This window comes from Mixophyes fleayi, chromosome 3 (genome assembly GCF_038048845.1).
Source record: "Mixophyes fleayi isolate aMixFle1 chromosome 3, aMixFle1.hap1, whole genome shotgun sequence".
NCBI classification, from domain to species: domain Eukaryota; kingdom Metazoa; phylum Chordata; class Amphibia; order Anura; family Limnodynastidae; genus Mixophyes; species Mixophyes fleayi.
Genome location: NC_134404.1, coordinates 65,371,826 through 65,443,914, shown reverse-complemented (window position 1 = coordinate 65,443,914; position 72,089 = coordinate 65,371,826). Strand labels below are relative to the sequence as shown.

At 42.0% G+C, this 72,089-nt stretch overlaps 1 protein-coding gene across 1 annotated transcript; it reads left to right on the top strand.

Moving 5' to 3' along the window:
* Window positions 1–24,423: 24,423 nt before the first annotated feature.
* LOC142143136 (mitogen-activated protein kinase 8-like) lies at window positions 24,424–64,029 on the top strand. The gene is made up of 3 exons (XM_075200848.1): window positions 24,424–25,384; window positions 30,909–31,202; window positions 63,955–64,029. Exons 1-3 carry the CDS (start codon window positions 24,659–24,661, stop codon window positions 64,027–64,029), a joined length of 1,095 nt encoding a protein of 364 aa, XP_075056949.1. The 5' UTR covers window positions 24,424–24,658.
* Window positions 64,030–72,089: the final 8,060 nt, after the last annotated feature.

Below are 72,089 nucleotides of genomic sequence, written 5' to 3'. Positions count from 1 at the left end.
TCTGGCTGTCAAAAGTCATATTTGTCAACAGTATCTACCAAATAATTTTTAGCACTCCTCAGTGCTTTTGGGGTGTCCCCCATAATTGTGCCTAAATATTTCTGGCTGTCAAAAGTCATATCTGTCAGCAGTATCTACCAACTAATTGTTAGCACTCCTCAGTGCTTTTGGGGTGTCCCCCATAATTGTGCATAAATATTTCTGGCTGTCAAAAGTCATATCTGTCAGCAGTATCTACCAAATAATTTTTAGCACTCCCCAGTGCTTTGCGTTCAGAATGGATTCAAAGCAGTCCACATATGATCAGAATGAGCAACCAGGTTCTGTCACCAGTCCTGATGTTAGTGTTCCCAGTACGTCATCTGGCCAAGGCGATGTCAAACAACAGAGTGTTTCCCAATTAGTGCAAAAAACAAAAACCCCAAAAATTTAATATAATAATAGTTTTCTATTTTACTCCTAGTGGAGAGGGGATCTGATGCAGACAGATACCAAACTGCCTTTGTCCATTTCTTTGTATATTCGAATTTCTAGTTCTACAGTCTATGCAGGATGCTTTTTTAATATACAACTACAATTGGGGGGCGGGGGGGGTCTGATGCAGACAGATACCAAACTATCTTTGTCCATTTCTTTGTATATTTGAATTTCTAGTTCCACAGTCTGTGCAGGCTGCTTTTTTAATATACAACTACAAGTGGAGGGCGGGGGGGGGGGGCATAGATAGCCACCAAACTACCGTGGTCCATTTAATTTTACTTTCTAGTTCCACAGTCTGTGCAGGCTGCTTTTTTTAATATTCAACTACAAGTGTAGGGTGTAATATACACCCAAAGATGATGGCTACATTGCCAATAATCAAAGATGGAGGAGGTAGACAACCAGGTTTGTCTGTATAATTTGCAGACAAGTGTTCGAATTAAGGACGGCCTACCAGGGATTAAAATGTTTTTTCATAATTTATTAGCTTTAGAATTACCCCACTTATTTAAGAAACTGGTGGAGCACTAAATTCGGTTATTTTAGACCAAAAAAATTGTATTTTTTGCGAAAATAGCAAATAACCAAAACCAAAACATGAAGGTAATTCAGATCCAAAACCGAATACAAAACCAAAACACGGGGGTCAGTGACCATCTCTAGCTAGAACCCAGTAGCAGACCTAACAGTACTTCAGAGGTATGCGTCATTGAAGACACCCACCAGGCAAGCATGCAATCTAGTTAACATTTATATACTTTAGGAATATATTTACACACTACTTAGCTAGTACTTGGGTGGGGGACTCGATAAACATTTGCATAACAAAATGTGGTACATGATACAGTAAGGTGAGAAATTCTGCTATACAAAGAATCATGGTCAGTAACATTGATGACAATGTAAGACCAACAGTTAAGTCCGGTTTTGGCTTGTCCTTCCCACAATATATCTATGTTATGCGTTTTTCAGGTCCTTTGCTGCTTAAAGGGCAGACATTTATTGTGCTCTTTTGCCTGTCATTGAAGAGTAAGTTATTTTCTAAGATTGCTCAAAGGTGCAAATTTGTACTGAAACTACATCAACATTTGCTTTCATTATCTAATGTGCACTAGACAGATACAAGCTAATGGCTGCTTGATTGCTGCGCTTTTTGTGCACATTTTTGTAAAAAAGAAATCTGCACATTCACAATATACAATAATGAGTTTATGTATATGTTGTTCTTGTTGCATTTTAATTGTATTTTAATTTTACATATTCCACTTTAACAGTAAATAAGATAACAGTAGATGTGAGTCCTAATGACTATTATGACAAATATCCAACCAGAAGCCTCAATCTCTATTAAAAATTCACTAATTACAAAATTAAATGACAAATACATTATAACCCAAAATATAATTTAAAAGACATTTGCTATAGGAATATGATGATAATTAATGTGTGAATTTTGGTCAGTCATTCGAATAAACATGACATAGGTTAAAAAGTACTTACTGAGTTCTAGTTGAGGAGTGATGTAAGCTATTAACTGAAAGCGAAAGCGTTATCTTTTATAGTAAGCTGACAAACCACACCTCAGTGTCTGGAAAGTTAGCAGAAATTCAGACTTCCACACATTCATTGGTGGTAATGAAGTAGCAAAAAACTGGTATTTCTCAGCTGCGTGACACAGGTGCACACTCCCTTTTGACTTTTTTTAAAGCACAGCAGTGCAGACACATTGTGGGACATTTTGCAGGGTTGTGGTGAAAAACTATAAAAGTCATTTTCCGGGAGAGTAGACATGTATGGGTTAAAGTGCTGCCTACAAGTACCTGTAACTGTGTATGCACATTACAGACGGCAGCTTAGGAGTTTTTCCAGTTCATAGATTGCTACCAATAAATGTTTAAATGTTTGGACAGATCAGATACCTCTGGACCAAGATGGACCTGAGCAAGATCAGTACAAGCTCTGTTGAAATTACAGAAGCTTCTGCTTGACCTGGGACAGCTAATGATCCGCATGGCGGTGGCTCCAGTAGCTGTGGAGCCCCCAAGCAGAGGATAAAGGGCATCTAGTGTGGTCAACAGGCCACACTGCCGACCAGAGACTGGTTGCTACATTTTATAGATGATGTATAGCTGTAATTATGCAGATCTGAGGCGTGAGAAATTTATATTTCACAGCTTGATAATATAAATAATGATACATTTGAAAATAAAGGAATTTCAGAAACAACAATCTGTTTTTTTGTGTGATTTTTTGTTTTTTTGTGTGATATTGTTTGATAAGCTGGTAACAGGTGCTGTGGTACAGACACAGAACTTGTGAACTTATATGGTCCATATGTTTGATAATGGACATAATAGGTACAAGAATAACTATATATTTATATATATATATATATATATATATATATATATATATATTTATATATATATATATATATATATATATATATAGATAGATATGTTTGCTTGTTTGCTGACGAATATCTCCGATACCCCTGCAACAATTGAGATGAAACCAACGCACGGTGGTCCAGTTGGATCCTGGCTTTAAGGTTTTAAGAGGGTTAGGTTCTGGGACTTCCACTGGATGGATTTGGATTATTTTTAATAAAGAAACAAAAAGGACGCTGGGCAGCCACCTTATAGGTGTGTTGGAAGAGCTGCTGAGCTGCTAATTATTTTTAAAATGTTACATTGCACACATTGATAACTTAAAAACTTGAATATTTAAAACCAGGGCAACGCCGGGTGCTTCAGCTAGTATATATATATATATATGTGTTAACAATTCATGTTGTATACACTTGCATACAGAAACACATAGATAACATATAGAGCATGTAAAAAAGGTTTATTAGTGATTCGCCATGAACAGATCACTCTTTCCATGTGCCTCACGTTTAGACAACACATCACGTGGGAGACGTAAGACACAACATCATAAATTTAAATATGCACACCCAAAAGGCGCCGCTGTTGAAAGAACTATTGGTAGAATTGCCGACCAGATGGTCGTGAGTATGTACACACTACAGAATTGGCACAATATTTTTCCATCGTTTATAATGATTTTTTGTCCGTCTATGACAAGGAAGGCCTTAAAGCCAAATGCACTTAAATAAATAGATGATGATGATGATGAAATGCAGTTAATCTCATGTGTTTGTGCGAGCGTCATTCACTTATCCACTCGAGGTTAAGTCTCCTGCATTTCCCAGCCAATAATATCTACAGGGAGGGTTTTAGGCTTCTCTATATATCCTCCCCCCAGTGGATACTGGATCTCTGTTGCTGCACCGAATAGGACACAAAGGACATTCAGGCTTCATATACTGTCTTGTGACTTTACTTGCTGTCAGCTTTCCTACTGTTTTCTGCATTTCTCTTCACTCTTTGTTCCCATATTCTTTTGATTTATTCCCTGGCTTTACTCCCCCTCCTTTTTCTAGTTCTTAGCCTTTTCTCCCCTTTATCTCCCCTCTCTTTCCTTATCCCCTTTTTTAACTTATTCCCCATGCTCAACCCCGTCATGTCCTACCCTACGATGGTAGTGGCTTTCCCATTCTGTTTCTCCGATTACTCCTGTTTCCTTGCAGGGAGCCATTGTAAGTAGTTTCCCCCCCAGATGGCAGTGACCATCTCTCCAGGACCCAGAAAGCTTCGCTCGACCTTCAGAGAGTGGTTGCACTGTCCGCTGTAGAGAGGTTGTGCCTCAGCACAGTGTGGCCCCCACTATGGCAGAGCCAGAGCTCATTCCTAGCTACGGCTGTTGCAGCAGCACGCGAGGCCCGGCAGTTAAAGTTCAACCATCAGCCATTGCGTGCACTCAGCAATCACGGGTTCAGGAGCGGGGTCTGCTGCCCTTCAGGTGGCAGACCCGGGCATATCCCTTCCGGATGTCCCCTTCTATACCGCCCTATGGCTCATTGCTGTATAGAGAATTACAGTGATAGGTGCCCCCAAGGGTTTTTCGGTTTCTTGTGCGTACTTTGAATGGTTCAGCTCCTACCTACATTTGTGTGTACAAGCAGGACCGTGTCATACGGATATTGCCCACTATCTGGAATTGTTTTTATCCAAGTCCCGCAGCCTCCTTAGTTTGCTGATGCTCTTTTTCCCGTGCAAGCTTTTATGTAGATACTAGGCATTCCCATTGCCCATGACAAGACGGAAGGGCCGCTACTCTGCTTGTTTTTCCTATGCATCGAGATCGACACCACCATGGCTGCAGAAGATCCGTATTTGGTCATGGGGCAAGCGGTGTCTGGATGCTCAGTACACATAGGATTGGCCCATTCCTATGTGTACTGGGCATCCAGACACCGCTTGGCCCGTGACCGGGGGCCAAGCTCCTAAACTAATCTGACTCTTGGTCCTTTTGTGTTGAGGACCCCTTGACATGCTTTGTGTGGTCACGTCATTGTGAGTCCAGAAGGGGTGTAGTCACTCTGACGCTTGATTTAGCACCTGACAATCGTAAAGGATTATTTCCTGGGACCATTGGTGTAATGGCAATTTGACTTCCCCTGTTTGGTTTTGCTATTAGTTGTTAGCTGACTTGTACTGTTCTCTCCTCTCTCCACTATCATTTTTGTTTAATAAAACTGTGACCTTCTTCCAAATTTACATTGTTATCCATCTGGTTATTTATTCATTTACAGTAATAGTAAGTCTGAACGTGCGAAGGAGATTTACATGCAATGAAAGAGACATCATCACTATGCAGTTTCTTCAAATCAAATGTGCTTTGGTACGATAAAATATGATCATGGGAGCAAACACTAATGCGATATCGAACTTAACAGCCATTTATCATGTAATTGGCACAATAATTGGTGTGAGAAACCTGTAGTGTGCACCCAGCTTTATTGATTTCTAGTTAAGGAGTGATGTAAGCTGTTAATTCTTCAGCTGATAGTTAAAGCAATATCTTTTCTACTATGCTAAAAAAAACACACCTCAATGTCTCCAAAGTTAACAGAAATTCAGACTTTCACACATTCCTTAACAATGAACTTGGAAAACATTGGTATTTAAAGATACTAACTCTCCACCAAGAAAAGTCATTTTTCCCTTGTTTATCTCAGATAAGTATAAATATGTATATTTCTTCTTCATATAAGGGAGGTACACCCACACATATATTAAGTTTCATGAAGGAACAAAAGAGAAGAAATGTGTGTATATAGGGCACTCATATTTTTTGTATTGTATTAAATAAAAATTTCATTTTATTGATATACATTAAAAATTGAGAATGATTGTGTCTCATCCCCATATAGAACCAGCGAAATATTAAAAAGGAAAATGAATTTACTATTAAATTACTTAAATTTCTGTTAAAATGGTACCAAAACTACCTGGCCAGCTCACAGCTCACTCATTATAGTCATTGATGTTGTATTCATATTAGTCTTAACAGTGAAATAATTTATATGCTGTATCTGTGCTTATCCAAAAAGGGATTCTTGGAATTAGACATCCATACTAATATTGTTAGTCACAAAGCTTAAATATGATAAAGCCCTTGTTAATATAATTTGGATGTTAATATTATGATAATAAAGGATATCAATATTCATAAATTGTTTATATATTGCAATTATGCTCAATTCGGCACTAGCTCCATATTGATCCAAAAATATATAGTTCAGTTAGAAAGAATCCGCATAGACTGAGTGCTTGGCTGTTTTGTTGTTTGGTGAATATTATACAGCCCTTAATATTACAATATGGTAATCCAACCCTACGATATATTTATCATAGTCAGTTTATTAATAATTGTTATTAGGAATAATCTCTGATAATATAACTGAATCTGTCCTATTATTATCAAGTTATAGCCATGAGCCATTTGGAAAAATCATGATCATGTGAAATAAATATCTATATGGATTGAGCCTCAGAGAACACACACACACGCTATTCTAATCATTCATCCAATAACTGCTACATGCCCGAGAACACCGGGCCTGATTCATTAAGGAAAGTTAAGCAAAACAATTGAGTAACTAGTCTCCTGGACAAAACCATGTTACAGTGCAAGGGGTGCAAACTAGTTTTCTATTTTGCACAAAAGTTAAATACTGGGTGTTTTTCACGTAGCACACAAATATCAACTTTAAATTTCAGTGTACAAATAAACTATCAAGTATTTGTGTGTTACATGAAAAAACAGATAGTTTTCTCGGGGGACAGAAAACTATGCACCAAATAATCATTGAGGTTCTTAGCTCAAAGCTAAAATAGAATGTATGGAGTCATCGAGTGCCCTATATACACACATTTCTTCTCTTGTGTTCCTTCATAAAACATTGGTATTTGTCAGCTATGTGACACAAATGCACACACCCTTTCAACATTTGCAGCCACGCAGACACCTTGTGAGACATTTTGTATGCTTTAGGTGTAAAACTAAAAATGTCACGTTAAAGCATACTTGCCTACTTTTTCGTTCCAAGTGGCAAGCTCAGGCAATGTGACAATGCAGTTTGCATCCTCATGGCCCCACCATTTCTGCACAATGGTGCGATTCATCATCATCATCATCAACAATTATATAGTGCCAGCAAATTTCGTAGCGCTTTACAATTGGGGACAAACAATAGTAAACAATACTGGGTTAAACAGACAAAGAGGTAAGAGGGCTCTGCTCACAAGCTTACAATATATAGGTCAATGGGAGTCAGATACATGACCTTAATTTTACATACTGCATATTGGTCCAGCCAGATTGCAATGGATAAAAAGTGATTCGTATGCTATGTCATCCAGTTACAAAGCAATGTTGGCCTGGGATCAGAGGGTTGTTGTCTTATTTGAATTGTATAAAGGGTGTTAATAGAGGAGCCTAGTGGGGTTAAGAGGGTGGTTAAGGAATATTATAAGGTTGACAGAAGAGGTGGGTCTTCAGAGAACGCTTGAAAGTTTGTAGATCAGAGGAAAATCTTATTGTGCGATGAAGGGAATTCCACAGAGCAGCTCGAAAAAAGTCCTGAATGAAAGGATGTAATGATAGTAAATGAGAGATGCGGATCTTGTCCAGAACTAGAGATGGTCACTGACCCCCGTGTTTTGGTTTTGTATTCGGTTTTGGATCTGGATTACCTTCGTGTTTTGGTTTTGGTTTTGCAAAACCACCCTTGTGTGTTTTTGTTTTGGTTTTGGTTTTGTTTGGTTTTGTTTTGCTATTTTTGAAAAAAATACAATTTTTTTGGTCTAAAATAACCTAATGTAGTGCTCCACCAGTTTCTTAGATAAGTGAGGTAATTCTAAAGCTAATAAATTATGAAAAAAAACAGTTTAATCCCTGGTAGGCCGTCCTTAAATCGAACACTTGTCTGCAAATTATACAGACAAACCTGGTTGTCTACCTCCTCCATCTTTGATTATTGGCAATGTAGCCATCATCTTTGGGTGTATATTACACCCTCCACTTGTAGTTGAATATTAAAAAAAGCAACCTGCACAGACTGTGGAACTAGAAAGTAAAATTAAATGGACCACGGTAGTTTGGTGGCTATCTATGCCCCCCCAGCCCTCCACTTGTAGTTGAATATAAAAAAAGCAGCCTGCACAGACTGTGGAACTAGAAATTTGAATATACAAAGAAATGGACAAAGGCAGGCTGGTATATGTCTGCATCAGACCCCCCCCCCCATCCACTTGTAGTAAAATAGAAAAAAAGGCAGCCTGCATAGACTGTAGAACTAGAAATTCGAATATACAAAGAAATGGACAAAGGCAGTTTGGTATCTGTCTGCATCAGATCCCCTCTCCACTAGGAGTAAAATAGAAAACTATTCAGCCGATATATAATCTAGAATATAAATAGAAATTGAGAAAGGCAATTTGGTATCTGTCTGCATCATAATCATCAACATCCTCATTAGCGCCCTCATCACCTCCACAAATCTCCCCCTCTTCTAATTCCAAAGTGGCATCCTCAATTTGTGTATCACCGGCTACACTCGGGCTGTTTAGGTACACATCAGCAGAACTGCTGAAAGGGCCCTTCTTTATGGGTACACTAACAGAATGCTCACGATTAGACATACTACTTTTGGATGGACTCTCCACAGGGATTGGTGTCATTTGTGAATCAGAGCAAACATTATCCTCTAATGCCTTACTGTTATCTTGCAGCTCGGCTTTGACGCGTAACAGAGTTGTGCACCAATTGTAGGCTCGGTAACTTTTTGGTATCTGCCACTAATAGCCAAAAGTGAAGGCCTCATTCTCTCTTTGCCACTGCGTGTGTAGAATGGCGTGTTGGCAATTTTTTTTTTATCGGCACTTAACTTTTGCTCAGTAACACTTCTTTTTTGCTTCAACACAGTAAAAAAAAAAATTATTTTGGTTTTTTGAACTGATTTCGAAACACTGTGTAGTTTGACATCGCCTTGCCTAGATGACGTACTGGGAACACTAACATCAGGACTGGTGACAGAACCTGGTTGCTCATTCTGCTCATATGTGGACTGCTTTGAATCCATTCTGAGCGCAAAGCACTTGTAGTGCTAAAAATTATTTGGTAAGATACTGCTGACAGATAGTAATTTTGACAGCCAGAAATATTTATGCACAATTATGAGGGACACCCCAAAAGCACTGGGGAGTGCCAAATATTGAAAAGAAAAAAAAACCTCTATCCTCCTCTCTTCTCTAGTGATTTTTGTTACAACAATTGGAATAAGAATATTGGATTCTCTGTCCCTGCTCTAATCAGCCTGTGACTACACCCTGCTCTCTCCCTCTGTCAAATGGCGATGGATTGCTGTGGAGGCGTGTATTTATAATCTTAAAGTATCGCGAGAACCGAGCCCCGAGATCCGACGACGTCACGATGATGTTCGGCCTCGATTTGGATTCGGAGCGGGCGGGAGAGTACCGAGCTACTCAGCTTGATACTCGGATACCCAAAGTTTGGGTGGGTTCAGTTCTCGGGAAACCAGACCCGCCCATCTCTATCCAGAACGGAGTTGTCGAGTTATTTTGAGACGAGTGAGGAGATGTATGTTGGTGCAGTTTTGTTGATGGCCTTGTACATTAGTAGAAGAATTTTATATTGGATTCGGTAAAAAACAGGCAACCAATATAGAGACTGACAGAGTGGCTCAGCAGAGGAATAACGATTTTTCAAGGAAAATCAGTCTGGCCACTGTGTGCAAAATAGACCGTAGGGTTTTGAGTCTGTTTATGGGAAGACTAGTAAGAAGAGAATTGCAATAGCAAATGCGGGAGATGATGAGTTTTTGCAGTGTCTTGTGTAAGATATGAGCGTATTCTGGAAATGTTTTTTGGATGTGGGGAACAAATGGTAGTTGCGAGTCAAGGATCACACCTAGGCAGCGAGCTTGTGGGGTGGGATTTTTGGTCATGTTGTCTACAGAAATAGAAATGTCAGGTATGCTCTGTTATTGGGTGGGAATATTAACTCTGTTTTTGAAAGATTGAGTTTGAGTTGGCAAGAGAACATCCAAGATGAAATGGCAGAAAGAAAGTCAGTAACGTGGGGCATCACAGATAACGAGAGAACAAGAGAGGACAGATAAATTTGGTTATCATCCGCATAGAGATGATGCTGAAATCCAAAGGAGCTTATTAGTTTTCCAAGAGAAGTGGTTTAGATAGAGAACAGCAGAGGACCTAGTACTGAGCCTTGTGGGACTCCTACTGATAAAGGAAGCGGAGCTTTTGACACTGAAAGAGCGATTAGATAGGTAGGATGAGAACCGGGACAGGACAGTGTCTTGAAGGTCTAGGGATTGTAGCATTTGTATGTAAAAAGAGTTGTCAACAGTGTTGAATGCAGCAGAGAGAATCAGGAGAATTAGAAAACAGCAATAGCCTTTAGTTTTAGCAGTGATCAAATCATTGACAACCTTAGTCAATGCAGTTTCTATGGAATGTTGAGAGCAGAAGTCTGGCTGAAAAGGATCCATAGGTTGTTTGCGGAAAGGAAGCATGTGAGGCGAGTGTAAGCAAGTCTCTCTAGAAGCATGAAGTGGCATTGGAACTGAGAGATGGGACGGTAATTTGAGAGTTTGGGTCAGAATTTTGTTGTTTCAGAAAAGGAGTTATCACTGCATGCTTGTATAATGATGGGAGGATACCAGAAGAGAGAGAAAGATTACAGCTTTTAGTTAGAGGTGGAATGAGCACAGGAGACAGGGATCTACCTATTTGTGAGAGTATAGGATCAAGAGGACAGGAGGTAGAGTAGGAAAATAAGAAGAGAGAAGATACTTCCTTTTCATTTGTGAGATCAAATGAAGAGAGGGTGTCAGAAGATGCTGGGAAAGAATTGAGCTGATTGCGTTTTAAGAAAGATGATTCCATTTCTAGCAGGATCTTATCAATCTTGTCCTTGAAGCAGGAAGCAATATCCTGGACACTGATAGTATTCTGTGGGTTTGGGGTGGGAGGGTTGAGAAGAGATGTAAAATGTGTTAATCAGGCGTTTGGGGTTTGAAGCCTGAGCATAGATGAGAGATTGGTAGTATATTTGTTTTGCAGTGTCCAGAGAATTTTGATAGGCGTGGTAGACAGAAATATATGTGAGGAAATCATTAGAGGTTTGAGATTTATGCCAATGATGTTCTGCTTTACAGGAAAGTTTTTGAAGTTTTCATATTACTTTAGTGTACCATGGATGACATTGAAGTCGATGTGAAGTATGAATATTCGTTGGAGCCACTTGATCAAGGGCTGTTGCTAGGGTTTGGTGAAAATGAGGTACTGCCCTATCAGCGGAGGAGAATGTAGAGATTGGGGAGAGAAGATTTTGAAGATTAATAGAGTTAAGTTTCTGCGGGTATGAGCAGGCTTGCAAGAGTTTGACAGTAGAAAAGTTAAAGTACTGGGTCTAAGCGTGTAGCTGATAAGGTGATGATCCGAGATGGGAAACTGAGCATAGTATAGAGAAAACAAGATCAAGGCAATGGCCATCCCGAAGAGTAGAGGATATAACCCACTGTTAGAGGTCAAGTTAGGAGGCTTGAGAGAGTAGTTTGGAGGCAGCATTGAAAGGTGGATTAGCAATAGGGATTTTGAAATCACCCATGATGATGGTGGGGATGTCAGAAGATAAAAAGGGAGGGAGCCATGCAGAGAAATCCTCAAGAAATTGTTGGTGTTGTCCAAGTGCGATAGATCACAGCAACACGCATAGAGAATGGATTAAAAATCCGGATAGCATGTACTTTAAAAGATGTGAATGTCAGCAATGGGACATTTGGTAGAACTGTGAATGTGCACTACAGGGAGAGAAGCAGTCCAAACCCACCTCCTTGTCTGCCTCTGAGTTTCGAGGTATGGGAGAAATGGAGGCCACCATGTGAAAGGGCTGCAGGTGAGGCAATGTCTTATTGTATAAGCCATGTTTCAGTTGATGCCAGAAGGTTGAGGTTGTTTGAGAGAAAGGAGTCGTGTCTGGAGGTAAGTTTGTAATAAACCAAGCGTTCATTCCAAAGGGCACAAATAAAGGACTTTGGAAGTGAAGGGAGACAGGTGATTTGTTTGAGGTTTGCTGTATTTCGGTAGTGCTCTGCTATATGTTCACATCAAAGTATCACAGGGGGCAGGGTCATAATTCCATGATTCACAGTGAATCACATAATTAAGCTCCACTTACTTCAGTAGGGAAGTGGGCGGAATCCAAGAGGTTGGCCTTCTTTCACAGGAGTCCGAGAGATCTTCCTGAAACTCTGGAATCTCCTGAACATTCCAGTAGAGTAGACATGTATGCATTAAAGTGTTACCTACTAGAGTGTACCTATGTATGCACATTAAGGGTCTGATTCATTAAGGAAAGTAAACCAAAAAAATTAGTAACTTTTAACTTTGGCAAAACCATGTTACAATGCAAAGGGTGCAAATGAGTTTATTATTTCACACATAAGAAAAATACTGGCTGTTTTTTCATGTAGAATGCAAATACTAGATAGATTTATTTTTACACTGACATTAAAAGTTTATTTAGGATATGCTCTATCCCAATTATAAATCTGTCCTCGCATTTTAAATTTACTTCCCCCTCTAATACAAAGTTACTAATTTTTTTGCTTTACTTTCCTTAATGAATCAGGCCCTAAATGATTAAATGTTTGGACAGATGTCTCTGCGCAAGATGCACCTGGGCAAGATCTGTACAGGCTCTATGGCGATTACAGAGGCTCTTGCTTGCATTGGAACAGCTAGTGTTCCGCATGATGGTGGCTCCAGTGGCAATGGATTCCCTAACAGAAAAGAGAGTGCCTCTAGGACACATTATATGTGGGAGAACCACTGCTTTTTCAAATTTATCTTGCCCCTTATACTATACCTGACTGTTAGTGTTGTATTGTTGGTGTAATTTCAACAACATACTATTATAGCAATATGTAATTTTTTTAAGTTTTGTTTCTAAATGTTGTATGTTGTAGATCTTTTGAGCTGCAGGATATGTTGGTTGTTCATTAGCAAAGTGTTTCCAGCTTACCCATACTCCTGTGCAAACTGTCTGTATTTATCATGATATGAGTTACGTCACTGTTGTGAGACTTGATACAAAAAACCATAGAGCTTGGCCCATCTAGTCTGCCCATATTTTTTTTAACCTATGGTAACCTCAAACCCCATTTGATCCTTTATTATTTGTAAGGATATCCTTATGTCTATTCCAAGTATGTTTAAATTGTTCTACTGTATTAGCCTCTACCACCTCTGATGGGAGGCTACTCCACTTATCCACTACCCTTTCTGTGAAGTTTTTATTTCCTCAAATCTCCTTTGAACCTACTCCCCTCCAGTTTCAGTGCATGTCCTCATGTTCTAATACTTCTCTTCCTTTCAAAAATATTTCCCTCCTGTACCTTTGTAAGGTCCCTAAATGGAGATGTGCCTCACAGGGCGACTAACTCCTAATACCTCCGAATTTACCACGATCCGCGTGGATGACTGGATCCTACCTCGGTCCCAGATTGGGGAGTTCTCCGGACGCCCGCAGATAACACCTAAGAGGGAAAACAGAGTTAAACCGAGCCTACCAGGTAAGGGCTGTCCGAGAATATGGCAACGAACAAGGACACTCTCAGTCCAAGCCCACTTGCCATCTCCTCGCTTTTGCTCTTGCCAAGACGCGGGGGACTACAGGCACTTAAGACCAAGACTAGTCCGAGGACTAATCCCGCCTCAAGTACCTCACACACCTGCCGGTGAGGGCCTAACCGAAAGGGGGAATTGAGCGTGATACTCACCGGGACACTCCCACTTCCGATCCGGTTCCCCTGCACCTTCCCGACTCCTGCGGATGACAAGAACACACAGCCTCCCTCTACGCTCTCAGTGAGACTAAGATGGCACCCACAAAACTGGACTGACTACAACAGCGACCCGACCCTAACAACGTTCTAATGGTCGGCAACGCAACTAAGTCAAACCACTATGACTAACTAGGTGTGGTGCACTAACGGAACTGCTCACTTACACACTACGGGGAACACCAGCCGGTGTTCACGGACTAAACCGGAGGGCGGTTCCTAACCCCCTCACCCAGGTCTAACCAAGGAGACTGTCTCCTTACGATGGGGTCACCCACGGACCCTAAGGACCGGCTAATTCAAGCCCGGCTGAGGCTCAGTGGAACAGCACACTAACCCGACTGCCTGTACTCGGGTATCTCACATGTGTCCCTACGTCCGGAACCACAGGTCCACCTGCACGGAACCGGCCTTGGGGACCCTCAATCAGAACCACGGCCGCCCCTGGAACTGCCTCAAGGTGTGCTGCACTGCCACCAACTCACTCAGCCACCCCCTCTGGGAACCAGTGTGACCCCGGGGACCTAAGGGACAGGAAAACTACGTGTGTTCTCCCCTGACTATGTGTATGCTGGTAACTACACTTGTCCCCACAGAACAGGTTAGCACAGAACAACACAGGAACAAGAGCCTACCTTTAATGGGGGCCTGACGTCTTGCCCCTGGACACAAATACGTAGCACACCCAAAATACTGTAATTCAACAATACCCACCGCACAGACAGAATACAATATACAGTACTTTGTAAGCTACTTACCAGAGCACACCGCTGCTAGCCAACCAGCCGGTTGCTACAGCACCACAGGAGCCTCCGCTCTACTGTACCTCCTAACTACGTGTGCTCACCTCACACAGGACCGCGCCTACACTCACGAGGCTCCCATGCCTCTATCACACCACCTCCAGGGCCTTCTGCCCTTCACACCATGGGCCTCTTGCCCAGTTGCACACAGAGCCTTGTGCTCTGATTAATGGGCCTCAGCCCCCTCTCTACCTCAGGGCTCTGAGCCCACTAACTAGGGCCTTGTGCCCTGCTAACTAGGGGTCCTAGCCCCTGCCTACTGAGGCCTGTGGCCTCCCTGACTAACTGAGGGCCTTGTGCCCATAAAAACCTATGGGCAATCCGCCCCTAACCAGGCCCTGTGGCCTCTCCTGCGGCCTCTAGGCCACTAACTAACTAAGGGCCTTGTGCCCTTTTATACTTGGGGCTCAGAGTCCCCCTCACTGACTAACGGGGCCTTGTGCCCTTCAACAATGTGGCCTACTGGCCCACTATCTTTATCGGGGCCTAGTGCTCAAGTCCCTGGGCCTTGTGCCCCTAATTTACTGTCCCAAAGGGCCTTGTGCCCGACCGTGGCCACGGGCCTAGTGCCCGACTTTATGGGGTGTGCTGCGGGCGTGGGCCCGGGAGAGAGGTTGCCTGGCAAGGGCCTTACCTGGTGCTGTCTTCGGGGAGCTTCTCCTGGACTCCTTCCCCGTCTGCCGCTGCTTCCACACTCTGCCGCCGGCTTCTTGTCATGATCACGCCGGTCTTCAGGCAGCAGAGGCGCTCTTAGCCCTAACAAGGGCTCTCTGCCGCCACTGCTGGTCTCCGCTGGCTTCTTCTCTTCTGGTCTTGATCCCGCAGCTCTCCGCGACACGTCTTCTTCTCTCTCTCTCCGCCGACGAACTGCCCATGGCGGCGCGCACGCCGACTTAAATAGTCGGCGCCGCGCTAACGTCGTCACGTAGCGTCGACGCGACGCCACGTGATGACATGGCGGGTCCGGATTGGCCTGCCGCCATTCTTCTTTTTCAAATGGCCGGGAGGTGAGCCCTGATTGGCTCACCGTCCCGGCTGAACCGAGGGAACCGCCGCCGCCCGAGGAACGACGACGGCCCCGGACAGGTAAGCCCTCCACACCTTGCTCAAACCCTTCATATATTTTAAAGTTTTTCATGTCCCCCCTTTCCCATCTCTGATCCAAACTATACATATTAAGATCTTTTAGTCTTTCTGGGTGCTGTAGGCCATGCACCATTTTAGTTGCCCTTCTTTGTACAGTCTCTAATGTATTTATATCCTTCTCGAGATATGGCGTCTAGAATTGAACACAGTATTCTAGATGAGGCTGTACCAATGACCCATGCAGTGGCATTATTTCTTCTTTCTTTCTGCTACGGATTCCCTATGCAACCCTATGCAACCAAGCATCTGACTTGCCTTATTCATTGCTTTGTTACATTGCTTACCTGCCTTTAAGTGACTAGAAATAGTGACTACTAGATCTCTTTCATCCTCGGTAGTTTCCATTATAGTGCCATTAATACTATATTTAGCCTTTTGTGTTTTTGAGACCCAAGTGTATGATTTTGCATTTTTTGGCATTAAACTGTAGTTGACACTCTCTCGACCATTCCTTTAGTCTACCTATATCATCAATCATTTGTTTTACCCCTCCAGATGTGTCTACCCTATTGCATATCTTTATTTCATCTGCAAAAAGGCATACTTTCTCTTCAATACCATATGCAATGTCATCAATAAAGTTATGAAAAACACTGGTCCAAGTACAGATCCTTGGGATACATCACTGGTAACTTTTCCCTACTGTGAATGTACTCCATTTACTATAGCTCTCTGCTTTCTATCCTGCAACCAAGATCATATCCATTCAACCATATTAGAATCCAATCCCAAGCTTTCAATTTTATTTCACAGTCTAGTTTTTCTGTTTCTGGCAGCCCCCTTTACAGGCCCAGTAGCAGGCAGCAGATGGACATTTATTTCAGGGTGGCATCAATTTAATTTTTATCATTCTTATTAATATGTGTATGTTTTATGTATTGTGAGAATGTACAGCATTCACTGGAATCGGACACAGGTATGCTGAACCATTTAACTGTTTATTAGCGGTTGTCAGGATGATAAACAGTTCCAGCAATGGAACAGCAGTCATCCAGAAACAGTAACACAAAAATCCCCACCACCTACATCTGACTAGACATAACTTCTCTGTTTGCAAGCCGGCCACTTACTGGCTTCGGTGGTCCCACCCACACATGCAGACAATGCCTTTATCATCAATCATTTCTTTTACCCATTCTGGTCTTTCTATCCTGTTGCATATATTTGTGTCATCTGCAAAAAGGCATACTTTCCCTTCAATACCATTTGAAATTTCTCCAATAAAGATATTGAAAAGCACAGGTCCAAGTACAGATCCTTTGGGTACTTCAATGGTAACCTTTCCTTCCTGTGAATGCACTCCATTTACTATAACTCTCTGTTTTCTATCATGTAACTAAGATCTTATCCATTCAACCATATTAGAATCCAATCCAAAGCTTTCAAGTTTATTTCAGTCTGTCTTTCCTGTTTCTGGCAGCCCCATTACAGGGCCATTAGCAGGCAACAGATGGACATTTATTTCAGGGTGGCATCAATTTCATTTTTAATCATTCTTATTTATATGTGTATGTTTTTTAATAGTTAGATTTGGTAGAACCAGTGGTCAAAGTGTAAATTTAATAGTGGTGGTATGGAAAATGTAAATGGAATTTTGTAGTTGTACAATGGTGGTAGTAGTAGAAGTGGCGGTATGGCATACCACAATACAGTATTTCAGCTGACTAAGGGGCCTATTTATGAAAGGTTTCCCCCCTGTAAAATCCCCGAAAAACAACAGTTTTCGGGGATTAAACACTAATTTGCTATTTATGATAGCAGCATCGCAGCAGATATCATAGATATCTAGCTTTGCATCTCCTATTGGTTTACTGAGCACTCCCCATAACAATGTATGGGGAGTGCTCAGTAACGCCATTTAACAATGAATGTAATTAACTTTTCAAACATGATAATGTACGTCATCTGAAGCTGGCGTACATTATCATTAATGAAAAGTTTCAGTGCTGTCGGCTCTGCTCCGAAGAGCAGAGCTGAACAGCGCATGTGTGGAGGGATCCAATGATCCCTCCCTGTCACTCACCGCTCACTCTCAGCAATTATAGTTGCAGAGCGAGAGCAGAGATGTCTGTGCGCATGCCCGAGGGTTTCACTCAGCGCATGCGCACTGGAGTCAGAAGAAGAGCCCCGTTATCGCTTGCTGCTTCAGAACCGAAGAGGCAGTGGTAAGTATGTTTTCCACTTCACAGGAACAGCAGTTTTTCAGAACTGCTGTTCCTGTGTTGCTTTTTTAATAAATATGAGAAATAGTTCAGTCCTTATCAATGCGATAAGGATTGAAAACTATTTTTCATGTTCTGCGAGTTTTGATAAATGTGCCCCTTAGAGCTATGGGCAGGGTGATCAAAAATATTGTATAGATGTTACTAATATTTGCCTACATTCTTCCAGGAAATGATCCAAGCAGGAAGTGCTAAGCCCCTCCTCCCAGCCCTGCACCCTTCACCAGTAGGGGGCATAAACCCACCCCACTGCTGCTCAATGCACAGCATGTCATGATGATAATGACAATGGTGTTTGTGACAAGAAAGCGACTGTGGCTTTGACCGTTTATAGACACTGTAGAATCAGCCAATGAGCAGTCAGAGCATTATAATTTGCCCCTAGCTATAGTCATTTGACCATTATTTTTGGTATCGACCTGAGTACAAACAATAGTGGTACTCTCAGTGCGTACATTTCTTAGAAAATAATACCAACAGTACTGTAGAAGGCATACATTTCTAAAAATTGCGCAGATCCATAAAACTTGAAAGTCACAATTGTTGCAAAAGGCGGATGCCCTAGGATGTGTCTTGCTGTTCTTTTTTCTCAGTGTAATACTTACAGCATTGATGAATGGTGGTCATAGCAGTGGCTAAAAAAATATGTTGAATTTCAGTTTGCATTGCACAATTATCACCAGATGAAGTTAGGTCCCAGAATGATCAACATGTACATTATTATCACCCATATCACCATTAACAAGGACAAAAATGCTTGATGTACAATTATCATGTTCATTTTTATTTTTACAAATGCAATCTGGTTTGTCAGGTCTTGCGTGTGACCTTTTCTCTTGCATCAGATTTTCCTCAGGACTCCATAGTTCAGTCCCTTTTGCTTTCATTTTAGTCTCTCTCTCTTTCTCTCTCTCTCTCTCTCTCTCTCCCCTTTCTCCACTCTCTCAACTCTCTCCCCACTCTCTCTCTCCCCCATCTCTTTTATTATCTTTTCCACAAAGGCCCTTTCTCTTAAATATTGTTATACCCATCTCCTTCCTTTCTGTTTGCTAATACTTACGAGCCGCCAACAAGAACAACCCTAAGTTCTCAGTCAGATCTTCATTGGAGGAGGTAGCCTCTGAATGAGCAGCCACCCCTGAGATGATGAGAGGGAATAACCTTTCTCTTCCAACCACTGCTGATGTGACTGTGAGCAATCAGTAGCAGTACTTGTCAGCAGTCACAGGATAAGAAAACTTGTTGGTTTCATTGCGAACCTACAAATCGTCCTCCAGTGCAGCCACTACAGCATATATAATAGATAACATCATAAACAGCAATAATATCAATTATTAAGGCATAGTCAGCAATATAACAAGTTTGACATTTCCCACTTTAATTGTGTCCTATGTATGACACCATTTTAAAACACATAAAAAACATCTCCTTGTCCCGAAATGATCTGGAGCTGTTTACTGCTTTTTCCACAACTACTTCCAATATGCCCCCCACTCCATCCCGTTCTTCTACCTTCTCCGTCCTCTTTTCCCCCTTCTGTTCCTCTTCCCCCCCTTCTTTTATAAAAACACAAAATAAGAGGAGGCACCTTGTAGTACACAATGTAACATGGACATACTGACAGGACCAAGAGACAGAAGACAAAGAGTAGGAATGACTCTGCCCATGAGAGCTTACATTCTATAGGGAGAACAGACAGAAGGAGTAGACAGGGAAGACGTACAAGAGAGGGAGGAGATGGCGCAGCAGCGGTCTCAGAGGGGATAGGATAGGTGAGCAATAGATGTGGGTTTTGAGGGAACATTTGAAGGAATTAAAACAAGGACAGTGATCTTATTGCATTACCTTTCATTTATTTCCAACAGACCAGTGTCAATCCACTTACATAAAATCTTAAAACTTAATAATAAAACATGCCTAACAACAAGTACAGAAAGTTCTCGTACCCAATCACAGTACAGTGAGTTCAGAAAAACACTATAATCGATGTCAGACTGTGTAGATTTGTTTATTACTACAAAAGTCTGTTTCAAGTCTAAATCCTGCAAACACAGTGTTGCCACTGCCCTCTGATGCATTTCATTGTAGTAAGTTGCATCTTCACTGCATGCTTGAATAGTGATGCAAAAATACCAGTAGAAAGAGATAGATTACATATTTTAGTTAGAGGGGGAATGAGCACAGGAGACAGGGACTTACCAATTTGTGAGGGAATGGGATCAAGAGGACAGGAGGTAGAGTAGGAAGATGAGAAGAGAGTAGAAACTTCCTCTTCATTTGTGGGATCAAATGAAGAGAGAGTGTCAGAGGGTGCTACAAAGGAATTGAGCCGATTGCTTGTCCAAGGAGATGATACCATTTCAAGCCTGATCTTATCAATTTTGTCCTTGAAATAGGAAGCAAGATCCTGTGCACTGATGTTAGTTGGAGGATTTGGGGCAGGAGGATTCAGAAGAGAGTTAAATGTATTAAAGAGGCATTTGGGGTTAGAAGCCTGAGCATAGATGAGAGATTGGAAGAATGCTTGTTTAGCAGTGTCCAGGGCATTTCTATAGGAGTGGTAGATATCAGTATATGTGATGAAATCATTAGAGGCACAAGATTTATGCCAGTGACGTTCTGCTTTACGAGAAAGTTTTTGTAGAGTTCGTGTTACTGTAGTGTGCCACGGTTGGCAACGGATTCTACGCGAAGTATGTAGTGTCGCTGGAGCCACTTGATCCAGGGCAGTTGCTAGGGTTTGATGAAAATGGGGTACTGCCCGTACAAGGGAGGTGAATGTAGAAATTGGGGAGAGGTGTTGGAGAGAGGTGGAAAACTGTTGAAAATCAATAGAGTTGAAATTCCTGCGGTTGTGAGGAGGCTTGGAAGAGTTTGACACTAGGGAGAGTAAAGAACTGGGGGTGAGCGAGTAGCTAATAAGGTGATGATCCAAGAGGGGGAAAGGAGTGTTAAGGAAATGAGAAACTGAGCATAGTCTAGAGAAAACAAGATCAAGACAGTAGCCATCCTGATGAGTAGCGGATTCAATCCACTGGGAGAGATCAAGTGAGGAGGTTAGAGAGAGTAGTTTGGAAGCAGCATTGGAACGTGGATTAGAAATAGTAATGTTGAAATCACCCATGATGATAGTGGAGATTTCAGTAGATAAGAAGTGAGGGAGCCATGCAGAGAAGTGTTCAAGAAATTGTTGGTGTGGACCAGGGGGGGCGATAGATGACAGCAACACGCATAGAGAATGGGTTAAAAATCCTAACAGCATGTACTTAAAAAGATGTGAACATGAGTGATGGGACACTTGGTAGAACTGTGAATGTGCACTGTGGGGAGAGAAGTAGTCCAACCCCCCCTCCTTGTCTACCTCCTGGTCTGGGGGTGTGGGTGAAATGGAGACCACCATGTGAAAGGGCTGCAGGTGAGGCAGTGTCTGATTGCATGAGCCATGTTTCTGTTATTGCTGGAAGGTTGAGGTTGTTTAGTACAATGAAGCAGGCAGGGCCCCCCCAATGACCCCCCCCCCAATGAACCAGGGCCATCTTACTGACTGGGCATGATGGCCAGGAGCCTGGGGGCCCAGGGGGAAAAGGGGCCCAAGGCAATGAAAAAAAAAATCCAGTAGAAAAAAAACAGAAAAAAAAAATCCTTACCTTTTGTGGTCACGATCCAGCTCCCTCCCTGGTCCTCTCTTCCATGAAGGTTGGTCAGACTTAGGCGATTGAAAGGTAAGTTAAGGGGGGCCCTAATATATATATATATATATATATATATATATAGGAAGTTCAGCATTTGGAACGCAAGTTTGCTTTTCAAAAGCCGAACTTTCTGTTGGTGGAACACATATCCGTTCCACTGTGGAGGTTAAGGCTGAAAGTCATGGCTCTGCCCGCTGTCCTTCAGTCCCGGTGTCTTCGCTGCTGTCTTCAGCCTGGCTGTCACAGTGACAGCCAAGTTGACATGATATGTCTGAATAGGTTTCTCCAGACTAACTGTGTTACTACCTGTTCCCTTATAGGGGAACTGTGGAAAATATCCCTCTTTACTACAGTATGTTACTTAATAGATTTGGTAGGACCAGTGGTCGAAGTGGAAATTTAGAAGTGGCGATATCGAAAATGTAAATTTGATAACTTTACAATGGCGGTAGTAGGAGAAGTGATGGTATGGCACACAACTATAGAGTACATCAGCTCACTTAGAGCTATGGGTAGGGTGATCAAAAAAATTGAATAGATGTTACTCATATTTGCCTATTTTCTTCCAGGAAATGATCCAAGCAGGAAGTGCTGAGCCCCTCCTCCCAGCCCCGTCCCCTTCACCAGTAGGGGGAAAAGCCATTTGCATAATCATAACCCCACCCCACTGCTGCTCAATGCACTGCATGTCATAATGATAATGACAAGTGTTCGCGACATGGAAGCGACTGTGTCCTTGACATTTTATAAACACTGTTGAATCATAACCCCACCCCACTGCTGCTCAATAGACTGCATGTCATGATAATAATGACAAGTGTTCTCGACATGAAAGCGATTGTGTCTTTGACATTTGATAAACACTGTTGAATCACCCAATGAGCAGTAAGAGCATTATAATTTGACCCTAGCTATAGTCATTTGACTATTATTTTTGGCATCGACCTGAGTACAAACAATAGTGGTATTCTCAGTGGGTACATCTCTTAGAAAATAATACCAACAGTACTGCAGAAGGCATACATTTCTGAAATTGCGCAGATCCATAAAACTTGAAGGTCACAATTGTTGCAAAGGGCGAGTGCTCTAGGATGTGTCCTGCTGTTCTTTTTTTCTCTGTGTAATACTTACAGTATTGATGAATGGTGGCCATAGCAGTGGCTAAAAAATATGTAGAATTTCAGTTTGCATTGCAAAATTATCACCAGATGAAGTTAAGTCCCAGAATAATCAACATGTACATTATTATCACCCGTATCACAATAAACAAGGACAAAAATGCTTGAGGTACAATTAGCATGTTCATTTTTATTTTTACAAATGCAATCTGGTTTGTCAGGTCTTGCGTGTGACCTTTTCTCTTGCTTCAGATTTTCCTCAGGCCTCCATCGTTCAGTCCCTTTTGCTTTCATTTTAGTCTCTCTCTCTCTCCCCTCTCTCTCTCTCCCTTCCTCTCTCTCTCCCTTCCTCTCTCTCTCCCCATCTCTTTTATTGTCTTTTCCTCTAAGGCCCTCTCTCTTAATTATTGTTATATGCACCTCCTTCCCTTCTGCTTGCTAATACTTACGAGTCCGCCAACAAGTCCCTAAGTTCTCAGTCAGATCTTCATTGGAGGAGGTGGCCTCTGAATGAGCAGCCACTCCTGAGATGATGAGAGGGAAAAACCTTTTTCTCCCTCATTCAACCACTGCTGATGTAACTGTGAGCAATGAGCAGCAGCACTTGTCAGCAGACACAGGATAAAAAAACTTGTTGGTTCATTGCGAATCTACAAATCATCCACCACTGCAACCGCTTGTATAAGTTATTTTCTTTCCGTCTCTTTAAATAATATATGAGATGAGCAGGTTTCCAAAATATAATATTTCTATAATTTATTAAAAAGGTATTATACATAGATACAGCCATACTGGACGAAGCAGACATACGTCCAGGGTCTCAAAATGCCAATTGACACCCTATATTTGATTAACTTATTCTTTTATAGGATATGAAATTCCTTCTTACTTCAAAACACACCATCCCAGCTTACATCACTGCTGGCACTCTATCATTAAAATAAGCTGTCTCTTTTTAGGCAATTCTGTATTGTGCAACACGTTCTCTTAAAGACACACAGAAACAAAATTCAAGTTCATTTGTTCATTCTATTGAACTAATTGGCAATATAGGGTTTTTGTTAAATATTACTTTGACAGTTTTCCACCCTTTTATATATGGATTAAAAGGTACTTTTTCATGTGACTATAATTAATTGAATAGGAGTATATATTTCTGTCAGCACTGATGTTCTCTGATTGGTTTGACTCTCGCAAATATTTGTATACAATACAATCTATACTCTAAACAAGTATACAGAAACAATATTGCCACAATTATTACCACAATAAATTTCATTTAAATATACATTAGGTTTGATAGCCACTTTTCAAGTCCAAAGAACCTTATGCTTGGATTTAAACATGTCCATGATGAATCATTTTAAAAGTCTTTATAATAATGAAAGTTGTCATGATAAATTTCAGTCACATTATCAATTAAATCCTCACAAACATTCAATTTCATAAACCCATAATTTCATAATTTCCATAAGTAAACATATTATTAATATTTATACCCACTTTATGTCTTACTGACTTATTAATGAGTAGAACATATTTTTATTAATAATATCTCTGTCTACATCAAACGTACACGGTTCTTTACACTCGGGCCCATATGGTTTTGGGCTCTGTAACCACTATATTACACTTATTCATGCTAAGTCCTCCTCCATCCTCCTCCAGGACCGAGGCACCGGGAGCAGGATGAACTGGAGAGAGGCTCCGGGGAAGATGGGGAGCCAGCAGTAACTGGAGCTGGAATAAAGAGATAACCCCGCTAGTGGGAGATTGAGTCGGGTTAGAGACCGGGACGAACGGAGAAGGACCCCAGACCCACGGGGTGCCACAGACAGCTTTCAACTAAGATTAATACTGTTTGGATGAAGCTGCAGGGGTGAATGCTCCTGCAACTATGAGCAGAGGCAAGCGTGACAGCAACTTTTCCATCTTCGAGATAGGAGACTCCACTTTCACCGTTCTGAAGCGCTATCAAAACCTGAAGCCTATTGGATCTGGAGCACAGGGAATAGTATGTGCGGCTTATGATACAGTTCTAGAGAGACTTGTTGCCATCAAACAGCTGAGTCGACCCTTCCAGAATCAAACCCATGCCAAGAGGGCGATTTGGGAACTTGTACTCATGAAATGTGTCAATCACAAGAATATAATTGGACTTCTAAATGTCTTTACACCAAAGAAGTCTCTGGAAGAATTTCAAGACTTGTACATTGTGATGGAACTTATGGATGCCAACTTATGTCAAGTGATACAAATGGAACTTGATCATGAGCGCATGTCTTACCTTCTTTACCAGATGCTCTGCGGCATTAAACACTTACACTCTGCAGGGATCATCCAACGAGATTTAAAACCAAGTAACATTGCAGTTAAATCTGACTGCACCCTTAAGACTCTCGACTTTGGCCTTGCCCAGACAGCAGGAACAAGTTTCATGATGACCCCTTATGTTGTCACACGTTACTACAGAGCTCCAGAAGTAATCTTAGGAATGGGATACAAAGAAAACATTAACATTTGGTCAGTGGGTTGCATCTTGGGAGAGATGATCAAAGGTGGTGTGTTATTCCCTGGCTCAGACCATATTGATCAGTGGAACAAAGTCATTGAGCAGCTGGGTGTCAGAATCACTAGGTGGAATTGATGATACCTGCCAGCAGTTGGCGCTACTGAGTACTGAGGCGCGGAGTCTAACACGCCTCTGGTTTTCACCAGGAACCCCTGCAAGGAGGTATGGACTTCGCTGCAAGGGACGTGCAGGTCGCGGCCCTTAGTATCAGTCAGCTGGCGAGGTAACAATTGAGGCAGCTGTGAGAGCCCACCAGGATGCAGGATGGAAGAGTAGTCAGCAAGCCGGGTCAAAACCAGAGGAACGGATATAGCCAAATCAGAAGCAGGAGAATGGTCAGGAAGCCGGGTCAATACCAGATATCAGTCTAAGCCAGAATCAGGAACCAAGGAGAAGTCAGGAACAAGCCGGGGTCAGAATCCAAATAACAGCAACACAGGAACAAACGCTGGAGCAAGGCTGAAGACCTAATACTCTGGCACTAGACATGTGTCAGAGGCTGCCTTATATACCCTAAGGTGCCTCCTGATAGGGTTAGGGAGATTTTGGTGGTAAGACATGCTGGCTGCAGACAGGTGAGCAGAGAAAGCGTCCCGCTGCTAGGCAACAGGACGTGGTTGCTTGGAAGGTGCAGGCGTCCGTCCCCGTCTCCTGCACCAAGTGTCAGTGCAGAGACGGCGCCTGACAGTACTCTCCCCTTTCTTCTTTTTCAGGGCTTGCAAGGTCGCCTCTCTCTCCTTCTTGAATTTGGCCAATAAGCGAGGGGCATGTATCTCTTGTACATTGATCCAAGATCTCTCCTCGGGGCCATAACCCCTCCAGTCAACAAGATATTGGTGGCGACCCCTGGAGATCCGGAAATCCAGAATCTGATTGATCTCATATTCTTCCCCATGATCAGTCTTTACTGGGACCGGGGGTTTTGTTCTTTTGATAAATCTGTTGAGAACGAGGGGTTTAAGTAGAGCAATATGAAACACATTGTGAATCTTGAGTGATGGAGGAAGAAGGAGTTTGAATGTCACGGGATTTATAACTTGAGTTATTTGAAAAGGTCAAATATGACGGGGTGCGAGCTTCATGGTGGGAACTCGAAGTCTTAAATTCCTTGTGGATAACCACACTTTGTCCCCAACTCGAAGTCTGGGGACTGGTCTACGGCGACGATCGGCGCTAGCTTTGTAGCGTCGGGAGGATTCCAATAATTTGGACTTCGCCTGAGACCATATTTGAGAAAAGTCCTGAATGAGATTCTGCATGGCCGGAAGTGCTTAACCAGGTTGGGAAAGTTCAGGAAAGAGAGGGTGAAACCCATAGGTAAGAAAAAATGGAGACGAACCAGTAGATACATGCACCTGGTTATTATGAGCAAATTCTGCCCAACACAAGAAACGACTCCATTCAGCCTGATTACCCGAAGAGTAGGTCCTGAGAAATTGTTCCAAGTCTTGGTTGACCCTCTCCGTTTGGCCGTTGGTTTGAGGGTGGTACCCTGAGGAAAACTTTAGATTGACCCCCAAATCTTTGCAGAATGATCTCCAGAACTTGGACACGAACTGTACTCCTCTATCCGAGATAATATCCTGGGGACAGCCGTGAAGACGAAAAATCTCCTTGATGAAGAGGTTAGCAAGGATAGAAGCTGAAGGAAGTCCCTTGAGAGGTATAAAATTTGCCAACTTGGAAAATCTATCCACTACCACCCAGATAGTATTGAATCCATGGCTAGCTGGTAAATCGGTGATGAAATCCATAGAAATACTAGTCCATGGTCTCTTTGGAATAGGAAGTGGTACCAAGGGTCCTGCAGGAGACTGCCTAGGTGTCTTGTGTCTGGCACAGATTCCACAAGCGGCAACATAGGCCTTAACGTCCGCCCGGATAGAGGGCCACCAATAATGCCTAGAAATCAATGAGAAGGTCTTCTTGACACCCGCATGCCCGGCAAACAGAGAATCATGGGCCCACTTGAGAGACTTAGGCTGAAGCCTGGAAGTGAGAAAGGAGCGACCAGGAGGAAGAACCTTGGTTGAAGTTCAGGTGAGGGCCACAATGGTAGTAGGATCCAAGATGGTTCTGGGGGTGGGGGCGGGTTAAAGATCTTTATCATCAAATGACCGGGAGAGAGCATCCACCCTGATATTCTTAACCCCAGGTCAAAAGGTCAAAATGAGATTAAAACAGGCAAAAAACAAGGACCAGCGGGCCTGACGTGGGTTCAGACACTGAGCTGTTTGCAAGTACGTTAAGTTCTTATGGTCTGTGTAGACAGTAACAGGATGCTCAGCCCCCTCTAGCAAATGTCTCCACTCCTCTAGTGCTGTTTTGATGGCCAATAACTCTTTCTCCCTGATACCATAGTTTAATTCGCTGGAGGTAAATCTTCTGGAACAGAAACCACAGGGATGAAACTTTCCATCAGAGTCTTTCTGTGAAAGAATGGCTCCTATGCCAATGGAGGATGCTTCAACTTCAACAAAGAAAGGCCGAGACAAGTCAGGTTGTAGCAAAATAGGGGCGGAGGAGAACGCCCTTTTTAATGACTGGAAGGCACAGAGGGCTTCGACAGACCATGATTTTGCTGCTCCCTTGCGGGTGAGAGCAGTAATGGGAGAAATGAGTGTTGAAAAGTCTTGGATAAAGTGCCGATAATAATTGGCGAAGCCAATAAAGCGTTGGATCGCCTTAAGGCCCAATGGTTGTGGCCAATTGAGAATGGCAGCCACTTTCCCAGGATTCATGGAAAGACCAGCACCGGACACAATATATCCCAGGAAGTGGACCTGAGAGGCTTCAAAGACACACTTCTCCAGTTTGCAGTAAAGGTCGTTGGAACGTAGTCGAGAGAGAACCTCCTTGATGTGACCTCTATGGGATTCTAAGTCTCTGGAGAATATAAGTATGTCATCCAGATAGACAACAACTGAGAGATAGAGTAGGTCTCGGAAGATGTCGTTAATGAACTCCTGGAAGACCGCTGGGGCATTGCATAGGCCAAAAGGCATCACCAGGTATTCATAGTGGCCATCCAGAGGGTTAAAAGTGGTCTTCCATTCATCGCCCTCACGAATCCTAATCAAATTATAGGCGCCCCTGAGGTCTAGTTTGGTGAATATTGTGGCACCTTTGATCCGATCGAATAACTCGGAAACCAGGGGTATGGGGTACCTGTTCTTCACGGTAATAGCATTGAGTAGTCTGTAGTCGATGCATGGTCTTAGAGAACCATCCTTCTTTTTTACAAAAAAAAATCCTGCACCGGCAGGTGAGGAAGATTTTCTAATAAATCCTCGTTCAAGGTTTTCAGATACATACTCATCATGGCTCGAGTCTCAGGGAGGGACAGAGAGTAAGTTCTGCCACGAGGAATCCTTTCTCCAGGAATAAATTCAATGGAACAATCACAAGGACGGTGGGGTGGAAGAGTCTTAGCTGCAGTCTTACTGAAGACATCCACAAAGGCAGCGTATTCAGATGGCAACCCAAGACTGGGTCTGAGAGTGTGACATCTAATAGGTAGGTTATTGAGGCATCGATCAGCGCAGAGCGGACCCCAGGAAGTAACCTGAGCATGATGCCAATCAAATTGGGGTGAATGGTCCCTTAACCAGGATAGTCCTAATATTACCGGATCAACAGTCAGTGGAAGGACTAGAAACGAGATCCATTCAAAATGGAGGAGACCAACTTGCAGTCGGATCGGCCGGGTGGCCAGAGAGATAGATACATTGGCCACTCTGTTACCATCCACCACTGTCAGAACTAAGGGTTGCAATAATGATTCCAGGGGGAGATGAAGGTTAGCTGCTAAGGTTGCAGAAATAAAGTTTCCAGCTGCCCGTGAATCCATGAAGGCCCGAAGGGAGACCGGACCCTGGGAAGCATGGATGATGATGGGCATCAAAAAGTCTGTTTTGTCTGGGGAATAAGGGGAAGATGTACTCAGTCCTAGACCAGCTTTCCCGGCACCGACTAGGATCTGGCGTTTCCCCGGTCTCTTGGGACACTGAGATAGAATGTGAGAGGGGTCAGCGCAGTAGAGGCATAGATGGTTTTTAAACCTTCGTTCCCACTCCTCCACAGTTAGACGCGAACGCCCGATCTGCATGGGCTCCTCAGGTAGAATTGGTGGGTTATGAAAACTGGAGACCAAACGTGGACTAGCCCGGCGAGATTGTTCTCGTTCCTGATTACGCTCCAAATACCGGATATCGACCTTGATGCATAAGGAGATCAGATCATCTAGGGTAGCTGGTAAATCCCTGGAGACCAACTCGTCCTTTTTCCGATCTGTCAGCCCCTGCCAGAAGGTAGCTATAAGGGCCTCATTATTCCAGTTCAGTTCAGAGGCGAGAGTTCTGAACTGAATCGCGTACTGACCAACGGGAAGGCTTCCCTGACGTAGCTTCAAAATGCTGGTGGCCGCAGAGGAAACTCAACCAGGCTCATCGAACACTTTTCCGAAGGATGGATTTTGTAACAGGGGGTCATCATGCTCCCATAGAGGAGAGGCCCAGGCAAGCACTTGATCCGTGAGTAACGAAATAATATATGCCACCTTGGCTCGTTCTGAAGAGAAATTTCCTGGTGATAGCTCGAACTGGATAGCACATTGGTTAAAAAACCCTCTGCACTTTCTCGGATCACCACCAAATTTTTCGGGAGGTGGGATGCGAATCCCTTCAGTAGTATTAGGTGCAGCTGCAGCTGGAGAGCCGACAACGGGGGGATGCGGGAGCAACAGATAATCCGGGAAGAATCAGGGTTCTCTGGAGGGTATCCATGTGCGTAGCCAGTCCCTGAAGGCATTGCAGGAGCTGAGTCTGGTTAACCTCTTGTTGATCAACTCGGCGAATCAGGTGCTGCAGGAGGTCAATAGCAGAGAGATCACCGGTGCCTTCGGTATTTGACATGGCCAGAGTATACTGTCAGAATCACTAGGTGTAATTGATGATACCTGCCAGCAGTTGGCGCTACTGAGTACTGAGGCGCGGAGTCTAACACGCCCCTGGTTTTCACCAGGAACCCCCGCAAGGAGGTATGGACTTCGCTGCAAGGGATGTGCAGGTCGCGGCCCTTAGTATCAGTCAGCTAGCGAGGTAACAATTGAGGCAGCGGTGAGAGCCCACCAGGATGCAGGATGGAAGAGTAGTCAGCAAGCCGGGTCAAAACCAGAGGAACGGATATAGCCAAATCAGAAGCAGGAGAATGGTCAGGAAGCCGGGTCAATACCAAATATCAGTCTAAGCCAGAATCAGGAACCAAGGAGAAGTCAAGAACAAGCCGGGGTCAGAATCCAAATAACAGCAACACAGGAACAAATGCTGGAGCAAGGCTGAAGACCTAATACTCTGCACTAGACATGTGTCAGAGGCTGCCTTATATACCTTAAGGAGCCTCCTGATAGGGTTAGGGAGATTTTGGAGGTAAGACATGCTGGCTGCAGACAGGTGAGCAGAGATAGCGTCCCGCTGCTAGGCAACAGGACGTGGTTGCTTGGAAGGTGCAGGCGTCCGTCTCCTGCACCAAGTGTCAGTGCGGAGACGGCGCCTGACACTGGGAACCCCTTGTTCAGAATTCATCGAAGAAGTTGCAGCCTACAGTGAGGACGTATGTGGAAAATAGACCTAAATATGCAGGCTACAGCATTGAGAAACTTTTCCCAGATATCCTGTTTCCTGTAGACTCTGAACACAACAAATTAAAAGCCAGCCAAATCAGAGATCTGCTGTCCAAGATGTTAGTTATGGATGCTTCCAAAAGGATCTCTGTTGATGATGCTTTGCCACACACTTACATCAACGTTTGGTACGACTCACTAGAGGCTGAAGCTCCGCCACCAAATATCCTCAACGAGCCCCCAGCTTCTGTAAGTTATTTTCTTTCCATCTCTTTAAATAATAAATGAGATGGGCAGGTTTCCAAAATATAATATTTCTATAATTTATTAAAAAGGTATTATACATAGATACAGCCATACTGGACGAAGCAGACATATGCCCAGGGTCTCAAAATGCCAATTGACACCCTATATTTGATTAACTTATTCTTTTATAGGATATGAAACTCCTTCTTACTTCAAAACACACCTTCCCAGCTTACATCACTGCTGGCACTCTATCATTAAAATAACATGTCTCTTTTTATGCAATTCTGTATTGTGCAACACGTTCTCTTAAAGACACACAGAAACAAAATTCAAGTTCATTTGTTCATTCTATTGAACTAATTGGTAATATAGGATTTTTGTTAAATATTACTTCGACACACTACAGCATATAAAATATATACACATTTTTATGCAACTGTGATTGCACTGGGACTGATTCCAATCAGTGATGTCATGTTTCTATGAAACCGGAATACACACCTCTTTCACTCTAGGGTTTTCAAAGCCATAAAACTTACATGTTTTCAACTTTTAACTCATGTCTTGTACATAATTATATATGCCAAGGTTTATTAACAATCTAAAATTACACTCACCTATAACTTCTATGTAATGACTGTCAATGAAATCGGATATGCTGTCAGTTTTCTGCATTAAACTGTAGTTGCCACTCTCTTGACCATTCCTGTAGTCTACCTAGATCATCAATCATTTTGTTTTACCCCTCCTGATCTGTCTATCTGTCGATCTGTCATATATTTGTGTCATCTGCAAAAAGGCATACTTTCCCTTCAACACCATTTGCAATTTCTCCAATAAAGATATTAAAAAGCACTGGTCCAAGTACAGATCCTTCAGATACATCACTGGTAACATTTCCCTCCTGTGAATGCATTACATTTACTATAACTCTCTGTTTTCTATCCTGTAACTAAGATCTTATCCATTTAACCTTATTAGAATCCAATCCAAAGCTGTCAAGTTTATATCAGTCTGGCTTTCCAGTTTCTGGCAGCCCCCATTACAGGGCCAGTGGCAGGCAGCAGATGGACATTTATTTCAGGGTGGCATCAATTTCATTTTTAATCATTCTTATTTATATGTGTATGTTTTATGTATGTTATTTAATAGTTAGATTTGGTAGGAGCAGTGGTGAAAGTGGAAATTTAATAGTGACGGTATGAAAATGTAAATGGAATTTGATAGTTGTACAATTACGGTAGTAGTAGAAGTGGCAGTATGGCATACCACAATACAGTATATCAGCTCACTTAGAGCTATGGGCAGGGTGATCAAAAAAATTGTATAGATGTTACTCATATTTGCCTACTTTCTTCCAGGAAATGATGCAAACAGGAAGTGCTAAGCCGCTCCTCCCAGCGCTTCCCCCTTCACCAGTAGGGGGCAAAGCCATTTGCATCATCATAACCCCACCCCACTGCTGCTCAATGCAGAGCATGTCATGATGATAATGACAATGGTGTTGGTGACATGGAAACAACTGTGGCTTTGACCTTTTATAGACACTGTAGAATCATCCAATGAGCAGTAAGAGCATTATAATTTGACCCTAGCTATATTCATTTGACTATTATTTTTGGCATCGACCTGAGTACAAACAATAGTGGCATTCTCAATGGGTGCATCTCTTAGAAAATAATACCAACAGTACTGCAGAAGGCATACATTTCTGAAATTGCGTAGATCCATAAAATTTGAAAGTCACAATTGTTGCAAAGGACGAGTGCTCTAGTATGTGTCCTGCTGTTCTTTTTTTTCTCTGTGTAATACTTATAGCATTGATGAATGGTGGCCATAACAGTGGCTAAAAAAATATGTAGAATTTCAGTTTGCATTGCACAATTATCACCAGATGAAGTTTAGTCCCAGAATGATCAACATGTACATTATTATCACCCGTATCACCATAAACAAGGACAAAAATGCTTGATGTACAATTAGCATGTTCATTTTTATTTTTATAAATGCAATCTGGTTTGTCAGGTCTTGCGTGTGACCTTTTCTCTTGCTTCAGATTTACCTCAGGGCTCCATAGTTCAGTCCCTTTTGCTTTCATTTTAGTCTCTCTCTCTCTCCACCTCTCTCCCCTCTCTCTCTCTCTCTCTCCCTTCCTCTCTCTCTCCCCATCAGTTTTATTGTCTTTTCCTCTAAGGCCCTCTCTCTTAATTATTGTTAGACGCACCTCCTTCCCTTCTGCTTGCTAATATCTACGAGTCCGCCAACAAGAACAACCCCAAGTTCTCAGTCAGATCTTCAACAGAGGAGGCGGCCTGTGAATGAGCAGCCACCCTTGAGATGATGAGAGGGAAAAACCTTCTTCTCTCTCATTCAACCACTGCTGATGTGACTGTGAGCAATGAGCAGCAGCACTTGTCAGCGGTCACGGGATAAAAAAACTTGCTGGTTCATTGCGAATCTACAAATCATCCACCATTGCAACCACTACAGCATATAAAATATATACACATTTTTAAACAACTGTGATTGCATTGGAACTGACTCCAATCAGTGATGTCATGTTTCCATGAAACCGGAATACACACCTCTTTCACTCTAGGGTTTTCAAAGGAATAAAACTTACATGTTTTCTACTATTAACTCATATCTTGTACATAATTATATATGCCAAGGTTTATTACCAATCTAAAATTACACTCACCTATAACTTCTATGTAATGACTGTCAATGAAATCGGATATACTGTCAGTTTTTTGCATTAAACTGTAGTTGCCACTCTCTTGACCATTCCTGTACCTAGATCATCAATCATTTGTTTTACCCCTCCTGATCTGTCTATACTGTTGCATATATTTGTGTCATCTGCAAAAAGGCATACTTTCCCTTCAATACCATTTTCAATTTCTCCAATAAAGATATTAAAAAGCACTGGTCCAAGTACAGATCCTTGGGGTACTCCAATGGTAACATTTCTCTCCTGTGAATGCACTCCATTTACTATAACTCTCTGTTTTCTATCCTGTAACTAAGATCTTATCCATTTAACCTTATTAGAATCCAATCCAAAGCTTTCAAGTTTATATCAGTCTGGCTTTCCTGTTTCTGGCAGCTCCCATTACAGGGCCAGTAGCAGGCAGAAGATGGATATTTATTTCAGGGTGGCATCAATTTCATTTTTAATCATTCTTATTTATATGTGTATGTTTTATGTATGTTATTTAATAGTTAAATTTGGTAGGACCAGTGCTCAAAGTGGAAATTTAATAGTGGTGGTATGGAAAATGTAAATTATTATTATTATTATTATCATTTATTTGTTAGGCACCACAAGGTATCCGCAGCGCCACACACAGTACTAACAGTAGACTATACAGGGTGAAACCATACTGAACAATGAACAAAAAGTACCAATACTTCAGAAACTCTGGCTAGTCATATGCAGTAAAGACGGAGCGGAAGAACAGGTATGGAGACAGGAGGGGAGGGGGCCCTGCTCATACGAGCTTACATCCTAAGGGAGGGTAAACAGACCAGGCACAAGAGGAGCCAGTTGAGGCAAGAATAGAGAAGGGAGGACGAGCTAAAGGGAGGAGATGGGGGTTAAGTAGATGGTTGGTAGGCTTTGAGGAAGAGGTGAGTTTTGAGTGCACATTTGAAGGAGCACAGAGTAGGAGAGAGACGGATGGAACAAGGGAGGTCGTTCCAGAGAAGGGGGGCTGCACAGGAAAAGTCTTGGATTCTGAAGTGGGAAGAGGTGATGAGAGTGGAGGAGAGGAGGCGGCCGTTGGCCGAGCGCAGGGAGTGGGCAGGAGTGTGAATGGAGAGGAGGTTAGAGATATACGGGGCAGTAGAGTTGGAGAGAGCCTTGTAAGTGGTGGTGCGGAGTTTGAAAAGGATTCTGTAGGGTAAGGGGAGCCAGTGTAAGGCAAGGCAGAGAGGGGAGGCAGAGGAGGAGCGGCGTGAGAGGAAGATGTGTCTTGCAGCCGCATTGAGTATAGAGCGGAGGGGGGAGAGACGGGAGTGGGGGAGGCCAGAGAGGAGGAGGTTACAATAATTGAGGCGGGAGATGATGAGTGCGTGGATGACAGTTTTGGTGGCATCCTGAGAGAGAAAAGGACGGATGCGGGCGATGTTGCACAGTTGGAAGCGACAGGCTTGGGCAAGGGAATGAATGTGGGGGGCAAAAGAGAGAGAGGAGTCGAGGTTGACACCCAGGCAGCAAAGTTGGGTGACAGAGTAGATGATGGTGTTGTTGACGACAATAGAGAGGTCATGGTGGGATGGGAGTCTGGGCGGAGGAAAGACAATGAGTTCAGTTTTAGAGATGTTGATTTTGAGAAAGCGCTCGGACATCCAGGAGGAGATGGCGGAGAGGCAGTCGGATACCCGAGCGAGGAGGGTGGAGGAAAGATCAGGAGAGGAGATATAGAGTTGAATGTCGTCAGCATAAAGGTGATACTGAAGACCGAAGGAGGATATGAGAGCACCAAGGGAGGAAGTGTAGAGCGAAAAGAGTAGAGGGCCAAGAACAGAGCCCTGCGGGACTCCTACGGGGAGAGGGTAGGGGGAGGAGGAAGAACCAGACGTCGATACAGAGAAGGAGCGATTAGCGAGGTATGAGGCGAACCAGGCATGGACAGAACCAGAGAGACCGAGAGAGAGAAGAGTTTGCAGCAAGAGGGGGTGGTCCACTGTGTCAAAGGCTGCAGAGAGGTCAAGGAGGATGAGTACGGAGTAGTGACCCTTGGATTTGGCTGATAGGAGATCATTAGTAACCTTGGCCAGGGCAGTTTCAGTAGAATGGAGGGGGCTGTAGCCAGATTGGAGAGGGTCAAGGAGGGAATTGTCCGCGAGGTGCCTGGTTAGGCGGCTGCAGACAATCCGCTCAAGTAATTTGGAGGCATAGGGGAGAAGAGAGATAGGGCGATAATTAGCAAGAGAGGTGGGGTCAAGATTGGGTTTTTTGAGGATAGGAGAGATAAGAGCGTGTTTAAAAGCAGAGGGTACTACACCAGAGGAGAGTGATAGGTTGAAAAGGTGTGCTAGGTAAGAGCAGGCCGTTGGAGAGAGAGAGCGAAGGAGGTGGGAGGGGATGGGATCGAGAGGGCAAGTAGAGGGTGGAGAGGAAAGAATAAGGGAGCGAACTTCTTCACCGTTTGTAGGGCTGAAGGAGCACCAGAGTTGGTTGATTGGGGAGGTGAAGCAATGAGGGTGGCGGGAGAAGGGGAGGAGGAGATGTTCAGTCTGATGGCCTCAATTTTGGAAGAGAAGAAAGTGGCGAAGTCAGAAGCGGAGAGGGAAGGCGTGACAGAGGGGGAGGGGGGGGGGAGAGGAGGCAGCTGAAGGTGGCAAAGAGGCGGCGGGGATTGGAGGACTGAGAAGAAATGAGGGACTTAAAGAAGGATTGTTTAGCGAGGGAGAGGGCAGAGGAGAAAGAAGTGAGTATGAATTTAAAGTGGAGGAAGTCAGCCAGGGAGCGAGATTTCCTCCAGAGGCGTTCAGCAGTGCGAGAGCATCTTTGGAGGAAGCGGGTGAGTTTTGAGTGCCAGGGTTGGGGAATAATGCGGCGTCGGCGGATAGAAAAGGCCGGGGCAACAGCGTCCAGGGCAGTGGTGAGGGAGTGATTGTAGAGAGAGGAGACCTGGGAGGGACAGGCCAGGGAGTGGAGGGGTGAAAGGAGAGTTTCGAGAGAGGAGGAGAAGGAGGTGTGGTCAATAGCATCCAGGTTATGTCTAGTGAGGGTGGCTTTGGGCGAGGCAGGAGCAGGGGAGGAGGACAGAGTGAAGGAGAGGAGGTGGTGGTCAGATAGTGGGAAGGGAGAGTTGGAGAAGTCAGAGAGATCACAGAGATGAGAGAAGACAAGGTCAAGGGAGTGACCAAGACAGTGGGTGGGGGAAGAGGTCCACTGAGTAAGGCCTAGGGAGGAGGAAATGGCGAGAAGTTTAATGGTGGCAAGGTCAGAACAGTTGTCAATAGGGATATTAAAGTCGCCAAGTATGATGGAGGGAAGGTCAGAGGAAAGGTAGTGGGGGAGCCAGGCAGCGAAGTTGTCAAGAAAAAGGGAGGAGAGACACGCAGGTGGATGGGGGAGAAGAGAAGGATGGAGTGTACTTCAAAGGAGGAGAAGGAGAGGGAAGGTAAAGTGGGAATGACACGAAAAGTGCAGTTAGGGGATAGGAGGAGGCCCACTTCGCCTGCTGGACGCTCGTCTGGTCTGGTGGAGTGGGTGAAGGAGAGGGCCCCATAGGAGAGAGCGGCGGGTGAAACGGTATCAGAAGAAGTAAGCCAGGTTTCAGTGATGGCAAGAAGATTAAGAGAGTTGGAGATGAAGAGGTCATGGATGGAGGAAAGTTTGTTGCAGATGGACCTGGATTTCCAGAGGGCACAAGAGAAAGGGAGGGAGGGAAGAGGGGAGATGCGGATGAGATTATCAGGGTTGATGGAACGAGGGGGAGGGTGAGGGGTGGGGCAGTGAGAGTTGGGCGAGAGAAAGGGGCTAGGGGAGAGGATGGGTATAGGAAAGGAGCGGGGCAGCATGGTGAGATACAGGGGGGACTGGGAATGAGAGAAGGGGTAAGAAGAGGGTAAGGGCAATTAGCGCAGAGGTGAAGGCAGCAAAGGGGGCCAGAAGTGGGCCAGAGTGGTCTAGTTAGATATGGGCTGACAAAGCAGAGTAAGACAAGAACAAAGGAAGGACTGCAGAGAACAATGAAGTGGAGCAGGAACAAAAGGCAGTGGCAAACACAATTTAAAATGCCGTAAAAATAAAATAAAATGGAGATAAATTAATTAAAGTGCAAATACAATTAAGGTAAAATACACTAAAGATCTCCCTTGCATTAAAGATAAAATAAAATGGAGATAAATTAATTAAAGTGCAAATATAATTAAGGTAAAATACACTAAAGATCTCCCTCTCACTAAAGATAAAATAAAATGGAGATAAATTAATTAAAGTGCAAATACAATTAAGGTAGAATACACTACAATAAGATAAAATTAAATTGAAGTAAAAAAAGTTAAAAGAACTTAAGGTAAATTTTAAAATGATAAATAAGGTAAAATACACTACAATAATATAAAATTAAATTGAAGAAAAATAAGTTAAAAGATCTAAGGTAAATTTTAAAATGAAAAATAAGGTAAAATACACTACAATATTATAAAATTAAATTGAAGAAAAAAAAGTTAAAAGAACTTAAGGTAAATTTTAAAATGAAAAATAAGGTAAAATACACTACAATATTATAAAATTAAATTGAAGAAAAATAAGTTAAAAGAACTTAAGGTAAATTTTAAAATGAAAAACACATGGTAGTAAATGTAATGGATGGTCGCAGAGAGCCTATACCAGGAGGAACAGGAGAGTCCAGGGAGGAATTAATAAATGTAAATGAAATTTGATATTTTTACAATGGCGGTAGTAGGAGAAGTGGCAGTATGGCATACCACAATACAGTATATCAGCTCACTTAGAGCTATGGGTAGGGTGATCAAAAAAATTGTATAGATGTTACTCATATTTGTCTACTTTCTTCCAAGAAATGATCCAAGCAGGAAGCGCTGAGCCCCTCCTTCCAGCCCTGCCCCCTTCACCAGTAGCGGGCAAAGCCATTTGCATCACCATAACCCCACCCCACTGCTGCTCAATGCAGAGCATGTTATGATGATAATGACAATGGTATTGGTGACATGGAAGCGACTGTGGCTTTGACCTTTTATAGACACTGTAGAATCATCCAATGAGCAGTAAGAGCATTATAATTTGACCCTAGGTATAGTCATTTGACTATTATTTTTGGCATCGACCTGAGTACAAACAATAGTGGTATTCTCAGTGGGTACATCTCTTAGAAAATAATACCAACAGTACTGCAGAAGGCAAACATTTCTGAAATTGCGCAGATCCATAAAATTTGAAATTCACAATTGTTGCAAAGGGCGAGTGCTCTAGGATGTGTCCTGCTGTTCTTTTTTTTCTCTGTTTAATACTTATAGCATTGATGAATGGTGGCCATGGCAGTGGCTAAAAAAATATGTAGAATTTCATTTTGCATTGCACAGTTATCACCAGATGAAGTTAATGTCCCAGAATGATCAACATGTACATTATTATCACCCTTAACAAGGACAAAAATGCTTGATGTACAATTATCATGTTCATTTTTATTTTACAAATGCAATCTGGTTTGTCAGGTCTTGCGTGTGACCTTTTCTCTTGCATCAGAATTTCCTCAGGGCTCCATAGTTTAGTCCCTTTTGCTTTCATTTTAGATCTTCATTGGAGGAGGTGGCCTCTGAATGAGCAGCCACCCCTGAGATGATAAGAGGGAATAACCTTCTTCTTCCAATCACTGCTGATGTGACTGTGAGCAATCAGTAGCAGTACTTGTTAGCAGTCACAGGATAAGAAAACTTGTTGGTTTCATTGCGAACCTACAAATCGTCCTCCAGTGCAGCCACTACAGCATATATAATAGATAACATCATAAACAGCAATAATATCAATTATTAAGGCATAGTCAGCAATATAACAAGGTTGACATTTCCCACTTTAATTGTGTCCTATGTATGACACCATTTTAAAGCACATAAAAAAACATCTCCTTGTCCCGAAATGATCTCCGCGTCACACCTGTAGCTGTGTGCTGCTTTTTCCACAACTACTTCCAATATGCCCCCCACTCCATCCCGCTCTTCTACCTTCTCCGTCCACTTTTCTCCCTTCTGTTCCTCTTCCCCCCCCTTCTTTTATAAAAATACAAAATAAGAGGAGGCACCTTGTAGTACACAGTGTAACATGGACATACTGACAGGACCAAGAGACAGAAGACAAAGAGTAGGAATGACTCTGCCCATGAGAGCTTAAATTCTATAGGGAGAACAGACAGAAGGAGTAGACAAGGAAGTCGTGCAAGAGAGGGAGGAGATGGCGCAGCAGCGGTCTCAGAGGGGATAGGATAGGTGAGCAATAGATGTGGGTTTTGAGGGAACATTTGAAGGAATTAAAACAAGGACAGTGATCTTATTGCATTACCTTTCATTTATTTCCAACAGACCAGTGTCAATCCACTTACATAAAATCTTTAAAACTTAATAATAAAACATGCCTAACAACAAGTACAGAAAGTTCTCGCACCCAATCACAGTACAGTGAGTTTAGAAAAACACTATAATCGATGTCAGACTGTTGTAGATTTGTTTATTACTACAAAAGTCTGTTTCAAGTCCAAATTCTGCAAACACAGTGTTGCCAGTGCCCTCTGATGCATTTCATTCTAGTAAGTTGCATCCTAACCAATCAGACACTTTAGTTTGGTGTATATTCTGCACATATATAAATACCTAAATTCAAATGAAATAAAATATATTTCCCCCCTTGGTGCCTACATTAATAATATTAATTTCTCAATAAATATATAATCAATAAAAAAATACACTTTTTTAAGCAACTGTTATTGCACTGGAACTGATTCCAATCAGTGATGTCATGTTGCTATGAAACCAGAAAACACACTTCTTTCACTCTAGGGTTTTCAAAGCCATAAAACTTACATGTTTTTTACTTTTAACTCATACCGTGTACATAATTATATATGCCAAGGTTTATTAACAATCTAAAATTACACTCAGCTATAACTTCTATGTAATGACTGTCAGTGATCTCGGATATGCTGTCAGTTCGTTATGACTAGTAATTCAACCTACTTATTGCATAATAAATCCCAATATAACATGTATATATAATATTATTATGAATGAAATGTGGCACCATGATGATTAACTATGGCTCCTTAATGAATGGTACCCAGTTACATATAACATTTATTTGTAATTAAATCAACAACATAGTTGTATTTCCTCTTGAGTAAACACCAAGTTACTATGACTTATGAACATAGGGTTTCTGCTGTCTATGCAATGAGTGCAATATGGCTATATAAAATATAATTATATATAGCGAAATACACTTAGTTACAATATATTCATAGTTCTCAATATATATGAACAAACTGTATCTAATTGATAATCAGTAGTTAGTTTCATATTAGGCATATTAATTAAACCAAATACACAATTCCAAATAGAGGCACACAATCATTAGATTTAGAGCATTTTCCCTATAATTCTAAAATAAAAACACAATCACTTATTGTATAACCAGATGCCATTTTCATGCTGTAATAATCAATCTTTTCCTAAATAAGTCATCCTATTATGTTTATTACACTGATCTCTGCATTTTGTTCCCTGTTGCAGCTGTGCTTCTTATCAATGGCTCCTATGTGAAGCTCGAAGATATTTCCTGATCCAGGTATCTATATTTATACCTTGTGTACTATGTTCATATTCTACCACATAAGGTTGGTATGTTCAAAATTGCAACATATCAAAACATCAATCAAATCTGTAACGATTCAAACTCACATTATAACTATACATAAATAGCGGAATGGATATATCATGGTTAAACTTTGGTGTGTACATTATTTGACTCTTTCCCAAGAAAAATACAAACTGTTTTTACAAGAAAGTTCCATAACATGAAGAAAATGTCAATGTATATATATATATATATATATATATATACACAAGTTAACCCGTGCATGATACTCATGCATTCTAGTCAAATCAAGCTACTTAAGGTCTTAAAAAGGTTCTTGTCATGCATTTGGGCCTAGCCCAGGCCTCCTCAGGGGAAGAGCGTTACTTCCCGACGCAAGCGCTCTTTTTAATGTGTGTTCATGAGGTAAAATTACCTCACGAAAATGAGTTTGACCTCTCAACTCGTAAATTTAGCCTTTACTAGCCCTCCCACGGGGGGAAGGGGGGGATGATGGAAGTTAACTGACTTCACTATTCTAATTTTTTTGTCAAATTATGTCAGTATACCAAATTTCAGGTCAATTGGCCTTTCTGAGAAAATAGTTTTTTACACACACACACACACACTAACGCACGCCTCTACACATGTGTGTTCATGAGGTAAAATTACCTCACGAAAATGAGTTTGAGCCCTACCAAATTTCAGCCCTTTTTGAATTTTTTTTCCCACAAACACTAAGAATTTAGTAGGTCAGTGTATAACTCTGCCCAGCAGGTGGCGCTGCAACTTGTTTTTTTTCCCCACACACACAGACAGACAGATGCCACTAAGCATTATATATATATATATATATATATATATATATATATATATATATATATATCAGGTATTTTAAAATACTATATTCTTAAGTTTTCTAAATCCTCTAAATGATGAAAAAGCATAATCAATATTAGACCTATTTTATAGGAAAGATGGTAACTTGCAAAAGTTCCCCTTTACACCTTTACAAAATTTCAGTAAAGGTACCACCTCTACAATAATGCTTATCTTCCAAACTTTTATACCATTGTATACAACTTTTATATTTCATTGGTGAAACCATTTAATTAAAAATATATGTTGAGTCCTTGAAGGCTCATTTTGTTTACATTATAAATCCACTCAATATCTGTCCTAGCAAGCATTGTGCTGAAGTCACCATTGCTCTATATTTTTAGATGCCAATGCCTAAAAAAATACTAGAAACGCTTTTGCGCACCAGTGAAAATTCTTACATATCTCTTCTGGTTTTTCAGTAAAATCTTTTTCCAAGGTACAGTTCCTTCTAAGTTGACCCATTAGCCCTTTGTGAATGTTATCAACCAGGGCCTGCATTGCTCACTGATATAATATAAATAAAAACTTGCTTTTACCAGATTATTAAAATTAGTAGAAACAATTCTATTGCCCTGTAACGAGAGGGTGACATACAAGAAATTGGCTCTAAAGTGATCAAACTGATGTGTGAATGTTAATGTAAAGGAAAATCCTGTGCCAAATCAGATCCCCATCCCAAAAAATCCTCTATATACTAACCACAGAGCACCCAAAGGTACCTTCAAAATGTAATTATCCTCAAATTTCCCCACATACAGATTTGCTAAGTTCATGGCCAACACGGTACCCATGGCCGTCCCCAGTGTTTGTAAATAAATGTCTATAAAATTCAAGCAACGCAAACTGAATAATGAATGCTTAAATGCAAAGTACTGATCAGGGTATTCAATACATATGCCTACACACAACAGTGCTCAAAAATATGATTGTTGACAAGTGTGTGTACAAAGCATATGAACATTGCATGTTGAATAATAAATGTTTAATTTGAAATACTCTGATCAGTAGATACTATGCATGTGTTTACACATCACTGAGCTTAATAATGTAATTATTGACATGGCTGTATATATAGAGCATGCAAACTTCCACAAGCTGTGTAATGAATGTTTGAATTCAAAGCACTGATAAGAAGAAACAGTATATGATTCCCTACACTATAGTACTCAATAATATAAGCACAAACATGAGTGTGTGCATAGAACATGCAAACACCGTAAGCTGAATAGTGAATGTTTACATTCAAATTGCTAATTAAGAAAGGGGGGCATAGGGCTGCGCTCAACTCTTAATAGGCAAGAACTGCTATACTTAAAGGAATCCCTACCTATATGTCATACAAGTGATAATAAAATTAGGCGCTCAATTGCCTATAGGGAATGCTTACATATAATAAGATGAAATGTAAAATAGAAATTGAGAGGTAGGTCACTAAGGTTAGAAATTTATATATAGCTTTTAATACTGGGTCATCTATATACTAAAAATAAAATATAAAAATCAATCAGCACATAAAGTATAATGTAAGATACATACTCATAGGAAGTAATTAAATCATAAATGCATGTTGTGGCCAGCCTCTAAGCCATTGAAAATAAAAAACATATAGAGAAATATAAAAATATAACTTTAACAAAAATAGGGAACTTGTCCAACCGCTCATGTGTCCATAAAAACCCAATGATCTGATTTGCAACAAGAAGCACAGTTCTCAGATCACGATAGGGTATATGAAGTGAACAGGGGAAGGTGGTAAAACAAAGCCGAGGTAAAGTTCTCAGATAACTCACTGTCCTTGTATATACTGGTCCCCAGTGTAACAACCGCTGATGTATTGAAGATTTGTGGTTGACCAAAAGCTGGTGAGATAGGTCATAGGTTGAATATGGAAAAAACGTATTACCTGGCGCATGAATAAAAAGAGTTAAATAAAAAGAAAATGGAGTGCCAACAATATGTGTAGGTAAAAATTGTTAAATTTAATCAAGGATGAAAAAGGGAAAAATCAAACGGGGAAAAAACTAAGTTTTTGTGGATGGTGAAGGCTATCTGACAAGATATAGCTATTGATGTCTACTGTTTTTCTATATGTTTTGGTGGCTATAGAATTTCTAGATCTAGAAATATTCATTCAGAACAATATTATAGCCACCAAAACATATAGGAAAATAGTAGACGTCAATAGCTATATCTTGTCAGATAGCTATCACCATCCACAATGGCTTAGAAGTATTCCTTTCAGCCAGTTCACTAAGATTCGACACAATTGTACCAAAATGGATGACCCAGGACACACTGATGAAATTCCAATTTCAAGAAAATAACTATGATAAGGATCTAATTGACGAAGCATTCAACAAATTACAACACACAGATCACAACCAATTATTGAAATACAAATCATTAGAAAGGTCAGACACCCTTAATAAGCAAGCAAAAGAAAATATTCAGGTATATTTTGTATCTGATTATTCCAGTGGAGACCAGCAACTAAAACATATATTGAACATGCATTGGCACATCGTGCAAAAGGATGACATTATAGGTCCCTTACTTCCCAAATATCCAAAGGTGGTCTTTAGAAAGGCTCCGGACCTCAAAAAAGTTCTAGTGAAAAATCATATAAAAAATAGTACCGTTCATAGTGATTTGTTAAGTAAGACCAGCCAAACACCAGGCTTCTACTATTGCAGTAAATGTATTAATTGCAAAACTTTGAAATGTAGGAATACTAAGGGAACATCTTAGTTCTACTCATCCTATAACAATAAAAGATATACTATTAGGAATGTATCACTTGCAGTACCAAGAACGTGATCTATCTTATACAATGCCCATGCGGGAAACAATATGTTGGCCGCACCATCAGACCACTGAAAATTCAGTTAGGGGAACATATCAGAAACATAAAAAAAATTATTTTATTTTATTATTTATTTTATTAGTTTTTATTATTATTATACTATCTTATGTCTCTTTGTCCATCCTCTTTTATAACTTCCTCATTATTGTTATTTTTTCATTTCCTCATGATTTCTATGGAAAATATGTGACCCTTTGGAACCCTGGCGATGTGATTGGTCTTAGGGATTCCATCTATGCACAATATGTTACTTACCTGGTTTATTTATTTATTTATCTATAAATTTTTCTCTTATTTATCCATTTATAATGAGACATTTATTAAATCGAGGCTTTTCTCCATTTCTCTTTTCTCCCCCTCTCTCCGGTATGGAGTGTATAATAACGTTTAAAATACTCACAGTGATTATGAAGATAGTATCCAGACAGTATCATGTCTGGAAAAAAGCAATTATTACTATTCGTTGATGTGTGTGCCAATCAATGAGCCAGCGGTGTGATTGGATGGCCTATGTATATGACCTATCAAGGACTAACCGGCCTAACTCGGGTTACTCCCTTGACAAAGCGATAGGTGAAATGTACGTCGGGAAGTGACGTCATCTTTGAGCCTGACAGTGGTATTAGGCATCCTAAATGTATGTTTGATTAGTGTTTCCAGTGAAATGACTATTTCAATTATTGTGGTTTCATGCATAGATACGTTCTAACTAGGAGATATATTTCACTCGTTTCATGAAGTGTTAGGCACGAATGTATGAATATGAATCTATCAGCACTTTCAGTCATATGCAAAGTAGTCTAATTGACCCATTAGAAAGGAAACTAACCTGTATGATTATGAACTTGCCAGCATTATAACTACAGGTGGAATTAGCACAAATAACCCAGTAAAGAGTTAATTAATTCATATGAAGAACTGTGTATGTCTGATTTTTCCCATTGGGGATGATATTAATACATCTAGGAATATCTGTTTGCAGGTAGCGGCGCCATGAGACGGGTGGTTAATTATAATCCACAATTAGTACCATTTATTTACATACATGTATGCATTTATGGATTATTACTAAATATATTTAACATACTAATATGGAATCTATATATTATTTTGAGATATTCAGTAGTGATCTAGTATCTGGCAATACACTAGTTTTTCCCTGCTGCAAATTCTTAATGGGACTGTGATACTAAATAACGTGTAGTAATTAGCAATCATTCTTTGAATAGGGTTGTGCTTTGATATTTGCCTATATTACCACTGAAGGGCTCCTTCAATACAATTATACACCATACATATACACAACTCCATATTTAACCAATATTTCACCTTTAGTCCCTGAGAACAAATATTTTAATGAGGTTTATTAATAAAATTCTGTTTTTTAATTAATCACAATTTGCTCTGGGATTTGAGTGTTTTTCCTGTTTTTCTTTTTCTCCTTATTTCTCTACCTGTGTGGTTTGTTTTCCTGCATCTCAGATCCTGTCTGAATAATGCACACAGAAGGTATTGTGATATAGCAGTTTAGTGTAAATTTTGTTAACTTTGCATTGAATTCATGTTTTGGGAAACATACTGCATACTGATACTAAAAATAGCTCAGACGTGTTGGGGCCAGGGAGGATCTGGGGGTGATGTTACCCCATGCTGACATGTGTGTCTGTAACAATCCTGTCTGGTTTGCTACTTTTCCTGTCTGCTCTGTTCTCCTGTGGATCACATGACTCGTCCTCAGGGCGGGCCATTCAAACCTGCTCTATTTAAACTCAGTACCTACACCTGCTCACTGTCAGTGCAACTAGTTTGCTAGCCTGACTCCATGGACTCCTGTGTATTCACTGATCCTTATGTATTCCTGAACTCTCCTGTTGGGTGATCCTGCGTCATCAACCAAGTACTACTTTCTTTGGGACTTTCCTGTTTGCAAGTATTTCTATGCATCATTTTACAAGACTTTGTTTATTATGCCAAGTGTGTGGATTCTCATCATTGTGATATCCTGAACTGCCATCTCACCTATACTACTGTACAATAACTTATTTGATACCTTCTGGGCTGTTCTGCTGATGCTGCTATTTCTACACACTGCCTTGATCAGACCTTTCCTTGCATATATGTTGTAGTGCTAATCTCTACTAATTATTGGACACCTGTGGTATCCTGAACATCGCTACTCACCATCTCTTCTGTGTACAGAACTTTGCTGGTCTCTATCCTCGTCATATCTCATCACAGTTAATCACCATTCTTGCTGCATACAGACTGCTGCCAAGTACAAAACCATTGCTACGCTCTGCCGTGGCTAATTAACATATTCTGCGGTGCATAGAATCCTGCTGTCATCTCATTACAATTGTGCTTAATTTTTTATCATGTGTTGATATGTACTTATGTTCATATTCATTGAAGTACTTATTAAGCAGACCCATTGTCTTGTGTTCTTATTCTCTAAGCATTGTACGATCCTGACTCAGCTATCGTGCACAGGCCTTCGTGGGAACCGCCCCTAGGCCTGATATTATTCCAGTCTATAACAGTGTTAGAATTTGTATATAAAGAGCACTAGTTTGAACTGAAATGTATCATTCCATCTGTACCTGTCTGGGAGTTGCTAGTACCTCCAACTAGTGGCTGTAAATGTCCTTTTTAGAACTTCCTGTGCTAATAAACATCACGTGTAAATACATTAACTGCTAGGATAACTTTTGCAAGATAACATATTCCTGCTGAATTTAAAGGTAACTATTTGCATGTTCTCTTTCCACATATATAATATATATCATCTGGTAAAATGTAAGGTATAGGAACTTTGAATTTATCGGTACATAGAATATATATCAGTGATCTGTTAAATTATATTACAATTTTGTGAGGCACCTTTCCTAATGTTAACTTTCTCCCAACATTAGTACACTTTGGATTACCAAATGATGAACTTCTCTTTATTTTATAAAAGGCAAGAGGTCAGGGTACCAGCCCAGGTGTACCAGCAAGGGGGTACACTAGCATCATCATCATCATCATTTATTTATATAGAAATAACATACTCCGTAGCACTTTACAATTGGGGACAAACACAGTAAACTAATAAACAAACTGGGTAAAACAGACAAAGAGGTGAGAAGGCCCTGCTCGCAAGCTTACAATCTATGGGATAATGGGAGTTTGATACATGAGGTTAAGTTTACATTTTGCATTTCGGCCCAGCCAGTCTGCAAAGGTAAAAGTGACTCATAAGCTAAATGATCCTGTCACAAAACAATGTTGGTCAGTGGGTAGTTGTCTTGTGTGAAATTGTGTAACAGATAGTAATAGGGTAATGTAGTGAGGTTAATAGGGTGGTTGAAGAATATTATAAGCTTGTCTGAAGAGGTGGGTTTTCAGAGAACGCTTGAAAGTTTGTAGATCAGAGTAGAGTCTTATTGTGCGAGGGAGAGAATTCCATTGAGTGGGTGCAGCCTGAAAAAAGTCTTGTAACCGAGAATGGGAGTTTGTAATGAGGGTGGATGAGAGACGCAGATCTTGTGCAGAACAGAGTTGCCGAGTTGCAAGATATTTTGAGACAAGAGAGGAGATGTATGTTGGTGCAGCTTTGTTGATGGCCTTGTAGGTTAGTAAAAGTATTTTATATTGGATTCTTTAGAAAACAGGCAACCAGTGTAGAGACATACAGAGTGATTCAGCAGAGGAATAGCGATTTGCAAGGAAAATCAATTTTGCTGCTGCATGCAAAATAGATTGTAGGGGTTAGAGTCTGTTGGGGGAGACCAGTAAGGAGGGAATTGCAATAGTCAATGCTGGAGATGATAAGTGCATGAATTAAGGTTTTTGCAGTGTCTCGTATGAGATATGTGCGAATTCTGGAAATGTTTTTTAGATGCATATAACATGATTTAGATATAGAGTCAATGTGGAGAACAAAGGATAGGTGTGAGTTGAGGATTACATCTAGGCAGCAAGCTTGTGGGGTGGGATTTATGGTCATTTTATCAACAGAAATAGAAATGTCAGGTATGCTCTTGTTGGTGGGTGGAAATATTATTGTTGTACTTGTAGATCAAGTACTTTATTCGCTTCACCAGGATCCAAGAGTTATCAACATCTTGAAATCGGATCACTACATTTTGGTGACTATGCTTGATCCTAGGTTTAAGAGCTATGACTTTTCTTTATTTCCAACTGTCCCAGATCACAAGAAATGCAATGAGCTCCTGGTGAGCAGGTTGGCAGCTGAAGTGGTACGTGACACAATGGCGTCCCCTCCTTCAGTCTCTCAGGCCACTGCTGCTAGGAAAAAACTAAGCTTTTCCAAGAGACCCAGGGATGATGCAGATGAGTCTAAAAGAATTGCCCACCTCTGGCGTAACTCCACCTGATCCTACGATCAACATCCAGAGAATGGTGGCGGAATATTTTAGTGACAGCATAGAAGTAGACACGTCAGACAGTGCCTATACATACTGGGAGTAAAAAAAGGACATTTGGAGACCCATGTACAAACTCGCTTTGCAACACCTAAGCTGCCCACCTTCCAGTGTGTACTCCTAAACAGTTTTCAGCACAGCCGGGAACCTTGTCAGCAATTGGCATAGGAGGCTTCTTCATAAATATGAGGAAAAGATTTGTAGTTCACTAAAATGAACCACAAATTCAACAAGGATGGCCTTTACAGGCAATTACATCAAAGTACAGAGGCTACTGTAATAGTGGATTCCAGAGGGGATGAATTAGTATTGTGTGAGGATGATGTTCACACTGATGAGGGTGAGGATGATGACAGTGTAGATTGCAGGTGGTGGGATGTAGCTGAGAGAAGGAAGCTACCTGATGCTGGAATGCTTATTAATATTTTGGGTAAAATGGCATGTTGGCAATTTCATGTTTTTCTACAGTACACTTTCACCTTTATTAGAGAGGTGTTTTTTTTCTTTAAAAGAAAAAGCTTTTTTACATTTTTGTTAGACGTCTGTAATGGTGGATTCTAGTGGGGATGAATTAATATTGTGTGAGGATGATGTACACACTGATGAGGCTGAAGATGGTGACAACAACATTTTGCCACTGTAGAATTCATTGACCGCACTGTTTGTTTAGCTGCCTTAAGCCCATTGTTAGCTTGTTTTGTGGGGGCCCAATCAAATCAAGCACTTCAGACACAAAAGTGGCACTCCTTGTCGCTGAAGTTCTTGCTTTGTTGAACTGTACCTACTACCCCTCCTGTTTCTGTGTGAGTTTGTTAAAGCTTTTTAACATATGGGTGGGTGGGAGATCCCAATGACAATTTCATTTTGCACCACTTTTCTTTTCTGCCACTGCTGTGTGGAAATGTTTCCTCGATGTGCTATGAACTGCCGTTTGTTTGTGTTGTTGCTCTGTCGCTTAGCATCCAGCCAGCTCACTGCAGTCTTTGGCCTAAACTGTATGAAAATAATGTGACCTGTGAGGTGGTCAAAATTGACTGGAAATTACTTGAAATTAGGTTTATTGAGGCTAATAATAATGTAGGAACTAAAAAGAGCAAAATTGTGATTTTAGCAATTTTTTTTTAAATGATACGGAACCAAAACATGGGGGTCAGTGAACATCTCTTAAATATATATATACATTATCTATCATTGGTTCACTTAACGGTGACCTGGGTCACTATGAAATGTATTTCTGACTGTACATACTTTCCTAGCAGCTGGATCAAATGACAAATTCCTCCTGAGAATGTATCTTTGAATAGGGGGAGCAAAACAAGGATGGAGACTGTATTATTGTTCAAATGTGCGATAGGATTCCTCCTGATAATGATACTGTAGTAGAGATGATGGAGTATAGGTGCACAAACTTTCCTAATTGTTAATATGGAGCGATTGCGCACCGTCTCCCATCTTGGTAGTGGTGTCCCCTGTGATCTAGTGAAGACAGAAAGTGGGGCAGCCTCCAGTCGTCCGCAATGCCGGGGGCTGCCCAAGATTGGCTAAAGATTGTGTAAACTTGTTTAAAGTCAGTGGAGGCACAAACTATATATATGAGCAACCTGTTCTCTGACGTAGCCCACAATACAAGCTTTCCATCTGCATATATGATATATGAATGGACTATAATAAAGTACATTAACTGCATAAGTTTGTTATACTACCTGTCTGTTGCAGTCAGTATCAACTGTGAACAACTGTGTGTGTATGTGTGTATATATATATATAATCTGTTACATCAAGTCCTGATAATAAAACCAACAAATTGGTGAAGTCTTAAAGCTTCTTGTGGTTTAACATCTATCACTAACGCCGCTGACACCTATTACATATAACAGCACAAGTAATGTGATAATAGATTTCTTTGGGAGCCTTGATTATAATAATGTTCTTAATTGTAGTGATTATCACACATCTTTACCAAGCAATTAAACAGCCGTTTAAGCACTATAAAGATTTAATATCAGTGTAATAAGCGCTACATTGTTGGAATGGCCTAACAAACTCATTGATTAAGGATCTTATGATAATATCATTCGAGATGCTCTCAGAGTAGTCAGGTACCATCTTATCAAAATGTATTGAACATTATAACGGGCAGCGTTGTAAGCAACGGATAAGATAAAGTTTCAATATATTTTGATATCACTAGATATACATACAAATTGAAAGGAACATTCCTTAAATGAAAAGACTGTATATGATTGGTTAAAAATAAGATGCCATATACTGTATATATCTGCAATTATGATGTGCTACTTCATTGTAACTTGCTAGGCCTTGCTGAAACAGATTTATTTTGCATTGTAACCTGCATTTCCCATTTGTTGCCTTTGTGTGATATGCATGATTTGGATGATTTGAATTATTTTCTTAAATATGCTGGAGCACCTTGATTTTCTGGGAAAGGAGAAAATCTGAAACTTACACCAGTCTAGTCTTTCATAGTCTAGTGCTTTTTGTGTGGGTACCCTATGCTGTTCATCCCCTGAAAGTGTTGCAACCATCACATATTATGAGCGCTGATGCTGACAGCAATTTTAGGGGGGGGCATATATTTTAAAAAGAGTGAATAAATTTACGTGCAACTATTTTTTACACTAACAAGATACATGCTGATGATCTTCTTCACTAGTACAGATTGTTGAACTAGCCCTTCAGTGGCTGCAATAAATATGGCTCCTGATGCAGCTGTGTCCAGGTCTAACTCACATTTACATGATCACACCATTACAGTACACAGTCTAGGCTTAGTCAGCCCTTCCCATCCCGCCTCTCTAAGAAGGAGTTGCAAGTCTGCATATAGACGTGTGCATGTACAGTACAGAAATGTGCATTTTACACTAAAAGACGCACATATCTCTTTCCTCTCCACTTCCACAAACTGTGGGAAAGCTTGGGAATTTCCTGATATATATAAAATGTATATATATAGCAATGCCTGCTATGAGTCATTTGGTACTTAACTGAGCATCTTGAGTGGCGTTCTATGAGGGTTGGTTATTTTCTGTACCCATTCTGTACCCATTGGTGATTCAGCAGATGCCAGGGAGCCTGTCTGGAATTAGCTGAGGAAATAACTGGTTAATGAAGGATGTGTGGGGTTTTCTTAATTTAGAAAAAAATTGTTTTTTTTGCATTCTAGTGTATTTTTGTAATCTTTTTTTTTAAGATGAACTACAGGTCCCAAGGGGGCTCTGGATGTCAAGGCATGCCAAATATGGCAGGTAGTGTTTTATAGATTTCTGTAGTGCTTACCTTCTCTTTTCTTCTGATGCTGAAAGCCAAAGGACTGGGCTGGCTACTCAGGGAACACCAGTCTGCTACCTCCAGGAGCAGGTCTAGTGCAGGGGATTCAAACCTGACGCAGTTTTCAAGACCTTGACCATCTGCGCATGCGAGCACTGCAGCACAGAGCGCCAAGTTGGAGACCAGGCTATAGAAGACTCTATGGTGTTCCAAACCTTTGGGAAATGTTTTAGCATAATCGTTGTGGGGCTGGAACTGGCAGCGGAATACAGCCTAAATGAAACCTCAAACAGCTGAAAGACACCTGCACTAGGTAAGCCACTACGTTAGGGGTGCTGGTTTCTGTATGCATACATGCTTCTGTTAGTTAATAGTAGGGATGTGCACCGGCGACTTTTGAGGTCTCGTGTTTTGTGTTTTGGATCCGGATTTTCGTTATTTTTGAGGTTCGGATTTGTCTCGCAAAACACTTGACGAAAGGTCTCGGTTCGGATTTAAGGTATTAGATTCGGATTTTTTTGGAAAAAAACATAAAAAGTTTAAAAATCAAGTTTTTGGGCTTATTTTCACTCCTAGGCTATTATTAACCTCAATAACATTCAATAACAAGCATTTCCACTAATTTACAGTGTATTCTGAACACCTCACAATATAGTTATTAGTCCAAAACGTTGCAACAAGGTATCTTTCTGGACTGCGTAGAGGAGTGGGTCACCACAATATATATTAAAAACCCTGAACTTTTATGATTCGCACCAATAAATGTACCTGGACTGCGTAGAGGAGTGGGTCACCACAATATATGTTAAAAACCCTGAACTTTTATGAATCGCACCAATAAATGTACCTGGACTGCGTAGAGGAGTGGGTCACCACAATATATATTAAAAACCCTGAACTTTTATGAATCGCACCAATAAATGTACCTGGACTGCGTAGAGGAGTGGGTCACCACAATATATATAATAAGAAAACCATCAACTTGTCTGATTCGCACCAATAAATGTACCTGGACTGCGTAGAGGAGTGGGTCACCACAATATATTAAAAACCCTGAACTTTTATGAATCACACCAATAATTGTACCTGGACTGCGTAGAGGAGTGGGTCACCACAATATATTAAAAACCCTGAACTTTTATGATTCGCACCAATAATTGTACCTGGACTGCGTAGAGGAGTGGGTCACCACAATATATTAAAAACCCTGAACTTTTATGATTCGCACCAATAATTGTACCTGGACTGCGTAGAGGAGTGGGTCACCACAATATCTTAAAAACCCTGAACTTTTATGATTCGCACCAATAATTGTACCTGGACTGCGTAGAGGAGTGGGTCACCACAATATCTTAAAAACCCTGAACTTTTATGATTCGCACCAATAATTGTACCTGGACTGCGTAGAGGAGTGGGTCACCACAATATCTTAAAAACCCTGAACTTTTATGATTCGCACCAATAATTGTACCTGGACTGCGTAGAGGAGTGGGTTACCACAATATATTAAAAACCCTGAACTTTTATGATTCGCACCAATAATTGTACCTGGACTGCGTAGAGGAGTGGGTCACCACAATATCTTAAAAACCCTGAACTTTTATGATTCGCACCAATAATTGTACCTGGACTGCGTAGAGGAGTGGGTCACCACAATATCTTAAAAACCCTGAACTTTTATGATTCGCACCAATAATTGTACCTGGACTGCGTAGAGGAGTGGGTCACCACAATATATTAAAAACCCTGAACTTTTATGATTCGCACCAATAATTGTACCTGGACTGCGTAGAGGAGTGGGTCACCACAATATCTTAAAAACCCTGAACTTTTATGATTCGCACCAATAATTGTACCTGGACTGCGTAGAGGAGTGGGTCACCACAATATCTTAAAAACCCTGAACTTTTATGATTCGCACCAATAATTGTACCTGGACTGCGTAGAGGAGTGGGTCACCACAATATATTAAAAACCCTGAACTTTTATGGTTCGCACCAATAATTGTACCTGGACTGCGTAGAGGAGTGGGTCACCACAATATATTAAAAACCCTGAACTTTTATGATTCGCACCAATAATTGTACCTGGACTGCGTAGAGGAGTGGGTCACCACAATATCTTAAAAACCCTGAACTTTTATGATTCGCACCAATAATTGTACCTGGACTGCGTAGAGGAGTGGGTCACCACAATATCTTAAAAACCCTGAACTTTTATGATTCGCACCAATAATTGTACCTGGACTGCGTAGAGGAGTGGGTCACCACAATATATTAAAAACCCTGAACTTTTATGGTTCGCACCAATAATTGTACCTGGACTGCGTAGAGGAGTGGGTCACCACAATATATTAAAAACCCTGAACTTTTATGATTCGCACCAATAATTGTACCTGGACTGCGTAGAGGAGTGGGTCACCACAATATATTAAAAACCCTGAACTTTTATGATTCGCACCAATAATTGTACCTGGACTGCGTAGAGGAGTGGGCACTGGGCACCACAATAAAATATATAAAAAACCTTCAACAGATCTGCATTACACTACACATACGGCTGCTCCTCCATCCTCTCCATCATATACATGTTGGAGTTTTAGCGTGTGACAACCTCTTGTTTTTGATAATGTCAGTGCATTTTGAATATTTTTCAATTTGCCCCACACCACTGAATGTACTTTATCTATGATACGCAATACGCATCTATCTATCTTGACTGCGTAGTGTGGTGGCCCCGGTACACAATTTGGTACCGAGGCCACAATATAATTAAAAAACCCTCCACGTGTCTGAATTCCACCAAACAAGTATCTGGACTGCATAGTGGGGTGGCCCCGGTACCCAATTTGATACCGGGGCCACAATACCTCCTCCAAACATGGTACAGACAATTCGTCATTGAGATCCCAGACAGACAGGGTCAAAGTGTTATTGTTTGACTTTGTAAACCCAAAAAACTGTCCCTGTTGCACATAGTCGTGCAATGAAGACTGACTTTTTCATTTAAAGGCACGATCTTTCAAGTGTAGTGTTTGTAAGTCTAAGTCATATTATACTTTTGGTAAAATTGGTTCATTTTGTTCCTCTTTATGGTAATTAATTAGTAATAGAATTAAAGTATGAAATAGAATTAAAGTATGAAATAGAATTAAATAGAATTAAAGTAGGAAATAGAGTGGTATAGAGTTGTAGTGTGGTATAGATAGAGTGGTCCACACAATATAATAATAAAACCCTCAACTGGTCTGAATTCCACCAAACAAGTATCTGGACTGCGTAGTGTGGTGGCCCCGGTACACAATTTGGTACCGAGGCCACAATATAATTAAAAAATTGGGCATCAACTGTCACCGTTGTTTAATATCTGATACACCTAAATATGGACTGCACAGTGGAGTGGCCCCGGTAGTAAATTTGGTGCCGGGGCCACAATACCTCCTCCAACTTCCAAGTGTAGTGTTTATAAAGACAGACAGCGTCAAAGTGTTATTAGTTGACTTTCTTAACCCTAAAATTGTCCCTGTTGCAAATATTCGTGCAATGGACAGTTACTTTTCTATTGAAAGACTCAAGCTTTCAAGTGTAGTGTTTATAAAATATAAACAACAATACAGTAGTTTTAGAGCACGTCAATACCTCTTGTTTTAAATTATGACACGGCATTTTACTTTTGGTTTAATTTCTTGAATTTTTTTACATTTGGTTTTACTTTTTGAACATGGCAAACGACTGTTGCTTGGTCATATAATGCAAAAAAAAAAGTTCCAAGATGGAATTGTCCTTGGGCCCTCACACCCACCCTTATGTTGTTGAAATAGGACATGCACACTTTAACAAACCAATCATTTCAGCGACAGGGCCTACCAAACAACTTTGGCTGAAATGATTGGTTTGTTTGGGCCCCCACACCAAAAAAGCTATTCATCTCTCCCTGTACAGACTAAACAGGCTCTACTGAGGCAAGATGTCGTCCTCATCCTCAACCTCTGATTCCTCTCCCCCTACAGTGTGTACTTCCTCCTCATCACACATTATCAATTCGTCCCCGCTGGACTCCACAACCACAGGTCCCTCTGTAGTATCTGGAGGGCAGTGCTGTACTTCATTGAGGAATTGATTATTCATTTTTATAAACATCATTTTTTCAACGTTGTGAGGAAGCAACCTCCTTCGCCGCTCACTGACCAGGTTCCCCGCTGCACTAAAAACTCTTTCCGAGTACACACTGGAGGGGGGACAACTCAGGTAAAATAGAGCCAGTTTGTACAGGGGCTTCCAAACTGCCTTTTTTTCCTGCCAGTAACAATATGGACTGTCTGACATGTCTACTTGGATGGTGTCAGCAAAGTAATCATCCACAATTTTTTCTATTGTGACAGCATCCAATGCAGCGAGAGTAGACATGTCTGCAATGGTTGGCAGGTCCTTCAGTCCGGACCAGATGTTATCAGCATCCCCGCCAGTGCCTCTTTTGGGAAAACTGAGCTTTTTCCTCGCAGCCATAGATGTGGAAGAAAATGAGGGTGGAGCTGTTGGCATGTCACGGTCCTCTTCAGAGGACAATCTCCTGACCAGCAGGTCTTTGCACCGCTGTAGACTTGTGTCCGCCGGAAACAGAGACACAACATACGCTTTAAACCGAGGATCGAGCACGGTGGCCAGAATGTATTCCTCTGACTTTAAAAGAGTGACCACCCTCGGATCCTGGCAAAGCGTACGAAGGGCTACATCCACAAGAGCTACATGCTTGGTGTAATCGCAATGGCTTACCAGCTCCTCCCTCACTTTCTCCAGCTGCTTCTGCAACAGCCTGATCAGGGGAATGACCTGACTCAAGCTGGCAGTGTCGGAACTGACTTCTCGTGTGGCAAGTTCAAATGGCTGCAGAACCTTGCACAACACGGAAATCAGTCTCCACTGCGCTTGACTGAGGCGCATCCCCACTCCTTTGCCTATGTCGTAGGTGGCTGTGTAGGCCTGAATGGCGTTTTGCTGCTCCTCCATCCTCTGCAGCATATAGAGGGTGGAGTTCCAGCGCGTCACAACCTCTTGTTTGAGGTGATGGCAGGGCAGGTTCATGCTTTTTTGATGTGCCTCTAGTCTGCGGTAGGCACTGGCTGAATGCCGAAAGTGTCCAGCAATTTTGCGCGCCACCGCAAGCATCTCCTGCACACCCCTGTCACTCTTGAGGTAATGCTGCACCACCAAATTAATGGTGTGGGCAAAACATGGGACGTGCTGGAAATTGCCCATATTTAATGCCCGCACAATGTTACTGGCATTGTCTGACACCACAAATCCCCATGAGAGTCTAAGTGGGGTAAGCCACTGGGAGATAATTTCCCTCATTTTCTCTAATATGTTGTCAGCGTTGTGCCTCTTATTAAAGCCTGTAATGCACAATGTTGCCTGCCTTTGCATGAGCAGCCATTTTGTAGATGCTGCTACTGATGCAGCTGTTGCTGTTGCTGCGGAAGGGGATGCATCTACCCAGTGGGCTGTCACAGTCATATAGTCCTTCGTTTGCCCAGAACCACTTGTCCACATGTCCGTGGTTAAGTGGACAGTGGGTACAACCGCATTTTTAAGAGCACTGAGGACACTTGATCGTACTTCTCTGTACATTTTTGGTATCGCCTGCCTAGTGAAGTGGAATCTCGAGGGGATTTGGTACCGGGGACACAATACCTCCATCAACCCTCTAAATCCCACTCCACTGATGGCGGACACCGGGCGCACGTCTAACACCAACATTGCAGTTACAGCCGCAGTTATACGCTTTGCAATAGGGTGACTACTATCGTATTTGGTGGTCATGGCAAACGACTGTTGGACGGTCAATTGTTTTGTGAAAGACTTAGCGGTCTTACGACTTCCCCTCTGGGAAGATGACCGACTAACAGCAGCAACAGCAGCAGTGGCAGTAGTAGGCGTACCGCTGCAGGATTCCTCGGATGAATCCCGTATTGAGGAGGACTCAGTCTGGCTGCTGACTTGGGCTGCAGGACTGAATCTGATGGAGATTGTGGAGGAAGTTGACGAGATGGGTGTTGCTGGTGTGTATCCAACTGGACCATGGGATTTAGGTGTCCCTGTACCGATGAGGGTCCTAGCCCCAGTTCCTGAACTAACCACTGAACTATGAAGGTTATTCAGGTGACGTATAAGGGAGGATGTTCCTAGGTGGGCAAGATCCTTACCCCTGCTTATTTGAGCTTTACATAAGCTACATATGGCCATACATTGGTTGTCTGGATTTGGATAAAAATAACTCCAGACCGAAGAGGTGCATTTTTTGGTCTTCTGACCAGGCATGACGATGGGCTTTTTCATCCCATAGACATCAGCTGTTTCCCCCCCTGGTGCCTCATTTACAATAACCACATCACCATCCTCATCATCAAGTTCCTCCACAGCGCCAGCTACATCATCAATAGCCTCCTCCCGAGCCACCTCTTCCCGTACAGTGATGGGAAGGTCAGGCTTGACAACCACCAACACCCTTGGACTCGCCTTGGGGATTTGTGATAATTTCTCTTTAGAAGGCAGAGTTGTTTGCTGTTTTGTTGCTGACAGCATAACTCTCTTCAATTTTTTGTAGGGGGGGGGAGGAGGAGGAGGGCTAAGATCCGTGGGTGAAGCTGAACCACTAGTCATGAACACGGGCCAGGGCCTAAGCCGTTCCTTGCCACTCCGTGTCGTAAATGGCATATTGGCAACTTTACGTTTCTCCTCAGATGATTTTAAGTTTCTCTTTTTGCTACTTTTTCTTAACTTGGGCTTTTTGGATTTTACATGCCCGGTACTACGAGATTGGGCATCGGGCTTGGAAGACGACGTTGATGGCATTTCATCGTCTATGTCATGACTAGTGGCAGCAGCTTCAGCATTAGGAGGAAGTGGGTCTTGATCTTTCCCTACTTTATCCTCCAAATTTTTGGTCTCCATTATATGTAGCACAAGATACTGCAGAATGTGTGAACTTGGTAATATTGCAGTACCAATGGACTTATACTGCTGGATTGGTTTTGCAAATTTGGTTATAATTATTATATTTTTTTTTTTAAAAATTTTTTTTATTTTTTTTTACTTTTTTTTATTTTTTAAAAACTTGGGAATAATGGGGAAATAACTATGCCCTTAGAAGCACAGAGCACAGGACACAGCACCACTGGACTGAACAGGACATGGCACAGGACCCAGCAGCACTACGGAACTCAGCAGGACAGAGCACAGGACACAGCACCACTGGACTGATACTGCAGAATGTGTAAACTTTGTAATATTGCAGTACCACTGGACTTTTACTGCTGAATGTGTGAACTTGGTAATATTGCAGTACCAATGGGCTTATACTGCAGGATTGGTTGTGCAAATTTTGTGGTAATTAAAAAAAATTAAAGTAGTTTTTGGTATTTTTTAAAAAAACTTTTTTTTATTTTTTTAAACACAGGGGAATATTGGGGAAATAACTATGCCCTTAGAAGCACAGAGCACAGGACACAGCACCACTGGACTAAACAGGACACAGCACAGGACCCAGCAGCACCACTGACCTCAGAAGGACAGAGCACAGCACACAGCACCACTGGACTGATACTGCAGAACACAGCACAGCACAGCACAGCACAGCACAGAACTAAACAGCACAGAACTAAACAGCACAGAACTAAACAGCACAGAACTAAACAGCACAGAACTAAACAGCACAGAACTAAACAGCACAGAGGACCACCTAACACACCCTCCCTCTACCCTGATCAATGCCCGAGTGAAGATGGCGGCGACTAGCGGGGAATTTATAGGATCCGAGTATCGCGAGATCCGACAACGGGATTATGAGTCAGAGCCTCAGTTTCACTTTTGAATTTGGCGCCAATACCCGGATCTGTCTCGGATCCGACTCGGATCCGCAACGTTCGGGTGGGCTCGGATTTCATAAATCCGAGTGCGCTCATCCCTAGTTAATAGTGTCTGATATACAAATACTCTTGGGGGTTGTAGGGCCTGTGATAAAACATTAACGATTGAGCCTGCTGGGGTCCTTCTAGTACAGCATGTAGTTCTCATTCAAAGGGAAATAAAATCACTACTCTGAGTATAAGGAGCTTTTTGATCTTGATAATGGAGTCTTCGTAGCTAAAGAAGACCAGTGTGCTATATAAAAATTGAAGAGACCAAGGCCTCAAACAAGCATGAATTTAGCTGAAATGATACACACAATTGGAATGTGATTTTCCAGGAAAGTTAGAAGATTCCTCTAATGAGTCCAGAGAGATAAAGAGACATCTAGGTTGCTGAATTAATACAATGTGGTGATTTTATTTAAGTATATATACAGTTCTATGGGTGTGGATGAGGATCCGACTACCACAAATACTCAGAAATCCATGTTGAAAGAGCCCAATGGAAAGTGCAGAGTTCCCTGTTCATCAGTTGATGAAATAGCTTATTTATGAGGAATGAGCACAGGTGAAATGAGTCAGTCTAATGTGTCAATTCAGTGATGGAGAAGATCAGAAGTGGGTCTTAGTTTCAAAGTGGATATAGCTATAACTAGTATGTCATCCAGAGCTACTATTCCTATTGAAGATGAGGAATTGTAGTGTATTTTTTTTAAATAGATAGCTTCCCATTTCACCTGTCGAAGTCAGCAAATTGGATAAAGTCATTTCAATTAAAGTCGAGCAAACTTGGTTGTCTTTGTCTGAAAAGATGCGTACGGTACGCTACGACGTACAAGGGCATGCTACGGCGTGAAAGGGCGTACGCATTCACTACACGTGGCAGCAACAGTAATTGGTCTTTTACCAAACATTCGCACTAACACGCATACTAATAAAATAGTACACATTAATGGTAGTTGCAACACATAGTCAGTTATGTCGAAATATAGTAGTATTTACATGTTATATAAGAGTTACATGCATATAAGTAAAATACACGGAACAGGTTGAAGGAATCATATCATGAGTGGTATCATAATAAACCTCTTTACATATCCTACTGTTTGGTTCACCCTGCGAGGGAATCGCAGGGTGCATACACAAGTTAAGAATGATAGGGAATTATGAACTACTTAAGACTAAGGAATCTTGGCGGGAAGAGCCAAGCATACCCCCTGGAGAGGTGACCCCCTCCTTTGGATTCCTTAGGATGAACTAGCCAATGATTGACAACCCCTTGGACCTTCCTGAGACCTGGACCAATAGATGCAAGCTATACCATCTTCATTGTGTTACTGTATTTTTGTGTGTATATAAGCAGCAGCTTCACATCTAGTGTTCAGACATCTTGTCCCCAGACTTCAGGATTTATTGCTGCACACTGGATCCAGAGCGCCTGCGATAAGTAACGGCTGTATTTATTATCACTTCGCTTGAGCATATTATTCTACTATTTGCGAATAAATCTTTGTGCATTGGAAACACAGATCGAGGTTCGACAATCGTTATTGGTTAGCGACAATATGCACATAACACACCTGGAACCACTTTGAAATCTGGCATGACTATGGCCTCCATTGCCATGGCTCTTGTTTGTGTGAAGAGATGCTTTATACAGATGTCCATAGAGTTTTATTGTGAAGCAGCTTTAGACACTTTCTTTCCCAGCAATCACATTGGCTTCAGCAGCAGTGACTAGGTGAGCTCTCTGGTTGCTCAGTCTAAGAAGAGTCTAGCCAGTTGAAGGATTCCTGCTCTTGATAGACAAATTGGACACTGTCTTTTGGATTGTAACGCCAGTTATATGATCTGGTGCTAATCTAGATTGGCGCTGGCCGACCAGAGGTGTGGAATCTAACATGCTCCCCGGTATTCACCAAGAATCGCCGCAAGGCGAGATGGACTTAGCTACTGAGAGCTCGCAGGTCGCTGACCACTGGCCTGCCTCCAAATGTAGCACTAGCCGATATTAAGCAAGTAGTAGTAGTAGGTAGTGGAAAGGAAATTTTGTAGATAGACAAGCCGGATCTGGTATACAATCGAAAGGCACAGTATAGAATCAGCAGACGGCCTCAGAGTGAGTGTGGTCCTGGTTCGGTACACGATCGCGCGGCAGAGACAAAATCAGAAGGCGGAGTACAAGGTCAGAATAGCCGGGTCTGGTACACAAGGAGTCAGCAGTGCATAGTCAACAAGCCGGGTTGGTACACAAACGCAGGACAACAAGAATAGTCAAACAGGCAGCACTGGTACACATGTGTCAGGCAATTAACCAAGTAGCACAAGGAATCCACAAAGAGAATAGAGCCAGGAAGCATACAGTTTGCATTCCCTGCCCCTAGTTGCAGTCATGTGATCGGCGATACCCAGAAGTGCAGCTCTGAGAGCAGAGAGAGCTGGAGCGTGGAGTGGCAAGTCTGTAACATGGATAAAGCCAGCAAATCATTATCCTTTAATGTTATCTTCACTAATTATTATACAGAGATGTTAAATCTACCTGTTTAATGTAGTACAACTTGTATACTGTACTATAACATAATGGTTCAATAAATAAAATGATTAATAAAATTGGACACTGTCATACAAAAGTCTTCTTGGGTTCCAGTAATGCTTGCCACAACATAGAAGGCATAAGTACTCTACTCTTACTTGGCTCGTCAACACTCCATGGAGGGGAGAGGGTAAACCAGGGAGACAGTAAAGCTGGTAGATATGCCTACTACATCCAAATAGTCCTTTTGGACACTCAGACCTAAAGTTCAATTCAGAAGACTGTACAATAATTGTTGTCAGGATAAGCTGTGTTATCACTAGTATGAGGCGAGTTCGCACAGAAGAGTATGGACCCACTTTATCACAGATCAATGGATGTTGAACATAATAAGAAATTGGTACAAGACAATTTTATAGGTATCCCATGGGGGGCCTCTTTGTTCAGTACAGATCTCTGTCAACCCTAATAGAATAGGGAGGTTTACAATTCTTAATAGAGGCTCATGCAATATTTCTTATTCTTGCAGATCAAGAAGGCACAAGTTTTTATTGCAGACTCATCCATGTCAGAAATTCATCAGGAGCTTTTTTCATGTTTCTAGATTTCAAAAAGGCTAAACAGAATGAGGAAACAAGGAGTCAGAATATGGCCCTATCTGGATGATATTTTTCTGGGAAGTTCAAGGTGATAGCAGTTCCACAAGTGCATAGCTGGATTGTGAACGAAGCAAAGAGTCATAGCATTCCATCACAACAGATAACATTTATGGTGGTCCAGATAACACCATTACGATCAGAGTGTCAGTCAGAAGAGAGGTGCATCAAGATCCAGTCCCTGGCACATCAGTTGTGGACTCATCATCAAATGTCAATAAGAAGAGGAACTTCAATTGGTAAGAATAGTTTCCTCTGCCATAGGGATTATTCATTGGGCAAGGTGGCACATGCAGGATCTCCAGTTGGAACCTCTGACACAGTGGGATCACAACAAGTCGTCTTTGAATCATGCCACCACCCTATCAAGAGCCACCAGGAAAGCTCCAATGGTGATGAAGACCAAAATAAAGACGAGAGTCACTTTTGGAGTCAAATTAGATAATATTCACAGCAGATGCCAGTTTCAGTGTCTGGAGAGCCCACCTTTAGGGACGATTGACAAAATCACAAGGTCATAAAGCGAGAATGGTTTCATATAATGACTTTTAAATAGGAATAGTGTGGAAAGTAATTCAGCACTTTAGTCTTCATCCAAAAAGAGGCATCTCAAATTATTTCCAGGCAACAAGACTGTGGTAGTCTATAAATAACTAATAATAAATCATCAGGAAGGTACCAGAAATGGAACCTTGAAGATGACAGTAGCAAGAATCAGTCTTGGGCAGAGAAAAAATCTGAGGTCACTCAGCATTGCATGTAGCAGGCAAGCAGAACATAATAACCTCTACATCTTCTGCCAGTTCTCCTACAACAAGGGCCAATTCTTCACCTAGAATTGGGTGAAGAATGACATAGTCACGCCCAACAATCGGCAAATGGTCATACAATGAAGTGGATTGAGAAAGAAATACAATGCAACAGCGAGATAAAACAATATAAAACAATATAAAAACAGTCCCAGCAATAAAACAAAAAAATCAATAAAAAGTCAATATTAAGTCCAAAAGGGATTCCAATATGAACCCTATGTTGGAAGTCCCAAATGATTAGTTTGCTAAACTTGTTATCCAAAAACCACAAGGAAAAAAAAGCCAGTAATAGAAAAAACCGCTGATGGAGAAATAGGCATAAATACCCACATCCGCTGACACATCAGGATATCCGGTTCTTGCTTTCCACCTTGGAACGCACTCCGACCTCCACGCTGCCCGTCTCATCATTCACATACCTTATAGGCTCCATCGGTAATCCACCGTCCGTCTAACATCTGGACCGCGGTCCCCGGATCCTGACACCTCCGGTCAGTCACCCTATTACACTCACCCTGTGGCTTGGACTGTTGTGAGTTACCGGTATTTATGCCTATTTCTCCATCAGCATTTTTTTCTATTACTGGCATTTTTTTCCTTGTGGTTTTTGGATAACAAGTTTAGCAAACTAATCATTTGGGACTTCCAACATAGGGTTCATATTGGAATCCCTTTTGGACTTAATAGTGACTTTTTATTGATTTTTTTGTTTTATTGCTGGGACTGTTTTTATATTGTTTTATATTGTTTTATCTGGGTCTCTCTCCCCCCCATCCACCCTTCCAGTCGGGGTTCCTCAGGGCTCTGTTCTTGGACCCTTACTCTTCTCTCTATACACCTCCTCCCTGGGTGAACTCATCATCTCCTTCGGCTTCAGCTACCACCTTTACGCTGATGACACTCAACTATACCTCTCCTCTCCTGATCTCTCTCCCTCCCTCCTCTCTAGGGTGTCCGCCTGCCTCTCTGCCATCTCCTCCTGGATGTCCTCTCGATTCCTCAAACTTAACCTTGCCAAAACTGAGCTCATAGTTTTTCCTCCCTCTCATACCCCATCCCCTTCTGACCTCTCCATCACTGTCGACAACACCTCTATCTCCCCTGTCCGCCAACTTCGCTGCCTTGGTGTCATCCTCGACTCCTCTCTCTCCTTTGGCCCCCACATCCTCTCTCTTGCTAAATCCTGCCGCTTCCAGCTGCGCAACATCGCTCGCATCCGGCCCTTCCTCTCCCAAGATGCCACCAAATGCCTTATCCACTCTCTGATCATCTCCCGCCTGGACTACTGCAACCTCCTCCTCACTGGCCTCCCCCACTCTCATCTCGATCCCCTTCGATCCGTCCTTAACGCTGCAGCTAGGCTTATTTTCCTCTCTTGCCGCTCCTCTTTTGTCTCCCCCCTCTACCTAGCCCTTCACTGGCTCCCATTCCCCTTCAGAATCCTCTTTAAGCTCCTCACACTCACCTACAAGGCCCTCGCCAACTCCACTGCACCCTACATCTCCACCCTCCTCTCTATTCATGCTCCATCCCGCCCTCTCCGTTCTGCCTCTGACCGTCGCCTCTCTTCCCCCCTTATAACCTCCTCCCACGCGCGTATCCAAGACTTCGCCCGCGCTGCCCCCCTCCACTGGAACAAGCTCCCTCCCTCCATCAGAACTTCACCTAATCTGTCCAGTTTCAAACGGGCCCTAAAAACCCACCTTTTTCTTAAAGCCTTTCTGTCTCCCACTTAACTTCCTACCTTATCTTCTGCCTCTGTCCCCCTACTCTCCCTCTCTCCCCTGTGTCTCTCCATCTGTCCACCCCTCCCCTTAGATTGTACGCTCCTCTGAGCAGGGCCATCTCTCCTCCTGTTTCCACCACTTCTAACTCTGCTCTCCAGCTACTTAACCCTCCTCCTCGAGGGTACTCCCTCACTCCCTCCTCCCCCTGGGGGTCTCCTTGTCTTCCGCACCCTCCTTCTTGGGCCCCGTCGTTTGCTGATCCTCCCTCCCCCTTCCCCGCCCTCTCTAGCTGTGCATTGAGCTTACTGAGTTGCTGTGTTTACTGTACTGTGCTGTCTCCCATTGTATTGTAATTTTGTTTGTCTCTGTACGGCGCTGCGGACGCCTTGTGGCGCCTTATAAATAAATATAAATAATAATAATAATCTCGCTGTTGCTTTGTATTTCTTTCTCAATCCACTTCATTGTATGACCATTTGCCAATTAAACCCAGGTCATCACTATTTAGAATTGGTCCTATATACTTCATTATATTCCATATGGTTTGGTCTTATATTTTAGTGGACACTCAGCTCTAAATCCATACATCTATCAGTCACACATTTGACCACATATGGTAATACCATTATCCTCTGCTATTTCTAATAGTTATTTATTATCAGAATCGGCTTGCATGTATTCACATCCATTATTGATTAGTAACTGATTAGTGTCTACTTGCAATTTGGGTAATTGAGCGCAATACATTGTGTATATGCACTTCATAAGTGACCTTTTTTTTAGTTTTCATGTAAAAATGTAATATGTCTTACCGATTGTAGCAGCTTTTCAGGTATATCTGGCTGTAAATTAAAAAGTTACATTAATTATCCGATCATTTTAAGATTTCTAATGGCACCAGACAAGGGGGCCCCCTTTCTCCCCTAATTTTCATTCTAGCAATAGAACCTCTTGCTCAAGCTATTAGACAGGCCGAGTCCTTTCCTGGGGTTACAGTCAATCAGATGGTTCACAAGCTATGTCTTTTTGCAGATGACATTTTACTATTTGTAACTGACCCGGAGACCTTGCTGCCGCCCCTTCATGCTATACTTGATAAATTCAGTGGAGCGTCCTACTATAAGCTGAATACCACTAAATCAGATGCTCAGATTATCAGATGATCAGATTAATTTACCGCCAGCTAAAGTGTCGAGCCTTGGGGCTCTTTTCCCTTTCTCTTGGAAGTCTGAGGCGCTCCAATATTTGGGTATTCAGGTTACTCCCTCGATAAACAACATTGTAGACCTTAACTTCGCGGCTTTGATTCCCCTAATTCTCACCTTGACCAAGTCATGGATGTGCAGCGAGGTCTCCTGGCTAGGGAGGCTGGCAGCTTTTAAGATGATGATTTTGCCAAAACTAATGTATCTGTTCCGTACGTTGCCCTTGTATTTCCCAAAATTTATAATGGCCAAACTACACTCTATCATGTGCTGATATATTTGGAAGAATAAACCCCCCCCGAATCGCAAGTGCTCGTATGTTCTTAACCAGACAAAGGGGTGGTCTAGCTCTTCCAGACCTGGCTATATATCATATGGCTTGCCTCCTTGCACAACTTAGAGACTGGTCACTTCCCCCCAATACAAAACCTTGGGTAGATTTGGAACGGGCTCGCAATCCTCTTTTCCCTTTGCAAGATCTACTCTGGCTGCCCAGACAGTGGCGCCCTCCTTGTGGGCCCATGTCCCGGCTAGTCAGTGACGCGTTGAGAGCCTGGGATACGTTAGTTGAGACCTCCCCTACCATATCCCTCCCCGCTAATAACCTGTCACTGTGGACTTTGGCGAAATTGATCCCAGACTTGAATTTGTCCCTGTGGATAACGAATGGCATGGTAGACCTAAGGTCTTTATTTGATGACCAGGGGTTGATGTCTTTCGCAAAAAATTCAGCACCAATTCCATATACCTACGAGAGATATTTACAAATATTTACAAATCAGGCACTGGATAGCTTCCCTCTCGAGATATAACATGACCCTGCAGGCCCCGCCAGTCCCACTTGTCTCGAAACTTACGAAGGGAGATAATAGAGCTGGGATCACCTTCTGGTACAGATTCACTTCCCCGAAGCCAATAGCCAAAATTTCTAGCCAACTCCAGTGGGAATCAGATCTCCAGACACCCTTCACGGAAGACCAGTGGCAGGCAGTTTATGTAAATGCTTTTCGTATGTCCAAATGTTTAAACCACACTGAAATGTTTATCAAACTAGTTAATAGACTATACCTGAACCCCTCCAGAATCCATAAAATGTGGCCCTCCAAGTCTAAGTTGTGCTGGAGACAATGCTCGATGGTTGGGGATTTGCTTCATATTTTTTGGACATGTCCGGTTTTACGCTCTTTTTGGGCTCAGGTATTTAATTTAGCTAAGAGGGTGACTGGATTAGATCTTTCTCAGGCCCCTGAAATTGCCCTTATTCAAATACTGTATTTAGCGCTTACGCAATTAACGTAGCGCATTGCGCATGCGCTACGCTACTTGCGTAAGCTGTATTTACTGTATTACAGCTTACGCAAGTAGCGTAGCGCATGCGCAATGCGCTACGTTAATTGCGTAAGCGCTAAATACAGTAATATGTGATTTCCCCACTAGCGTGGGAAAATACCATAATACAGTACTTAGCTCTTACGCAAACAGCGAAAGAGCATTGCGGAACGGACCTCCTACTATGTAGGAGGTGTTTGCGGCGGCTCCTGGCTTTTTTTTTTTTAACTTCAATCAAGACTAAAGAATCGGGAAATTACAAATATGTGCCCCTTCTGGGTGAAGTGTTCCAGTTGGCACAGATTCGTTTATGGAGGTACAAATGGCTGGGACTGGGGCAAGCCGGCAAGATGGATGTACAAATAATAAGGGATATTGGATCAAGAAAGAAGACATCATCGGTAAGTATTTGTTTTTTTTATTTTTAATAAATAGTTGTGGTTAAAAAGAGGGTGGTTAGTGTCTTTATTGTGGGTTTTTTAGTTTTAATAAATATGTGTGGTTTGTACGAGGGTGTTGTTGTTTTGTTAACTTTTTTCTTTGTGGAACTACAGGGCCCAGCAAGCCAGGAATGTCAGAGCATGTTGGCACTTGTGGTTCTCCAAGTGCCAACATCCCCTGGCTGCCGGGTGTCACGGGCACTAGGAGTCTTTGCTCAGGATATCACCAGATGATGGACTTACCAGAGTAATATAGCTGGTACTATGGTTCTCTGGTAGCAGGGTGACAACGGAACAGGAGAAACAGCAGATGGTGAGAGAATGCTCAGGGAAAGTCTATGACTAGCAGCAACTGGTAATGAGTAGATCAATGTACACGAGGAACCAGATGGACAAGGAAACGTGAGGAGAGTCAGTGGTCTGCGTATAGCAAGTTGTACCACTGCTATAGTGAGGCGGAATGTCCAGGAGTAGCGAGTAGGTAGTGAGAGTCAGCGGTCTGCGTATAGCAAGTTGTACCGTTGTCTATAGTGAAGGAATGGAATCCAGGTGAAGGTAGGTAACGGGGAAGTCAGTGGTCTGCGTGTAGCAAGTTGTACCACTGCTATGTGAGAGGATACTTGAAACTGGTCTCACAGGGAACAGGAGTCAGTGGTCTGCGTCAGCAAGTTGTACCACTGCTATATTTATGTGAGGAGGGGCACGAGGAGATGAATGTAAAGCAGAGTATACACGGGGCACACAGAACTTGATCCCACGATGATATCCACAATACAACAATAACTGACAAGCGCTGCTTGAAGTATACAAAGTCACAATAGCAATCCAGGCAATAGGAAACAAAGTCAATGGTAACAATAGCTTCAGTGGATAGGAGGCTCCGGAGAAGAACACAACTCAGTCCAGATGGATATGCAATACAAAAGCAAAGTCAATGGAAAGTATGCATGAATTTCCTGTCTCCCTTTAATTCGATAAGCGTTGACACCCTGGAAACTGTCAGACAAAGGGAACTTGCTGAGGAGACGCTCCAAGCCTGTAAGCTACTTCCCTTTGACAGCAGCTCTTCCATAACCTCAATTGCACTTGCAGCCCTGCCTTATAGCCAACCCTATCAGTATGAACCTCACCTCAAATTATATTGTGGACCGTCAAACCTTTTGTGAAGATACGTGGTTCCGAAATCACTCAGACACAATGTTAGAGGAAAAATAGAAGGATGATTTATTTTGCAGAACAGGATTAAATACAGCACAGCCCCCTTAACTATAGCAGATCCAACAAGTGAGGAAATCAGTTCAAATACATCCAGTGAGATAGGTTCCACAGCACATCTCCAGCAGAGCATCACCTCTTGGCCAGAGTCAGTCAAATACATGTCCAGCTCCCAGGGTAGCCTCTTTTATCACCTCCTAATCCCACGTCGGGAACTGCCTGCCCATGGGGAATTGTAAAAGGTCTTGATTGGTGAGCTTCTCACACTATCCAGCCCCCTCCCCTACCTCCCCAGGTGTCCTCCCACATGTGACCCCTGCTGCGTCCGGCTCCTGGCTGTCTGTAGAGCTCAGTAGTAGACAATAGGGAGCAAACTGAAATAAGAATGGTAGCTTAATTCACTCAGCTCCCGAGTGTTCCCTGTGGAGGTGCAATTTAAGCCATGAAGTACTTTTCCAAGGAGATCTTACCCGCACCTCATAACAATGGACATTTGAGACAAGTGGTAATTACCTTAGCTAACACAAGCAAAATGACTTCTGCTGTCCTGTTATTTTGACACAGTATGGCAATATTCTTTATATTTCTAATACATATAATATTGCATGTAAGAGCCAGGCCAAAATGTACCTAATAATATCAAATAATAATACACATAATACATCAATGCTCAGGTGTATATACTTAGACTGGGCCAAGGATTAAAAAGTACATTAAACTGTCAAACGGGTAAAGAATAAAAAGTCCTCAGTCCCGCAGCAACCCGTTTCGTGGCACCTTTATTAACCTTTATTTATTAAACCATCATTAAACTTGCCAAATCATTGCAGCAGGGAGTCTGCTACACAACTTGCAATTCCTTTAACACAGACGGAAATTGAAATATGAAAGGGAAGCAGTGGTACAACCTGCATGGGTGAGCAGTGTGGAGACCCTCATTCCCCGCATGCGGGCAGAAGGTACACGTACAACTGTGGGCGCTGCTGCCAGGCAGGGGGTGGTGGGGCACACTTTATAAAGTGATCGCCAAATATGTATCCACCATTGAAATACAATAGATGGGAACAGCATATAAGAATAGCACATTTTATGATAGCTATAAAGAAGCACATTAATAAGCAGCGGTCTCTTTTCCTTGTCCTATTTTTGTAAATTGTTTATTGAAACCTGAAGTAAATACCTAAAACAGTCGAAATGTCCCCTTATTGCTAAGAGTTAAGTGTCTGCATAGAAGGACAATTACATTTGAAAGTAGTAAAATTTAAGCCATACATGCCAAC

Coding starts and splice junctions, on each gene's coding strand:
- LOC142143136 (XM_075200848.1), top strand. CDS start 24,659: ATGAGCAGAGGCAAGCGTGACAGCAACTTTTCCATCTTCGAGATAGGA. Junction 25,385..30,908: donor AAGTCATTGAGCAGCTGGGT/GTCAGAATCACT, acceptor CCCCTTGTTCAG/AATTCATCGAAGAAGTTGCA. Junction 31,203..63,954: donor TCAACGAGCCCCCAGCTTCT/GTAAGTTATTTT, acceptor TTATTCTTGCAG/ATCAAGAAGGCACAAGTTTT.